Raw genomic sequence first — 72,089 nt, 5'->3', positions numbered from 1 at the left:
AAAAAAATGCCGGGTCAACACACGGCTTTAAGGCTTTTCAGTGCAAGCCCCTACCTGCAGACACATCCGCGGCCGAAAGCCTGCAAACACGAAGGGCTCCGCCCCCTCTCCGTACTCCGACCCCCGAGCCTGACCACAACGTCGGGAATGGCACAGAAAGCACAAAAGCTGCCGAAAGCTGCCGAAAGCTGCGGAGAAGAAGCCGGTCAGTACATGGCTTCAAGGGAAGCCGATTCTTCACTTTCTCCCACTTTCCCCGCTCACATCACGGTCGTAGCGGTAGCAGTGTAGGTTCCGGATCGGCTGCTCACAGGAGCGTGTGCGCCGCTCTAGCCTGCGGCCGCCATGTTTCCCCCACAGCGGGTCATATTTTCTCTCTTATACAATCCCTGATACAAGTTCACAATGATCCATACAGCCACTCACACATTCACTGGCTCTTATGCACAGTTATTTATATATGTCAACTCTCACATGTACTGTGTTTTACATATGTACTTACTTTGACATGTAGCACTGAGATATCCATTCACTTACCAATACACTCATGCACACAGTCAACCGCCCATACAGCTGTTTCCACATGCACTTTTGAACCCATAACTCTAGTGAATCAACTGCTCGCACATCTATGCACAGAGTCATACACCTCCCAGCCACCCACACACACACTCAGTCTCCCATACAAATACTTGGGCAACCAATCAATAACCCATATAGTTACTCATATAGCTACTGATCAACACATGCAGCAGTTTACAGAACAACAGACATAATGATGCACAAATTAAGACAGTTTAGTCACTAACCCATGCACTTAGTGAGACACATTTAATCACTCACTCATACAGTCAGTCATGCACCTACTAAATCCTTCATCCAGACACTTATACATCCACTCATTCTTCAATATGTAAGACATATTTTAACTTTACAGAAACATAAGTCACTGGATGTTGTCATCAGTGATGTCATCAGTGATGTCATTTGAGATGTCATCAGTGATGTCATCAGTGATGTCACTGACCATGTCATGAATGATGTAATATGTGACATGATCAGCAGTGGATTGCGGGTGCGCGATATATAGTTAGTGCAACTAACTATATATGCGAATTTCAATGGTTTTGTGTGAGTAAAATAAGGTTTTGTAAATGCTAATTCTTAACTATATATGGTCTATAACCTATGGTTTTTTCAGTGAATTTTCAAGGTTTTGTAAATGCTAATTCCTAACTATATATGGTCTATAATCTATGGTTTTTTCAGTGAATTTCAATGGTTTTTTAATAGCAAATATCAAAAGCTGTGAAATGTATTCTTCTTTTAAAGGAAAAATATATTTTATATGTATTTAATATAACTTTTTTATGTATATAAATTTTTTGAGGGAACGAATTTATCAACTATTATGCTGAAGAAGAGTGTGGGGGAAAAAAACCAAAGAGGAGGACTAAGAGGAAAGAACAATCAGTGCAAAAATACAATTGCTTTAAAGCATGAAGTGCTTTTCCACACATTTACATTTAAATAACCCATATTAGAACATACAAAATATCTACAGAGGAGACGGTGTACATTGAATTTTAGACTCTTCATTGGTACCTACATGTTGGTACTTACATCACCCACACAACATAACAGCTCTATTCAGAGCTACTCTACCTCAAAGCCCTCTAAAATATTATTTTACTATTTCCCTTGGTTTTCCCCTTGTTACGCTTTCCAGAATGCTACCCGGTGCGCGGACCAGGCGCTAACCGTGTGAAAATTTGAAAAAAAAGGTTTTTTTTTTTACATATATGGGCCTCCTCAGCCACCCTCAGAAAACCTAGGGGGTCAGGATATGTCTCCCGTGCCACCTTATACCTATTCCCAACATTGTTTATCCTCCATCTTGTGACAAAATTTGTCCGAAACACAAGATGGCGGACTCCCGTTACGCTACTGGTGAGCTACCCGGTTCGCGTACCGGGTAGCGCTTCCACCGCGAAAAATCGAAAAAAAATGTATTTTATTTTTTTGCCCCGCGGGGCCCTTTAATAGCCCCCACATCAATCCTAGGGGTTCAGGAGGTGTCTACCTTGCCCCTTTCATTCATTTCCCCCTTTGTTAATTTTCCACCTCTTGTCTCTCGATCCTACCGAGAGACAAGATGGCGGCCGCTCCGGACTGTTTAGAATGTTGAGAGTCACCGGAGAGCCAATCCGCTTCTCCTCGCGAAGTTCCGTTACGCGTCTGGTACACGAACCGGGGCGCTAACCGGGACGCTGTCACAGATATATATATTTTTTTTAAAGTTAATTTCGTAAAAACCACTGGAGCATATAGCTTGAGACATAGCAAAGGCACATCGGGCTACCAGTCCCTACAATTTTGCCAAGTTTTGTGGAAATCCATTCAGCCGTTCGAGCTAAAAGTGAGTCCAACCGCCCTATGGAAAACTCAATGTTAAAAACACGTTTTGGGACCCCCCTTTGTTCTCGGCCCCCGCTTGATGAACCCCCCCCCAAACTTTCAGGGGACGCTCAGAAACAAAATGTGCCATTTTCCAGAAAATTTCAGCCAATTCCGTCCATCAACGCCAAAGTTATTCAACATAGAATTTTCAGAAATCCCTATTCAAAAAAATCCTAACTATATATACCTACTGGCGACCGCCAGTAGGTAATATATATGTGTATATATATATATATATATATATATATATATATATTTTTGTATGTGGTACACTCACTAGTTATCAAATGTTATATATGTTAAATGCATACATTCAAAGATGGCGCCCCGTGCTGCAAACTAGAATCAGTCCTTTGTTTGTTTTTCGTAATGTTTTGAAAACATTCATAATGGCGCTGCGCACGTCTTGTCTGATGAAAACACATTGAGAAAGGGAGGGCTCTCCCGAAACGCGTCTGTCCTTAATAAATTTGCCCTGTGAAACGAGCTGAGCCGTGCCTGTGAGTGCTTTTTCTTCCTGGAACCCGGCTGGGTATTCTCAGGATCTTTGGGAGCTTGGATATATATATATATATATATATATATATATATATATATATATATATATATAAAAAAGACATTTCTTATCATGTAAAAAATATATATTCATCCGAAATTGTCCTGTTTTCATAATTACTAATCAGCGGATTCCCGCAGAGATTCATAGATATAGGTCTGTGCATATCAATCACCATGTGTCAGTCAGTAGTTGTCATTGCCCAACAAAATTTCCAAAATTTCTATCATTTGGGATTGATCTTTGTTACAAAATGGAACTCCTCTTGATCTGTATATATGCAGTCAGTTATTGTTGTGGTCATCTCTTCATCCGCTCAACATTTAGTCTTGTTATAATTTAAACATTTGTAATACTGTTATAAATTGCAATTGAATGTCCAGGAAATTATAAAAAATCACTTGCGATATATATAAAAAAAGTGGTTTAAATGTCAACTGTGTAAACCCAGTGTAAAATTTGAAATTTAAAAGTTTGAGGCAGGGAGCAGCTGCTAAAAGAAGAAAGAAAAGAAAAGAGAGAGAAAAAAACCTGTAAAATATATGTCTACTATTCGTCATCAAATATTTTACATTATTTATATACATATATATATATTCATTATGTTGATTTTGTTAAGTACTGGATAGGTTCAGTGAACTGGTGTGTTATGAAACCGGGGATATGGTATAACAGTATGGAGACCTGCTAGCATATGTAAACTGTGCAACAATAAATATATACTTTTTATCTCACTAAATAGTTGAATAAATACATAAACATAAATATCAATATAAATATAGATGTATATATCCCATAAATAAACATATAAAATTCAACACCTATGCATATGCCACATTCAACTTCCTACTATACCAGTGTTCATAGTTCGATCCCATAACCAAGTATATCATCTCATTCTGGTCAAATTTATGTTTCAAGGCTGGACCCCAATTCCTCGTTGGCATTCAAACCTCCCGGATGCATGGTGTCCAAATTAAGAATGTACAACATCTCCAATTTTCGAAGGGCCCTTGTTCGGTCACCTCCCCTCTTTGATATAGGTACCGAATCTAGTAAATAATAACGTAGCTCCTTCGAATCCCCATTGTGTATTTCATTGAAGTGGCGTGCCACCGGATAGGAGGGGTCATTATTTTGATTTATTTTTATTTTTCTGATGTGCTGTAATACTCTTTTATGGCCTTGTAATACAGTGCTCCCAACATATTTTAGTTTGCAAGGACATTCTAACACATAAATTACATGGTCTGTTTTGCAATTTAATACCTTGTGGATGAAAATCTCTCTTTCACCGAAGGGCATTTTATATATGGTCATTGACACCTCGTGCTGGCACGCCTTACACGTCTTACATTTAAAAAATCTAGTGCGTTGTGATAGCGATGTATTTTTTTTCGGTGGTCCACAAGGATCATTTTCAGCCAAAGTGTCCTTCATTGATTTGCCACGGCGGTATGTTATTGCTGGGTGTTGGGGAACTGTTTTGCCTATGATAGGGTCCTGTTTGATAAGGTGCCAGTTTTTCTTGATTATCTTTCGAACAGCACCTTCTTGTTTGGTAAATTTTAGAATTAATCTAAAACTCTCATTGGACTTATTCTTGGTTACATCTCTGTGTTTTGTTTTTACTAATTCATCTCTAGTAACTGAATTACTTTTCCTGTAGCCTCTCTCGTGAAACATCTTTAAGCACTGTTCTTGGGCTAATAATAAATCCTGTTCGTTGTTACATATATGTTTTAAACGTAATAGCTCCCTGTAGGGGATGCTGTTGATTAGGTGCCCAGAATGGGCACTGGTAGCATGTAGAACAGAATGCCCTGCAGTAGACCTTCGATGCAGGCGGGTCTCACGTTTGCCCTGTTCAGTGAAGATTTCCATATCAAGAAAATTGACCTCTTTCTCACTAATGCTGGCACTGAAATTCAAATTGAGGTCATTTGTATTGATATTCTCAATGAATTCTTCTGCCTCATTTTTTGTGCCTTGCCCGACCAAAAAGAGATCATCGATAAATCTTCACCAAGCCCTGATATGTTTGACTACAGTATCCTGGTGTTTCACCATGAGAACCAGCTCCTCACACCAGCCCATATGCAAACAAGCATAGCTGGGGGAGAAGCTGGCTCCCATGGCAACCCCTCTTGCCTGTTGATAGTAATTGTTCTGAAACATAAATATGTTATTAGTCAGACAACTCTCTATCATGTTTAACAACATATTAGTATGTTCATTGTGTTCGGGCCACCTACGTGCCAGGTAATACCTTATAGCTCTAAGGCCGTCTTTGTGCCTAATCGATGTATAAAGAGATGTCACATTGAGAGTAATTAACAAAAAGTCCTCAAACCATTTAAAATCAAACACTTTTTGTATGAAGTCCCCGTTATCACGGATATATGACTTTAAAGATTGAACATGAGACTGAAAGAAAAAGTCAATATAAATCTAAGTTCGTGCAAAAATGCTGTTTCTGGCTGATATTATCGGCCTACCTGGGGGGTTGATTGCATCCTTATGTATCTTCGGGATGAAATATAAAATGGGTGCCACAGGGTTGTTGTTTTTCAAATATTTAAATTCATCCGTGGATAGCAATCCTGTACTTCTCCAGGCCGATAATTTCAAATTGTAACTTCCATGTGTTGTCATTAAACTTTGTTTGCAACTGCGACTATAGTAGTCGGTATCATTCAGTTGTTTCTTTGCTTCACGGACATAATCCTCTCGTTTCCATAATACGGTGTTCCCGCCTTCATCTGCGCTCCTTATGACTATACTGTTGTCTTTACTGAGTTTAGTCATTAATTGATGATATTGGAGCTCCTTTGTATCTTTCCTTTTTCTTGTATTGCAGGTAATAGTGCTTTGGATTTTTTGTTTACATTTTTTAAATCTAGCACTACTTGGTCTTGAAAACTGTCAATAGTGTCTTTTAGCATAATTGGGTAAAAGGTAGACAGCGGTTTGAAGGGAGTATGAACCATAGTCTGTACAATAGTGGGAGACAATGGTGTGTCAATGTCAATAGAGGAAACTTCCCCCTCCTCCAAAAGTGCTTCAAGTACAGTTTCCAATTGTTTTTCCTTTGCATTTCTAGCTTCTGCGCACTCCTTATCGGGTCGCGGAGTGGCGTTCTCTACGATGCATAGTATCTTGGTAGTTTCTCCCACATTGATTAGTTTAAAATGCTTCTGAAGTTTCAGTTTACGCACACTTTTGTAGATGTCTACCCTAGTAGCTGCGTAGTTGAAAGAACTTTCTGGACAGAGCGACAGTCCAAGAGCTAACAGTTGTTCTTCCACTATATTGAGAATCACCTCTGTTAGATTAATCACTGTTTTAGGAGATGATTCATGGCAACAGAATTTATTTGCGCCAGAATTTTTTCAGTGGCGTTTCAGTTGTCTCTGGTTGCTGTTGTTTTCTGCGCCTGCTGGCTTTCCGCCTCTCCCTGCGTTTTCTGCTTGTTTTGATGCAGGGTTGGCCTGTGTTTTCCGAGGCCGTAATGTTTCCAGGCGCTCTTGACATAAAAAATCAACCTCCTCTGTCAGCGAAAATGTTCTTGCTCCCTCTTTTCTATTTGCTCTTTGGGTCTCTTGCTCATGCTTACTTTCAGCAGCTGAACTTATATCGGAGGCTGATGTTAATTCCGCTTGAATGCCTGACGTAGTATTTTTTGTTTGGCTTTTATTTGGATGTTTTATTCCTGCTATGCATAATTTTAAGTTTTCAAATTTGCATAGCGAAGGTAAAGATTCTGCAGCACTCATAGTCGCACCTATTACGGTGGAATTTGAATGCTTTTCGTTCCCAAATGAAATCCTCTTCTTTTTTCAATCTTCTCTTCATATCGTTTTTTAATTTATCCAGTACTTCCGTTTCACCTAGTTTATCCAGTTCTTTGTTTAATTTCTCAATTTCCTCTGCCAAATCGATGCAGTATTTCTAAGCATACTTCACCAGTATAAATAATAATTTGCGTGATGACTCAAGATTCGTCTCTGCCCACTCACGCATCATATCACGGTTGGGCGCTTCGTAACTGGGTGCCAATAATATTCTAAGTCCCCGCGGTACTCGACCCAGGTCAATGTACCTCTGCAGGGACTTGGCCTCCCACCACCTTTTCTGTTCTGTCCGCAACGCCTTTTCCAATAGTTTCCATTTTTCTTTCATTCCTGTGTTTGTTGGCCAAGATGGTGCATTGTGGGAAATTGAGTTTGTATCCCCTTCGATTACATCGCTAAACATTGCTGTTGCTGCCTGCTCTCTTTCTCTGAGCGTGTCGGCCGCCATTGCACTCCATGCTGGAATTACACTCGTTTGTATCTGACCAACAGGAGACTCGTACAATGTGTCAAATGCCGTTCTTCGTGTCTCCGTTGAGAATTATCGCCCACACTCAACACCCAGCTTGTCTGTAATTTATATCTTGTCCGGAACTGACCAACAAGTTTAACGCCAGTTCGGCGGGTCACGAGTCAGCAGACCCGTGCCTGCCTACCTCGCCGCAAAGGTCCTGCTGGTTTCTGCTTTGGTAAGTCGCAGTACAAATTCTGCTGGGGGGTTGCTCACAACTTTTATCCTTCCAGATGCAGTTGTCAAAGTCCGCTGCCAGACCGTCTCTTCTTTTGAAATGAGCAGCCACAATTGCCGAGGGGTACGCGTTAGAGATTGGAGAAGATAACAAATCTCATTATATGACGAAAAACTCCTCCCAAAATTCTTTTTTTTTTAAAAAGAAAGAGCGCGGACCACTGAGGCTAGTCAGCTGCAATTTTAATTGGTATTACTTCGGAAGCGCAGTAGCAGCCATGACGCGTTTCATCCCTCACTGGGGACTTGATCACATGACGCGCTCATGGTTGGACAGTTGACTTAAATGCTTTGTGTTTTTTTCTAATGCTTATACCATGAGACTTATACCTTAAAGTGCTAGTGCAAAACAGTGAATTAAAGTGATAGTGCAATTATTTAAATTCCTGTATAAAATCTCTTTTTGTAATATTTATTTTTGTATATATATTCTTCACACTTGGAGGAATATTGTTGAAAATATATATATACAAAACGGCAGTGGTTCTGCCTAGAAGCCCCGCACCTAAATGAGCGCCATGCAAATCTGGCATTCTGAACCAAATCAGAAGTAACTTTAAAAGTCCAGGCTGAGGTGCTCGCTGACTGGAATGATTCATCACTGAGGAATTGTAAATGAAGCAGAACAACACGTCACGTCACCCGATGGAAAACTCCTCGAGGTAAGCGCTTGTGTATGTGCTTGCATTTAAACAACAAGGGGGACTTGGGGGGGCAGCCGACCGTAGGGAGGTTCCCCCCCTGGGCTGTTTGGGAGGGGTGGTCGGGGAGAGGGGGGCTCCTGCCTCAACGCGTTTTTTTATCTTTGGGCTGTTTTTTAGTATAGCCCAATTCCAGTCCAAGCTCAAATTGCTTGGTCTCCGCCCCCCGGCCACCATTTTAGGTTCAGTGACCTGGTGGCCAGGGGTGATTGAGCTGTAGACATTTTTTCTAGTTATTGTAGGTACTTTTTGCCGTGTTTGGTGATATTTGTGCAATATCTTCTGAAGATTACTGAGTGCTGGAAGGTATTAGGCTACCCAGTAAGGCAGGGAGACTTGACCTGGTGCTGGGCGATATACCGGGGCCTTCGTGATCTACTCGACAGGCGTCGGCTGGTGTAGCGGCAGTGGTTGCTCCCTGTATCTCCCCTAAACGCCAGAGAGTGGAGGCGGTAAGTGAAAGGGGCCGCCCGCGTTTCAGGAAGGCGGCCCCAGGGTCTAAATTGTGTCAGGTGGAAGTACGGGAGTCGGGTCTTTTGGCTGGGTGTCCCTCTGAGCAGGGTGGGCCGTATGCGGGCCGTAATGCTGGTGAGGAAGAGCCGTCGCAGATGCTTTCTGCTCCGGCGGTTCCTGTGAGGGCAGTGTCTGTCCCTGCGCAGCAGGGAAAGCACGGGGGAGGTGGGGTGTTAAGAGGCGCTCCACCTCGGCAGCCGCCCGTGTTAATGTCGGATCTTTGATGGGAGACATTGAGGCTGTGGAGAAGGAGTTTGGCTTGACTGCGCATGGGCGGGAAGAATCAATGGTGTTAGATGAGGAGGTGCGGGAGGATGTCATCGTCCCGCTCTCAGGCATTCGCGGAGCGGGGGTTTGTGTGATGCAGGAAGGGAGGGGGTCTGATTTTTCTACTCCAGTGAGGCCTCTTTCATTATCAGAGGCAGGCAGGTTGGGTGCTGGTTTTAATCAGACACAGACGTTTGTTGGTTCTGCGGGAAAGGGGGGGCTGGCTCCTTTTAGGCCCCTTCTTTTCCCTCCATGTTCCAATAAGGGGGAGGCTTTGTCAGTGCTTAGTGGTTCAGTGGGGGAGGAGGGAATGGGTGCAGGAGGGTGGGTGGGGTGTTTTCCCTGAGGAGGGTAGGACACAGAGTTTGGATTTCTTGCCCCCCCTTCGCATACCTGGGCCATTGTGAAGTAGTGTGGCTCACTGGTTAGAGGCGGCAGACCCGAGAGCAGAGGACGGCCCGGGACCAGGGTTCGATTCCCGGCGCTGCAGGTTTCTGGACCAGGGTCAGCGGACTCGATAATTCTCTCGCCTCAGTGCCCACTCTGATCAGCGATCACACTCGGCAACTCTGGGCATTAGCTTGCCTCATCTTCACTAACCGCCCCACCAGACCGCCGGGGATGCCTGGTCTCACCCTGGAGATACCCATTAAGGGACCATCTCTCAGGGAAGCCAGGAAGGGTTTCGCAGCGGTCGAAGCGCCTTGGGACCCTCCGGGTAAGTAGTGCGCTATATAAATGCCTATACATTTACATTTACATTTACATTGTGGAGGACGTCACGGAGGGCTTGTCTAGCTCACAGAGGTTGATGCCTGCTTTAGGGGGGGTTAGGACACATGGGGGGGTTGCTCGCTCCTGGGGGGGTTGGATATATTTCCTTCCTGGGCAGAAGGGGTGCGTGGTGCTGGGATAGGAGTGGAGGGGGTAGGCTACATCCCTCAGAGGAATGCAGCAGGTACAATGGATGTTTCTGGCTTCAGGGATTGTTCAGCAGTTGGAGCTCAGGTGAGGCAGGGACCCGACTTTATGGTTGGCAAGGGGTAGGGAGCTCAAGCACTTGGTCCAGCGTCTGGGATGGCGCAATCTATGTTGGAATGGAGTAGTGGGGAGGAGGTGGGAGATTCTCCTCCTCTTGTTTCTGGTGCGCGAGGTGTGAGTGGGGCAGGGAGTGGTCAGGCGGGTCAGGCTAACCGTTCTTGGTTAGGTACAGGCATATCAGGTAGGCAGGAAGGGGTTGTGGGTTTTAGTGTTGAGGGACCTGGCACATCAGTCTGGATTTTTTCTCCACAGGTTAGGGATTGGCATGGAGCTGCAGACTCGGTAGGGCGAAATGCGGCCCATTGGCGCAGAGGAGAAGGGAGGGTAGAGACTAGCACGGCACATTCTGTACCTTCGGGGGATCCCGGCGTGGCCAGCAGACGAAGGTCAAGCGCGACCTCGCTAGCCCCAACAACATTTCAGCCACGTCGGACAGAGGATTCAGCGGCAATGGTGCCTAGGAGTGGTCAACGTCTAGGGGAGTACCGGCGAGTACAGTCGGCTCCTCCGCCAGGTGTTTTGAAAGGGGCTGGTAAGGCCCATGCTGTTATTGAAGGGTCCGGTAAGGCCCATAATAAGATGGTGTTGTCTGGCCCTTCACAGATGGAGGAGCCTTTGATTTTGGATTATGATGAAGACAGCGCGAGGAAGGGGAGTTGCCTGATATTGAGGTCGGGGGGATCTTCTCGCGCTTCTCGTAGTTTGTTACTGGCACCAACAACAGTTCGGCCCAAGAAGGCTGTTGAGTCCGGACAAAGACGAGAGCGCGGCCCCTCGGTGAGGGCTCCTCTGATGGTGGACAATGTGGAACATATGGCATGGCGGTCGGTGCTGGGTCAACCCCCTTTATTACAGCCAGGTGAGACTTTTGCACCACAGGCCAAACCAAAAATGGCATCTGTGGGGATGGGGGGTGAAGCAGCTGGGAATGATGGTAAATTGATTAAAGGTCATTATGTTAAAGATCAGGGGGTAGGTACGAGTGAGGGGGGGTGTTTTAGACACCAAGGTAGAGGGTGGTAGCAGCAAAGAGGTAGTTGAAGTTGTCACTGAACCCTTGCATAGCAAAGAATTAAAGATTAAAAAGCTTCCTGACTTGGGGGTTACGAAACCCTTAGGGGCACATTTGATGTTATCCACAAAAGAAATGATATGGAAAGGTGAGTATGTGGAAATTCTGAAACTATTACACAGGATAGTTCGTTTGAAAGAGGGTTCAAAGGAGGAAGAGTATGAGTTGGCTAAGCATCCGAAAGTACCATTAACGATTGAGAATTGGACGGCGGCATTTCTAATATATGCCAGCGTTTATTGTGAAAACTTCCCAGAGCGATGTGTTTCCATTTTTAAATATGTGGATGTCATCAGGAAAGCACAGATAACAGGCAGTGGGTTTGCTTGGGCTCAATATGATGAGGAGTTTAGGGCCCGTATGGGCTGGGATCCGGAGGCAAAGTGGGGTGAGTTAGACACTGATCTGTGGCAGCACACGATGGGAGCGTCAGCTGGGGGGAAAACGATTTTTACAGCCAGTGTCTTGCCCTTAGTTTACCAGCCCTTTCAAGGGAAGCCCACCCGGGAAGGGGTGGGCTCTACGTCGTCATCGCAGTCTGGCACTGGAGCATGTTGGGACTTCAACAAGGGTGCGTGCACTAGAGAATACAGTAGATTCAGGCATGAGTGTTCGCAATGTGGCAAAAAGCACCTTTTTGGTTAAGTGCTGGGGGGCAAGGACCTCAGGTGGCCAGCAGTGGCAACAGCAAAATACTAGTGCATCAGGCCCCCTCAGCAACCTCAAGGTGGTAGAGGGGGTAAGGCACCTCAAGGAGCTGGGCCCAAAGGCTCATACTCCGGTTAAGATAGAACAGCTGGCAGTTGGGTTGCAGGATTATGGGGATGCGAGAGTGCGACAGATGTTACTTGATGGTTTTCAGGAAGGGGTTCGGTTGAGCTACACCGGGCCGCAGCTGCGGCGCTGGTCTGAAAATTTGAAATCTGCTGATGAACATAAGCTGGAGGTGCAAGAAAAACTTGATAAAGAGGTGAGAGAAGGGAGGATGGCTGGGCCGTCTGAAGATTGGCCTATGGATAATCTGATTATTTCTCCGATTGGAGTTGTTCCCAAGAAAGAGGCAGGGCAGTACAGACTTATTCAACACCTATCATTGCCAGAAGGGTCGTCTGTCAATGACTTTATTGATGAGGAGGCGGAGTCTGTGTCATATTCCTCGGTTGACGTTGCTATGTCACTGGTGGTGACCACGGGCGCAACCGCACAGATGGCAAAATGCGATATAAAATCTGCATTTAGATTGCTTCCAGTCCATCCAGATGATTGGAATCTTTTGGGGATCCATTTCAACGGAAAATGGTCCGTGGACAAAGCATTGTCAATGTGCTCTTTTTGAAGCTTTCAGTACCTTTCTACAATGGTTTTTCACACACCGAACTGGCCATGTTTTAGTGACACACTATCTAGACGATTTCTTTTTTGTTGGCCCCTCGGGCTCTGAGGATTGTCATGTAGCCCTGGCCTCTTTCCAAGACATCATGAAGGAATTGGGAGTACCGTTGGCACCTGAGAAGACAATAGGTCCTTGCGCGACCATGTCTTTCTTGGGGATTGAATTGGATTCAATAATAATGCAGGCTTGCCTGCCAGTTGATAAGAAACAAAAGATGTTGGAGCCATTGTAGAACATGTTAGCCAAACCTAAAGTGACTGTCAAGGAGATACAAGTTCTGTTGGGTCATCTTAACTTTGCCTGCAGGGTGGTCAGGGCGGGCAACAGGGCAGAGCTTTGTCTGGTCATAATTTACCTCATCATCGTGTCCGTTTGTCAGTTTGTGTCAAGGAGGATCTGCGTATGTGGTCAGTTTTTCTGCACTCTTTTAATGGAGTCCCTTTAGCTAGGGAAGAGGACTGGGAATGGGACGTTCAGATTTTCTCGGATGCAGCAGGCAGTGATGGATTTGGCTTGTACTGGCAGGGTAAATGATGTGTGGAGAAGTGGCCTGTACTGTGGAGAGAGGGCGGAAGGAGTATTGCCTTTTGGGAACTCTTTCCAGTGCTGGTAGCCGTGACAGGAGTTGGCCCATAAGAAGGTCCTGTTTCGAATTGACAACATGGCTGTTGTGGATATTATCAATGGACAGTCAGCCAGAGATGAACAGATTTTGAAGTTGCTACGAGTTTTTGTGTTGGGTTGCCTGAGGTTTGACATCACTTTTAGGGCCATGCATATTCCTGGTGTGGACAATGACGTTGCGGATGCTTTGTCTCGTTCGCAGTGGGAGAGATTCCATGGGCTAGCTTCGGAGGCGGACAGGACACCGACCCCCTTGCTGGATCACTTGTGGTATGTAGGCAACGTAGGGTCTTACAACTGGTGGTAGGTGCCTCTTATGAGTTGGCCTGGAGGGAATTTCTGGCATCTGGGGCATGTAGGCGGGAGCCTGGTTGGCGGCGGTCTGAGGATGTTGTGCAATTCATACTGTATCTAATGGACAAGGGGTTGACTGGAGTTACCATAGCAGGAAAGTTAGCAGGCATTGCAATCATGGGAAAACTCCTTTGGGGCTACTCTCCGTCTGCTGGGGAGGTGGGGAGGAGAATGGTGGAAGGATGGGCCAGGGAGCGGGGAGGGGAGCACTCCGTTCGGAACCCCATATCTTGGCAGGTGTTAGCTAGGGTAGTGGAAGCTTTGCCTTCAGTTTGTAGGGATCAGTTTGAGGCGTGCCTTTTTTCCACGCTCATGGTTTGGATGTTTTTTGGGGCTTTTAGGGTCTCACAGTTATTAGGTTCTATGTTTTCTAAACGTATTGGGTGGGAGGATGTGCATTTGTCAGACTCAGGTGTTCACATTTGGCTTTTAAAATCAAAAACGGATCAGAGGAGCAAGGGGAGAGGGGTGTGGTTAGAGGCGTCCTAACCTGTGGAGACATGCCCATTAAGATGGGCTCATCAATGGTGGGATGTGTCTGGGGGGAATGGGGAGGCCAGTGTTTTTCAGCATGCTGATGCGACTCAAGTCACAAAGTATCAGTTGTGCATGGTTCTCCGCAAGGCTCTTCGGAGTATGGCCTTGATGGGTCAAAATATGGTACTCATTCCTTCAGGATTGGGGCAGCGACTGAGGCCTCTCATAGGGGCTGGTCTAGACAGGATATCATGCGCTTATTATTATTATTATTATGTTTCTTATATAGCGCCAGAATCGACCCCCGAAGGGGTATCTCCGCGCTTGCCTTGGGAACCCGTCCTGGCTTTTCCCTGTGAGATAGCCCCTACAGGGCATCCCCAAGGTGAAAGCCAGGCATCCCGCCACGGGGGGCCGTTGTGGAGATTAAGCAAGCTTAATGCCCAGAGTTGCAGAGTGTGAACCCATGATTAGTTCAGGCACCGAAGCGAGAATTATCGAGTCCATGGACATTTGAGCTCAAGACCCTGCCGTGTCGGGAATTGAACCCTGGTCCCGGGTCTGACCTCTGCTTCAGGGTCTGCCTGCTCTAACCAGTGAGCCACACTTCTCCACTTAGGGCGTTGGTCCTCAAACTGCTTTCAGCGCTATGTAAGAAGTGAGCTGGGGGAGGCGCCTGCGTCATCCTCTGTGTCTTAAATCTGATGCTGCTTTTCTTTTTCAGGTTCGGTGGCTGGCCCCCGCTCGGCGGCAATGACCATATGGATTGTGGGGCATTCATTTGTAAAGTGGGCACATGTTCAAGCTTGTAATAGTTATTTTGGGGCATTGTTGGGTTTTAACAAGCTTTTTGGAAAGAGTTGATTCCAGCTCTTAATTCTTGGTTGGTCGGGGGCCAGTGTCCGGATGTTTTGGTCATCCATTTGGGTGAAAATGATTTGTGTTCTGTTAAGGGAGTGGTTTTATTTAGGGCAATGAAGAGAGACCTTTCCCTTTTGAAGCAGCAGTGGGCAGGTTGCCATGTGTTATGGACCGAACTGGTTCCCCGTAGGGTTTTGAGAGGGGCACTCAAGCCCAAAGCAATTGACAGGGCACGCAAGAAGGTCAACCTTGAAGTTTCCAGATTTTGAATGGGTTTGGGTTTTGGTAGGATTACTCACAGGGACATTCGTTATGATTCAGTTGAGTTCTTTCGGAATGATGGGGTTCATCTCTCCAGAATTGGGATGGATATATATCTTTTGGAGTTGAGAGAGGTTTTATCCAGATGTTTGAAAGTTCAGGATCTTTCCGCCTAGGTTCCTGTCATTAATATCAAGTTTTTCTTAGCTCAGTTGAGGGGCAGAAAGGGGGGGTAGTTCCTCCCCCTCTGCTTTCTGGGTGGCAGGGGTTACTGTTGTTTTGGCCAGGTTTGGCAGGATTTCGGTTGTAATTGGCTTAGTTGTGGCGTCATAAGGGGTAGTTGGGCAGGCTAAGTTGTTGGGTGGTTACATAGGGGAGGGGACCATGTTTTGTGGATGGGTAAACCGGGGTTTTTGTATAATGGTTGGTAGGAGTTGATAAGTTATAATGATTATGCAGGGATTTGCATTGTTTATATGTTTAATGTTGTAATGTATGGCCGGAAGGCGGGGCCAATGACACTTTAGGAGTGGGGGCAGTGATTGGGGGTTAAGGAAATGTTTATTTAGTGAGGTACAGTTTTGTAAGGCTTTGGCTGAGATTTATAATTTGTTAATGTGCACCTGTTTCAATAAAGCAGCCTTTTTCACACACATCTGAGTTGTTGGTTTGCTCACCACCCCCAACCCTCCCTCCCTAAGACTGAAAACTCAAAGCAGACCTTCCCAAATCGCCAGTCGGTTCATAGTGAAAGATATGTGTGTTTTTTTGGCAGGCTGCGAAATATAAAACATGCAATCGTGAGTTTAAAAGTAAACCAGCATTTATAAAAGGTGGCAAAGTGCTAATTAAAACATGAACTTTCAATCACATTTGAAAATCATAATGCAGATTGTCATTAAATAATTGCGTACACAGCAGTAACAGACAAAAGCAAGAAAGGAACATTAAACAAATATAGGGGAACATGGACAAAAGGGAAGTAAAAAGGAAAGAACTTTTTACAACAATGTTTGAAAAGGGCAACAAAGAAGCTGCAACAACAAGTGATTCAGATAAACAAAATACATCAATAAAAACGGACATTAAAAGCAAACGGAGACAATGGGAGACATTATGCAGGAAAGAAATAAATAAATCCTGGGAATTAATTACCCTAAACAAATATTTGGAAGTACCTGGTCCCAAGAGGATTGAGAATCCGCTAATGACAAATCAACAAGATGCTTCCAATGAGCTCCTACAGTAATGGGTGAATTTACCTTAAACTCAGCCTTGGATTTAATAAAGATATTGACAAAACATATAGACATAGCTCTACAAACAATAATGGAAGAATTACAAGAACTTGAAAAGGATATATCAACGCAAATACTAAATGCAGAAATGACCAAATTCAAAGAAGATTTGGAGGCACAAATAGACAAACATGAGGGAGTGGTCAGGCACCATAAACATGATAAATTCCATAGGGATGAAAAGGATTATGTCCAAGGTCGTATTGTCACCTTTGCAAGGAAGTTTGACCCATTCACAAAATCACCTTCCCTGGGCAACATCGGTAGTACCTCAAGGAGCTTCTCCTCTTTAGCTTCCACGGGCCTAAGTAGTAATGAACAAGAAAACACAGCTGAAAACACAAGGCTGAATTTTTTAGGGGATATGCGACTAGTTCTGCGACAGCGCCAGTGGAAAAAAACAGAACGTCGTAGTTTCAACAGCGAAGAAGAGGCAGGGGAAGAAAGTGGCACCAACAAAACCGACAAGGAGAGGAAAGAGACGAAGATGGCTCCCCAGAGAGAGAAGGGGCTCAAACGAGAAGCATGAAACAGAGAAAAGCCCAGAAATAGATGAATTACAAATTGTAAACCTATCAGAGCGAGAGATATCTGAGGCAGAAGCATCACTCCTCAAAAAAGGCATAAACTACTGTTCCAAAAAGAGAATGGACCTTGCCCAAACTAGAATTGACCTCTACCTATATGTGCGCAGAATCAAATTGAAAAAATTCTTCATGGAAAATAAGGATAAATTAAAATCAAAATCATCTATAAAGGAGCCAACTTCTTCCCTATTGGCAAAGGAATCTGATGATTTTCTGTTGTTATTAAATCTAAATGCAGAAGAAGGAAAGGAAATATCTCTAGATGCCGCATGCTCCCAATTAGGAGCAGGACTCAGAAACAAACACCTACAATCAAAATTCTATCCCCAATTCCATCCCCAATTCCCTCCTGGGAACAAAATAGATGTCTTTCAAGAGGCTGTAGTGCAAGATCTATATAATCTTCAGAGAGTCAAATACAAATTTAACAAACAGTGAGCGAGACGCATTAACCAGTCTAATGAATGACAAAGAAATTGTTATAAAAATCACCGAAAAGGGTGGAAATATTGTCATCTGGGACCACAATGCTTACATCAAGGAAGCACACAGACAATTGGATGACAACAACTTTTACGAAAAATTACAAAGAGACCCAACAATGAATATCAAAAGAGAAATTGACAAAAAAATCAAGGGATGGACACAAAAGAACCTGATAGACACTGAAGAAGCCAAATATTTGACAGTATCCCGTGCACACGATAAGCTTAGTCATTTTCAAGTGAAAACCTGATATCTACAGAGTGTGTATATATGAGAAACAGGAGTCCTGTGTCTAAAGATGTGGATGCTTTAATAACATGATGTTAGATCAGTACATCTAAGAGAAAATTCTTCATCATAAAGTAAATAGCCGACAAGTGTTTCGTCACACCATGTAACGGCTGTGACTCTTCAGGGTGTACGAGTCTGCTACTAAAAAAAATTCTTCATGGAAAATAAGGATAAATTAAAATCAAAATCATCTATAAAGGAGCCAACTTCTTCCCTATTGGCAAAGGAATCTGATGATTTTCTGTTGTTATTAAATCTAAATGCAGAAGAAGGAAAGGAAATATCTCTAGATGCCGCATGCTCCCAATTAGGAGCAGGACTCAGCAACAAACACCTACAATCAAAATTCTATCCCCAATTCCATCCCCAATTCCCTCCTGGGAACAAAATAGATGTCTTTCAAGAGGCTGTAATGCAAGATCTATATAATCTTCAGAGGGTCAAATACAAATTTAACAAACAGTGAGCGAGACGCATTAACCAGTCTAATGAATGACAAAGAAATTGTTATAAAAATCACCGACAAGGGCGGAAATATTGTCATCTGGGACCGCAATGCTTACATCAAGGAAGCACACAGACAATTGGATGACAACAACTTTTACGAAAAATTACAAAGAGACCCAACAATGAATATCAAAAGGGAAATTGACAAAAAAATCAAGGGATGGACACAAAAGAACCTGATAGACACTGAAGAAGCCAAATATTTGACAGTATCCCGTGCACACGATAAGCTTAGTCATTTTCAAGTGAAAACCTGATATCTACAGAGTCTGTATATATGAGAAACAGGAGTCCTGTGTGTAAAGATGTGGATGTTTTAATAACGTGATGTTAGATCAGTACATCTAAGAGAAAATTCTTCATCATAAAGTAAATAGCCGACAAGTGTTTCGTCACACCATGTAACGGCTGTGACTCTTCAGGGTGTACGAGTCTGCTACTAATGGCAGCGTTATACACCAGGGAAGCAGCAGACCACGTACGAGAAGGGAGCCTGGTAGGAACAATCACCACACGATTACTCGCACAACGTTCTCGTGACAACAACATTGCGCTCAATTGCAGCCCCTGTGCACCCAGACCCCACTGCTCACCTGCTGTCATTGTTGTGTGTCCAAACACTACATCCAGCAGTGTTCACAATTCAGATGGAGTTTTGATAACCAGGATGGTGTACACCTCATGGATTCCTTTTTCTTATTGTGCATTGTGATATCCGAGTTGGATGCGGCCATATCACCTGAGGCAGTGTGGAAGAACTGGGACATGTGGCGTCGTCGTTATCCTATTTATACATATGCAAAGTGGGCTGGACTTGCGTACCCCAGGCCAGCGTAGGGGTGTAAATAATTACTCCGGGTACCTGGGCATTGTTCAGTTCCTGCCTGGCCAGGAAGTGTACTTATGTGTGTGTCCCTGTTGCAGTTCTGGTGTCGCACAATCCGCAATTTACATTAGTGTAGGATGTACCGGGGCGGCAGCAACTATCGCTAATGAGATGCTGTTCGAAAACATTGAATGGACAACATCACATGTCGTTGTCAAGCTTGTGGATATGCACGGACACGCATGTCAATGGTGTGCGATATTTTTGAAACTATTGCTATCGCGAAGCGCACACATGTGAATGTGCTCGGATGGAGGGAGCATCAGCAGTGAGGCCACCTCATACATAGTGATAACCCTCATTACTGTCAAGCAATGCATGTCAAATGTGAATCTGAAAGTCTCACATATGACACACTACTATACTGGTAAAGCATGACAACAGAGCATGCTGCAGCACAAATCTACACATTACTCTTTACTGTTTGTCACATGTGATCTAGGATGTGCACTCTGCCCGTGACTGATGATACCCCTTCGAGCACCTAATACCAAGGCCAAAAGACAGCACAATAATATGCACACACACACACCAGGGGCATCGTGTAACACACATTTGGTTTCTGATGTAATGGTTCAGATGCATTGCCAAGACACGTGGACAGACCATGAATATTGATCAAGATGATCGTTGCATGTTGTGTGTAGTATAAGATATGTGCACACAGCAAAAAAACGTTTCAAAAAAGCTCGCTAAGCAGAAGGGGTGTGCCTCATCAAATGCTGTGGAGAGAATTACTAAAATGAATGGGGTCCTCCAACAGATACAATGGGAAATGTTATGAACTAATCAAATGCTTTTTTTTAAGGTCACATGGGAGTCGCGCAAAGATCGCGCAAGTAGCCGCACCTGACGCGATTTTGAGAAAATATATTTATCATAATATAAGTTTATTACAGTTAGAAATATATAAATGTTTAAAATTTTAGATTATCGCTTGTTCTCATATACACTTTAAAGTTATTTAGATATAGTTTTGAGACATGAAAAAACATGAGGGAATGGCATACCCGGCGCGACACCATACATCTATGATGTAACACGGGCCTGGCAGTTTGCACTCGTCCAATACGCAACATGCAGCGGGCGCGACCTTATACGTACATGACGTAACACGTGGCTTGGTACTGCGTACCCGTCGGATACCAAAGTAGCAGCTGGCACGACCTCATACGTATATGATGTTACACAGGAGGCGGTGCTACGAACCCGTCGGATACGAAATGCGCATTATAGCAACATTGCGGATAGGATTCGCATGGTGATGGAGCTTGGTACACTACCGGTATGGGACTGCAGTTTTCTAAAAACAAAACAAAACAAAAACATTTTTTTTACGGAAGATGTAAAATATGACATCATTTTTAAAGTAAAAAAATTAACATAATAGAGTTCCAAAATATTACAAAAAAATAGAAAAAATATAGGTTTTATAAATATTAAAATATGAAATTAACAATGAAAAAACCTTCGAACTTCACTGGAAAAACCATAGGTTTTACAGACGTTATAGTTAGGAATTAGCAATTAACATTTTTTTACTAAAAAACCATAGGTTTCAGGAATGTTATAGTTAGTTGGACATTTGACTCATAGAAAACCTGAGAAATTTGCCTGTTATAGTTAGTTGAGCTACCTATAACTCGCGAAACCGCAATGCACTGCTGATGATGTCACATATTACATCACTCATGACATGGTCAGTGACATCACTGATGACATCACTGATGACATCTCAAATGACATCACTGATGACATCATCAACGTGATAATCTGATGCACATACTGATGCCCTAATGTAAACTTTGATACACCCATTCTGAAATGCAGACTACTATTTTTGAAAACATACACACAACAATGCCATATACTACATACCACTCACTATTTCCTAGGCCTACACGCACATCCAGTCACTTATACATGTAGTTACTCATCAATACAGTACTTGTCAGGATTAGGGCGGCACCACGCAGTCTAGGGCCCGCCCCACTCACCTTTTGCGCATGCATGCCGTTATGCGCAAAACTTTTGTGTGGCAAAGCACATGCATCTGCTTCCTTGGGTCATTGGTGGTTGCTTTGCTCTCATTTACGTTAAAATGTTTTATCTAAATTCCATGCCATTATGCTTTAACATCATGCATGCCTTTATGCCTTAATATCATGCACAGAGTGCATGTACTGTTGAATTGCTGTCTTTAAATAATGAGCCCAGAGTGATTTATGAGTCCTGAGTGACTATTGAACTGCTATCTATTTTTCAGGGCCATTCTTACACCCTTCGTTGTTTTACAGGCAGTCTTTCCTTTATTTGGACTGCATCTCCCAGCATCCTATGAGTGAGCTGCACAGGGAACGTGGCCACGCTAACATCAGCTACCACGCCCTTTTTCCCGTGCTCACTATTCTCTTGGCATCATGGAGCTTTCTGCTTGGCTTCCGGTTTTTCCATCTTCCAGGATCCTATTGTGCAGGTCAGTGAGCGCTTTCTTCCCATTCGGGCTTGGGGCTTTTTTCAGCAAAGCTTCTCTGTGCCTGGAACCTCCCTGGGCCATTATTCAGTAAAGCTGGCTCCCGCAGCATTTCGCTACTCATTGGAGGTACGTGTTGGCTCCCGCAGTGCAATCTCTTGATCCTCGCATTTTAGGCAGAGTAGGTCGTGCTCTGCAGGTAAGAGGATGATATTTTACAAATTAAGTATATTGTAAACACGACTAGTGTCTTTTAGCTACTTTTCATATTACCGAACAAAACGAGCAATCAGCTCACAGCGTGAATCTTGTAAGCTCATTTGCATATTTACCTAACTAACCGAGCAAAGGTCATTCATTGTTTATTAAGTTTTCTTAAGCTCATTTGCATATTGGCATGTTTGCATATTTGCAAACAAATAACAATAGTCTTCAGTGTTTCCTTTGTGTTTTCAAGCTCATTAGCATTTTTACCAAGCTAACACGCCTCAGAGTGATTTAACCTTCTATATTCAGAATCTGAGGGACAAGAATTTAGCCTATGATTATTTATGCATATATTTTAGCCTGACTGTATTTAAAAAAGGCAAAATTACAACTTTGAACAAATACGTTTTGGAAAAGCCATTTATAGGCAAATGGTGAGGGAAGCGTAGGTCTATCTTTGGGCAGTTAAACAGTCAGATGTTTGATGACAGAGGAATACTGCTCAGAGAGCTATTTCAAAATACAACTTGGATAGTTGTAAACTTTATTTTGTGCATTAACAAATATTTGTTGTCTACTAACTTTTCTTTTACAGATCTTCTTCCCTGCTGTTCCCTCCTAATATCCCTTCCCCCCGCTTGATCACTTCAATCCTCTGTAAAATCTAAAATCAGAGTTGAAGGTATCGAGAGGTGGGTCATTGTGTTGTTGCGTCAGACCCTGAGGAAGCTTACATCTGACAGAATAGTGAGCCCACGAATCTTATTCCTCCCGGTCTGTGCGTGATTATACAATGGCCACCTTAGATGATTTAATGAAGGTTATTGTGCAAATGCAGAGAGATTTAGTTGAAGCTAGGAACGCAACTGCAGCTCTTTCTAATAAGGTGGATCGCTTACAACAACACGGTACTCCTCTCCCTCAGGACTCACAGTCAGCATCCAGAGCTGAGACACAATCTTCCAACAATATGGCTGTTACCATTCCTTCACAAATCCCTCTAGCTCCTCCTGAACGTTTCTCTGGGGATCCTTCTAAGGTCCAAATATTTCTGACTCAAATTGAATTTCATTTTACTTGTAGGCCTGCTGCCTTTCCTGATCCCCAATCTAGAATCTCTTTTTTGATTTCCTATCTTTCGGGGGATGCAGCAACTTGGGCAGTCCCTTTGGTGCGACAGGACAGCCCGCTACTATATCATTGGCGAAGATTCATAGAGGAATTTGAAGTTTTTTTCGATAGGTGTGCAGTAACTTTGTCAGCTGATCGGGACATTTTACAAGGTTAATTGCTGAAGCCTCTTGGCCGGAGGAAAAAAGAGTAGCTCTCTTTTATCAAGGGTTGAAAGATGAGCTAAAGGACGTTCTTGCTCAAACTCATCTACAACCAACAACATGCCCAGAATTAATAAATCTAACGTTACGACTCGATCATAGACTTTCTGAAAGGAAAACAGATAAGAAAAATTTTGACAAATCCAATTGGAGATTTGACAAATCCAAAATACAACCCTGTATTTCAGACTCCACAGCAGAACCTTTGGAAATAGGAATCTTTCGACAGCCATTGTCTAAAGATGAAAAAGAGACAAGACGCAAGAATGAGCAGTGTTTGTATTGTGGCCGAAAGGGACATTTTGTTAAAGACTGTCCAATAAAACTTAAAGAGAAGACTACAAGTAACAACAAAACAGTGGCGCTAACAACAGACAAAGTGTCGGAAAACTAATGTGCCCAAGATGTTTAGAAGGGGATCTCTTGGGAACCATAGCTTTCCTTTCAATAAATTCTTGCAGTTCAAACTGTAAAGCTCACTTCCAATTGGCAGTACTAATCACACTAAGCACTGCAGTTCATTAACTGGAAGTTTTAGTAGACTCTGGAGCTACTGAAAACTTTGTTGATTTTGAAACGGCTCAAAGATTGCGCATTGTATGTGAGAAAAAAGAAACACCTGAAATTCTCCAAGCAGTTGATGGAAAAATATATCTAGAGGGCCAGTTACCATGCAAACGTCTAAGATCCACATGTCTTGTATTGACGCTAAAGAACAAAAACATGCTGAGCAAGTCCAATTCGATGTTATTCAAGCTCCCCAATATGGTTGCATTTTAGAAATGCCTTGGCTCTGTTTACACAATGCCATGATTGATTGGCAAAAAAGAGAACTCGTTTTTCTTTCCAGTCACTGCCATTCTAAATGTTTGATGTTTACAAAACCAGCGCAAGGGCAAATAGCAACAGCTGAAGAAAAAGAAACCGTTCTTTCAACCCTTTATAAACAGTTTCAGGAAGTGTTTAGTGAAGCCAAAGCTGCCATTCTCCCACCACATCGGACATATGATTGTTAAATAGTTCTTGTTCCTGGTTCCTGTATACCAAATTGCCTTATTTGTGCACTATCTGAAAGTGAGAACCAGGATTTGCGACAATACCATGATCAATACTTAGAAAACGGTTTTATACGTCCATCTTGATCACCAGCAGCATCTCCTTTATTTTTTATACCGAAGGCCAATGGCGAGTTAGGATTGTGTATAGACTATAGGGCCTTAAACAGGATCATGATACAAAATAAATACCCCCTTCCATTAATACCTGTTCTTTTGGATCAGGTGAAAACAGCTGTAATCTATACCTTCGGGGTGCGTACCATTTGGTACATATTTGACAAGGAGATGAGTGGAAAACCGCCTTTAAAACACAATATGGACTCTTTGAATATTTGGTCATGCCTTTTGGGCTTTGTAACGCCCCAGCTGCATTTCAGTTTTTCTTAAACAACATCTTACGAGAATTTTGGTACCTGTTTGTCATTGTATATAAAGATGACATTTTGATTTATTCTGACACCATTGACATTCATGAAAGTCATGTTAAGAAGGTTTTGACCACTCTTCAAAGACATAACCTATATTGCAAGCTATCAAAGTGTGACTTTCATGTTACTCAATTTGAATTCTTAGGAGTGATTCTCACACCATCGGGTATGAAAATGACCGATAGAAAAATACAAGCCATTGCAGATTGGCCAGTTCCTAAGACCGTCAGAGATGTGCAATGCTTTTTAGGCTTTGCAAATTTCTATCGTCGTTTTATTGATCATTTTTCTTCAGTAGTAGCTCCTACCACACGACTACTAAGAAAAAAGTTTTAGTTTGATTAGACTTCTAAAGCAGATTCAGCTTTTCGAGCTCTGAAACAGGCATTCACAGCAGCCCCAATCGTGATGCACCCAGATGTTCAAGAACCCTTTATCATCGAAGCAGATGCTTCAGATGTTGCAATAGGTGCCATGTTGTACCAAAGAAACCAACACTCAGGCCAACTACATCCCTTGGCATATATGTCAAGAAAATTGAATCCAGCAGAACTGAACTATACAATAGCAGAAAAAGAATTACTTGCTATTCATGATGCTTTCAAAGAATGTTGACATTATCTTTTGGGTGCACGCTTCACTGTAATAGTATATATAGATCATAGAAATTTACAGTTTATGAGTTCAGCTAGAGTTTTGACTCCACATCAATTACATTGGATGATGTTCTTTGCAGAATACGATTTCATTGTAACTTATCGACCAGGGCTTGACAATAAAAAAGCTGATGCGTTATGCAGAAAAGATTCCTCCTTACATAGACTGGAAGGGTCACCTCAATCTATCATTAACCCTGCCAAGGTGGTATGTGTTTTGACAGCAGAGCAATTTCTGGACTACATTTTTGCGAGTTTCCCCCATCTTCTTGGTCACAGTGGATCAATCAAAGCAAAAATCAATTGATTGAGGAGGGAATTTCTTTTCATGGAAAACAAGTGTACCTACCCACCAAAAAATTACAAGAAACAGTATTTGCTTGGCTGGTCATCCAGGACCTTAAAAGACTGTGGAGAAAGTACAGAAAACCTTTTGGTGGCCAACCATGAATAAAGACATTGTAAGAATGATTCGAGAATGTGAGATTTGTGCATGGTATAAAACTGATCATAGCCAGCCTAAAGGGTTGTAACAAGTTCTCCCCACACCTACAAAACCATGGGAACATGTCTCCTTGGATTTCATCATTGGGTTACCTACAGTACAACAACATTCGGTCATATGGCCGGGATGCCTGTCACCCCCTCCCAACACAATCCCCAAGGATGGGAAGACGGACGCCGTTCTGAACTTTTGGAAGGCGGGAGGGAGTTACCCTCCCGGCCGTATTTATTAAAATATGAAACAAAATTAAAACATTAAAATAACAGTTTCATATCATGTACAATTTTATATTTATGACATTACGATGCAGACATGTTTATTGGCTAACCTTAACAAATCTCTAATACAAAGGTTCTCCTAGCCGAGTCTAAGCATCCTGCAAATGCATACTTTCTAAATAAAATTGTACATCCTAACATTACGGGCCAACGGCAAGGTCGTAACCGGTGTCAGGTCCCCACACCACAATTCCCCCCTCACGGTGTGAGGGGCGGGCGCACAGAGGACTGTACCTCTGTGCCAACTTCCAATTTCCCTTGTCTTAGCGGGGGCCCCTTATTTAACTCGACGCCATCTTAATGGTCATCCGAGGACTCGTGTGAGGTGTCTAGAAGGTAGCGTGGACCCCCCCTCCCACCCCACACTGTTTCTCACATCCGCCGTCGTGGATATCCTGGCCCCGGGAAATTCGTAGGAGGGGCATCTAGCCGCCTCCTCCCCTGGGAGGGGCCTATGACTGCCTTCCCTTCGGCGACCCCATACTTAGTGGGTGCCGCCTCCCCATGTGAGGGGCCAATGGCCGCCTCCCCCCGGGCGCTCCCATCCATAATGGGTGGCGCCCCCCCTCTAGGGACCTTGAAATTACTGCTCACCGATCATGACCTTACCGCCCGACCAAAAAATAAATACGACGTTTTATCTACCTATTGAAGAAAGAAAATTAAACTTTACGTTGCAATATTTATCGCCTAACTAAAACATTCAACACATCTAGACTGTGATACTCTGCTTCACTGGGGAGAAAAATGTTTATGCAGTAAATCATTTTATTGCAGTACAGACATCGACATCTTTATTAACCACTAAGTCAGGAGAAAACGATATTATCAAAGCCAAAACCAATTTTATTGCAATACTAACGTTGCCATAAGGGGCTGGTGGGTGGGTCAAAAATTGCTCCTTGTTCCGTCGAGGGCTCACGTGCAACGAGACGGTGCAGCTTCCAAGCACAGGAACAAGAGGATGCTTCTTTGGATTGTTGCTCCTTTTATTCCTCTTCGGGAGGGCGTGTACCCTCCTCTGGTACGCCTACGGGGCGTGGCCAACGGTGTAGGTGTCTAGGACAACCCTCCTTGGGCGGGAAAAGGCGCGCCCCGGCTACGCCGCTTCGGGCATACCAGCCGAGACACGCCCCCCGCCCAAAATGGTCTCCCTGGGGGATCCGGGCCCCCTACCATACGTTTGGGGGGACCGAGTGGTCGCCCCTTTTCCATATGGCCGGGATGCCTGTCACCCCCTCCCAACACAATCCCCAAGGATGGGAAGACGGACACCGTTCTGAACTATTGGAAGGCGGGAGGGAGTTACCCTCCCGGCCGTATTTATTAAAATATGAAACAAAATTAAAACATTAAAATAACAGTTTCATATCATGTAAAATTTCATATTTATGACATTACGATGCAGACATGTTTATTGGCTAACCTTAACAAATCTCTAATACAAAGGTTCTCCTAGCCGAGTCTAAGCATCCTGCAAATGCATACTTTCTAAATAAAATTGTACACCCTAACATTACGGGCCAACGGCAAGGTCGTAACCGGTGTCAGGTCCCCACACCACAATTCCCCCCTCACGGTGTGAGGGGCGGGCGCACAGAGGACTGTACCTCTGTGCCAACTTCCAATTTCCCTTGTCTTAGCGGGGCCCCTTATTTAACTCGACGCCATCTTAATGGTCGTCCGAGGACTCGTGTGAGGTGTCTAGAAGGTAGCGTGGACCCCCCTCCCACCCCACATTGTTTCTCACATCCGCCGTCGTGGATATCCTGGCCCCGGGAAATTCGTAGGAGGGGCATCTAGCCGCCTCCTCCCCTTGGAGGGGCCTATGACCGCCTTCCCTTCGGCGACCCCATACTTAGTGGGTGCCGCCTCCCCGTGTGAGGGGCCAATGGCCGCCTCCCCCCGGGCGCTCCCATCCATAATGGGTGGCGCCCCCCTCTAGGGACCTTGAAATTACTGCTCACCGATCATGACCTTACCGCCACAGGCCGGATAGTTGACCGGCTATCCGGCCCCCCCACACTCCTACTAAAGGTCATGCTTTTACAAACCCCCTAACCATGCTATGAAGTCTCCTATGAGTAAAACATTTCCTTCCCGGGACAAATGGACCCCATCTTCGAGATACATGTGATCCCCCCGAATACATCCATGCGGAATACAGTGCAACTGCGCCGAGCGAAACAACCTACCAAGCTTGTTATTGACTTTCTTTACAGAATGATTCAAAGCTGATACAGAGAGGGCCCCCCGCCACACCTTCCTGGGAATCATGTGTGACCATGCTATCGTGCACCCCGGGACCCTTCTTGCCAACCAGCTAACAGTGGATAGAATTCTCTCGAGTAGTACTTGCCTACCGAGTGTCACCAGATCATTGCCCCCCAGGTGTACTATGATTACAGACGGCGGTGACCTTGTCCGCTCTAACAATCCCTCAACAAAACTTTGACATTGGTCAATACAGAGCCCGCCCCTTCCGTGGAAGGTCACCCTGTACCCGTATTCCCCAGCTGTGTGAATCATGTCACCTGCCTTGAATACGTCCGCGGCACGCCTCACGTATGAGTGGCCCACAACCCACACCACTCTCTCCTCAGTCGGTGATCTTTTACCGCTGGTCCCCAGGTGTTGGGTCGACTGGACAGTCCGCCCCGCATCGTATGCTTGCGAAACTGTAAACCAAACAAAAGACAAGAAGCGTGAGTGCATGACATTGGCTTCACAACATGTGCAACCGCACATACCTTTTATAACAGTTCGAGGACCAACGCCCCAATTGTTTCACCTTTTCCACACTCAGACCCCTGGCTGTAGCCTCTGTAGCAGCCCCGATCCTAAAGGAATGGGTCCCAAAATCGCCCGGGTCCAAGCCCGCTGCCGCGATTGCCATTGTAAGCACCCGCTGAAACTGAAACCTAGTCAGTGGGGTGGCGTAGGTGTGTCTCAGCAAGTTTCCCCCCCATGTTACCGCCCTCTGCGCTAAATATTCCTCAACGCATTTCACCGGGCACATGGGGGACCCTCGCATGCGCTGGACAACAATACTGTCCCCCATAGCACCTTGATCAGTCTTGGACCTGGCTATCGTGATTACCATTGAATCACCCTTGATCAGAATGTGTTCCCGACACAGTCCTCCCCCCACATCCTGCCTATTTTTTTGCCACCAGCTCGCTCACCCGCATAGCCCCATGGAATGCTAATGCGAAAGCGGCCCGGAACAGCACTGCCTCGGACTGGGAGGAACATGTCGCGGGGAGTACTGACATCAACAGGGACAATCTGTCCCACCCAATCGGGCGCCTCTCGTCAGCTCTATGACCCTCGAGGCATTGCCACCCAGGTAGTGCCTTCTTTACCAGAAAGGACGATGTGGGGTCCTTGATGCCATGCGCCTGTGCCATGAATGCAATGGCGGCCCGGTGCCTATTGGCCGTTGCCGCTGATCGGCCTGCCTTGTGGAGTGCTACTAAAAACTTTAGAACATACTCCTCCTGCCCCCAATTATCCCCTCCTGCTGGACCCAAAAATGCACAATAGGAACGAAACGCTCCTTCGTATGCCTTCCTTGTCCTGGGGGCTAGGCTTGCTCCCACGAGGTCCTGTAATCCGGGGCACCGAGTAACCAGAGAGCTTCGGGAAATGGTGCTGCCACTAGGTCCGCGGAAGGTAGATAACCCCTGAAGGCCTGCATGTGGGAACGAGAGAGTGCATCAGCCGCTTGGTTCAACACACCCGGCACGTGCCTCGCCCTAAACTGTACGTTCAGTCTCATGCAAAGTAGTACAATTTCTTTCAGTAATCTCAATATCCACTTGCAGCGTGCTGCCTGATTATTTATACATTCAACTACGGTCATGTTGTCGGACCAAAACACCACTGTGCGATTACGAAACTCATCCGGCCATGCCTTCAGAGCCACAAAAATAGGGAACAGCTCAAGAAACCCAATGTTACCTGTGAGCCCACTGGTGTGCCACCACGTCGGCCATGTTTGTGCCGACCATCGATTACCGAAGATGGCGCCAAATCCCACACTCCCTGCCGAGTCGGTCCACAAACCCAGCTCGTCGGAGGACGCTGGTGACTTGCCCCACACCACTCGACCGTTGAAATCCGCCAGAAATGCCAACCATATGCGCATGTCCTGGCGAACCTCTGCAGACAGTCTGGTGCGATGGTGTCCTTCCTTGAGACCAACCATGGCTTGTGCAATAGAGCGGGAAAAGGGGCGGGCCATTGGTATCACTCGTAGGGCAAAGTTAAGCTGGCCCACTGCTTGTTGCAACTGATGGAGAGTAACCTTCTCTTTGCTAATGCACAGTTCCAGGGAAGCCCTGAACTTCGCTACATTCCCCACCGGCAAACGGAAACATCCTTCCACCGAATCAAGCTCAATTCCAAGAAACTCGAGTGAAGTGGATGGTCCGACCGTTTTACCGGGTGCCAATGGCACCCCAAACCTCTTCATGAGAGTGCAAAATTCCTGCAACGCCAGCGCACATTGTGTGTCGCCAGCAGCCCCCAGGAACAAAAAATCGTCTAAGTAATGCATAACCTGGGTATGGCCAGTGGCTTTGGTGAACGCCCATTGCAGAAAACAACTGAATTTTTCAAAATAGGCACAAGAGATAGAACAACCCATTGGCATACATTTATCCATGTAGTAGCGTCCCTGAAACACAAAGCCTAACAGACGCTGATCCTGTGGGTGTACCGGGAGCAACCGGAACGCTGACTCAATATCCGATTTAGCCATCAGCGCTCCGGGCCCCAGGCGATTCAACATGGCGACGGCCTCATCGAAGGATGCGTACCGCACCGAACAAACTCCTGGATCAATCGCATCGTTCACCGAAAGACCCCTTGGGGCCGACAGATTATGAATTAACCTAAACTCACCTGGGTCCTTCTTGGGGACTACTCCCAACGGTGAACAAACGAAATTAGGGACTGGCGGGTGCCTATATGGGCCAGCAACCCGGCCCCGGGCAACCTCTTTTGCAATCTTACTTTCCACCACTGCCGTATTCTGCTGCACCGACAGTTGGTTTTTACATAGTGATTGCCCCCCGAAAATCCCCCGCCGGGATGTGGAAACCATACGAGAAGCCATCCCGCAACACCCCAGCGGAGACATGGTCAGGGTATTCATTTAGCCAGGGGATCATTGCCATGATATCTACGGGGGTAGGTAGCGGTACCCCATGGTCGACATTAGACCTGTTTGGTCCCACCTCTACCCCCTGTATCATCATTCTTGGCTCTGCACGAACTCTCAGGGTGCGAAGAGTGTCCGCACCCTGCACACTCATGCCTGAACTTACATGTCCCTTGTGGCCTCATGCACTTGCCTCTGTTAAAGTTCCAACAAACCCCTTTTTTGCCTCCGTTCCCACCATTCCTTGATTGGTGGTCACCATTGGCGCCTGCTCGAAAGGGCGCCGCCGAATGTTGGCGGGAGGGCGCCGACCCATTCCCGCCAAGCGAAGACGACTTGGTCGGGCCCGGCAGGAGCTGCTTCTGCCAAGAGATGGAGTCGAGACAATCCCACGTCAGAGATGAATCGTGCTCCTTGGCCTTACGAAACCTACTATCATAACCCAACCATTCATTGCCTTCATATGATTCATAGAAATCCATTATACGCGTCTGATAGCAGGCCAATTCAGTCAACACTTCGGGCCTACGTTCCCCCATGATAGCGGTAAACATCGCAAATGCCCTGGCCCAATTTGAGATCGTCTCATCCACCCTGAATCCCGCCATTTTTGCACGCCACACATTCGGGTGCCACAAATCTTTCTGACTTTTAACATACTCCACCTCGTGGTGGTCAGTCAACAGAGAAAACATATTTACATATTTATCAGCCCAAATCAACTCTTTCGTGGCCAGCGGAATATGTTGGACCACCTTTTCCCTTCTTGAGGGTATCGCTCCCTCCCTCGCCATTGGCAATGGCTGCTTACCCGAATCCGTAGCTGGTCCCGCTGTCTTTCCAACGCCAGACGCCGGTCGTTCCGAGGGAACCTGTGGGGGGACAACAGGGAGATTCGCCTTCGCAGCATCTCTCGATTGCCGCAACTGCTTCATTAGTAATCTGGCCTCTTCGGCCGTGTCTCCTGGTGCCGTAGCACCTTCGGTATTTTTGCCGAGCCATGCGGCTAACTGGGCAGCCAGCTCCGGAGGCATATCCTCCTTGTTAGTGGGCGTCACTACAACCGGAATCGGTTGGCCTGCGTCGGGGATCGGAACCGGGGTCTCCACTGGACTAACCGGGTTTGCCGGGGGTGACTCGGGAACTGGGGCCTCCCCCCCTGCCGCCCTGTTCCTGGCCCTTTTACCTCTCCCAGCGGGGACTACTCCCGGCAATGCTGGGCCGATTACCTTCTTCGGTCTGCCCGAGTTGTTCATTGCCGCCATCTGTTTTTTCATGCTCGCCATTTCCTTCATTAACATGCGGAGCATCTGGTCAGTCCCTGCCTTCTTTCCGGGCTTCTTGCCAGGCATCGTTGTCAGATATTCGATCCTTGTTGCGTACGAGGTCCTGGATCCGAAGTACGGAGTCGCTGAAAGAGAAACACAAGAATTACAAGTTCTCAAAAATTGCTCCTTGTTCCGTCGAGGGCTCACGTGCAACGAGACGGTGCAGCTTCCAAGCACAGGAACAAGAGGATGCTTCTTTGGATTGTTGCTCCTTTTATTCCTCTTCGGGAGGGCGTGTACCCTCCTCTGGTACGCCTACGGGGCGTGGCCAACGGTGTAGGTGTCTAGGACAACCCTCCTTGGGCGGGAAAAGGCGCGCCCCGGCTACGCCGCTTCGGGCATACCAGCCGAGACACGCCCCCCGCCCAAAATGGTCTCCCGGGGGGATCCGGGCCCCCTACCATACGTTCGGGGGGACCGAGTGGTCGCCCCTTTTCCATTTTAGTGGTTATAGACAGTTTAACAAAATATGCTCATTTTATTGCATGTAAAACTTTACCAACATCTAGTCAAATGGCACAGATATTTTTGCAACAAATAGTATGCTTACACGGTTTGCCTTCTGTGCTTTTGTCCGACCGTGGGTCCTAGTTTTCTTCTAAGTTTTGGCAACAATGGTGTTGAAGTTTACAAATCACAACAAACATGTCAACAAGCGACCACCCACAAACAGACGGTCAAACCGAGCATCTCAAACAAACTTTAAAGCAGTATTTATGGTGTTATGCCTCTGAAGCAAAAGACTCTTGGTTGGATTTACTGTGGATGGCAGAGTTAGCTTACAATTTGTCACCTCATTCATCCATTGGTACGTCTCCCTTTGAAGGTTTGTATGGATATGTTCCCAATACCATTCCTTTGGCCATGCCTAAAACAAGTTCAGACACACCGGCATTACAAGATACAGTTCATCGTATGCAATCTATTCACCATCAGATTCACAAACATCTTCTTCAAGCTAAAAGAAGATACACAGTACAATAAACATCACAGATCAAGTCCACTCTATAGCCCCGGAGACAAGGTGTAGTTGTCCACAAAGAACTTTGTCTTCAAACAGAAAAGTATGTTTTATCCAAAGTTTATTGGACCATACAAAGTTGTTCGTCAAGTCAATCCAGTTACCGTGAAATTGCTTTTGCCTGGTTCTTTACGAATCCATCCTGTGTTTCACACTTCTCTTTTAAAGCCTGCCGGAAACACAACCTCCGAACATCCAGAGCCATTTCTGGTCCCGGGGCATTGGGAAAACGAAGTCCAAAATATCTTGGATTCAAAACTTAGAGGTTCAAACATGTGATATTTAATCTCTTGGAAAGGGTATGGACCTGCTAGGAACGTGCTAGGAACGTTGGGAGCCTGCTAGGAACATTCATGCTCCACGTTTGATACAACGCTTCCACCTCCGAAATCCTCAAAAGCCGGGCCCTAGACTGCGCTGGGGAGGGGGGAGTACTGTCAGGATTAGGGCAGCACCACGCGATCTAGGGCCCGCCCCACTCACCTTTCGCGCATGCATGCCGTTATGCACAAAACTTTTGTGTGGCAAAGCACATGCGTCTGCTTCCTTGGGTCATTGGTGGTTGCTTTGCTCTCATTTACGTTAATATGTTTAATCTAAATTCCATGCCTTTATGCTTTAACATCATACATGCCTTTATGCCTTTTTTATCATGCACAGAGTTGATGTACTGTTGAATTGCTGTCCTTATTTAATGAGCCCAGAGTGATTTATGAGTCCTGAGTGACTATTGAACTGATATCTATTTTTCAGGGACATTCTTACACCCTCCGTTGTTTTAACGGCAGTCTTTCCTTTATTTAGACCGCATCTCCCAGCATCCTATGAGTGAGCTGCACAGGGAACGTGGCCACGCTAAGGTCAGCAACCATGCCCTTTCCCCCGTGCTCACTATTCTCTTGGCATCATCGAGTGAGGAGCTTTTTGTTTGGGTTCCGGTTTTCCCATCTTCCAGGATCCTATTGTGCAGGTCAGTGAGCTCTTTCTTCCCATTCGGGCTCGGGTCTTTTTTCAGCAAAGCTTCTCTGTGCCTGGAACCTCCCGGGGCCATTTATCAGTAAGGCCGGCTCCTGCAGCATTGAGCTCATTGGAGGTACGTGCCGGCTCCCGCAGTGCAATCTCTTGATCCTCGCATTGTAGGCAGAGTAGGTCGTGCTCTGCAGGTAAGAGGATGATATTTTACAAATTAAGTATATTGTAAACACGACTAGTGTCTTTTAGCTACTTTTCATATTACCGAACAAAACGAGCAATCAGCTCACAGCGTGAATCTTGTAAGCTCATTTGCATATTTACCGAACTAACCGAGCAAAGGTCATTCATTGTTTATTTAGTTTTCTTACGCTCATTTGCATATTGGCATATTTGCATATTTGCCAACAAACAACAATAGTCTACAGTGTTTCCTTTGTGTTTTCAAGCTCATTAGCATTTTTACCAAGCTAACGCCCTCAGAGTGATTTACCTTCTATATTCAGAATTTGTGGGACAAGAATTTAGCCTATGATTATGTATGCATATATTTTAGCCTGACTGCATTTAAAAAAGGCAAAATTACAACTTTGAACAAGTACGTTTTGGAAAAGCTATTTATAGACAAATGGTGAGTGAAGCAAAGGTCTATCTTTAGCAGTTAAACAGTCAGATCTTTGATGACAAAAGAATACTGCTCAGAGAGCTATTTCAAAATACAATTTGGATAGTTGTAAACTTTATTTTGTGCATTAACAAATATTTGTTGTCTACTAACTTTTCCTTTACAGATCTCCTTCCCTGCTGTTCCCTTCCTAATATCCTTTCCTCCCGCTTGATCACTTAAACCCTCTGTAAAATCTAAAATCAGAGTTGAAGGTATCGAGACGTGGGTCTTTGTGTCATCGCGTCAGACCCTGAGGAAGCTTACATCTGACAGTACTATAATATGCACTCATACATCTATACATGCAGTCACACTCCGCCACTCATCCATAGAGTTTCTCACACACCTAGTCAGTAATGCAAAGAATCAATCACATACCCATTTACTCATGTATTCAGTTATACACACCAACTGTTATTTATAGACACACCACATCACTTATTTATACAGATACTAACACATATTTACTGTCTTTTACAATCACTGATAGAAGCAGACACTCATTTATACACCCATTCTTCAAATAACTTACTCTCCCGTATAGTCATTTATATACTCCAACACTCACATATAGTGCCTTAAAACATATGTAGTTAGTCACAGATATACCACTGAGACCTTCAATCACTCACAAACACACCCATACACACACTAACTCACCCATACAGCCCTTCCCACATGCACTTTTGAATCCATACAACCAGTGAATCATCCACTCAGCCATCTATGCACAGAGTCATACACCCCCCACCCACCCACACAGACACACAGGAACCCATACAGATACTCAGACAACAAATCCATAACCCATATAGACACTCATGTAGCTATTCACCAACTTGCAGTTGCTTACATACCAACTAAGGGACTAATACAGACTTTCACACAGTTTAGTCTCTAACCCATGTATTCAGTAAGACACGTTCAATCACTCACTTATACATCAGTCACGCACCTACTAAATAATCCCTTCAGGCACTTGTAAATCCACTTATTCTTCAATACACCTTGGCATAGATATATATGAAAAATATTTAAACTTTACAGAAACACACATTCACTGGATGATGTAATCGGTGATGTCATTTGAGATGTCATCAGTGATGTCACTGACCATGTCATGAGTGATGTAATATGTGACATCATCAGCAGTGCATTGCGGGCCGCGAGTTATAGCTAGCTCAACTAAATCTAACACGAATTTCTCCGGTTTTCTATGAGTCAAATGTCCAACTAACTATAACATCCCTGAAACCTATGTTTTTTTAAGTGAATTTCAAGGGTTTTTTAATGCTAATTCCTAACTATAACGTCTGTAAAACCTATGGTTTTTTCAGTGAATAAATATATATATATATATATATATATATATATATATATATATATATATATATATATATTCCCAACAAATCGCCTGTAGCTTTAGAGGAGCACACACGATATTCTGCCATCCAGCCTGAAAAATGCAGCCAGCCTTTGAAATGCGTGTTTCTTTTCACTGCCTACGCGTTTCGGGGCCTCGAGCCCCTTCTTCCTGGGCAAACAAACAGCACACCTGAGACCTTCACATTTCATTTCCGGTGTTTAATTAAGCATGCCCGCCCTCCAAGGGCGTGTGGATATTACTCTCTCCCCGGATGCATTTTGGGGCATGCAGTCCTCTGTGCAGGTAAGTTAATTACTTTGAGTAAGTTCATGCATGCGTTTTCAATTGTGTTCCATTCTTAGCTCTGAGTGAGCCACAAACTTCAAAAGTCAGCTATATTTGCATATTTGAGCATCGTACCGTTTCATGTCCTGATAAGTTCAGAATTGCGGCCTCAAACAACTGGGAGAGACATTGGGCCCCAGCCGTTGATGGTGCTTCCTCCCACGGCGCAGGCAGCCGTGTATAGATTCCCAACAAATCGCCTGTAGCTTTAGAGGAGCACACACGATATTCTGCCATCCAGCCTGAAAAATGCAGCCAGCCTTTGAAATGCGTGTTTCTTTTCACTGCCTACGCGTTTCGGGGCCTCGAGCCCCTTCTTCCTGGGCAAACAAACAGCACACCTGAGACCTTCACATTTCATTTCCGGTGTTTAATTAAGCATGCCCGCCCTCCAAGGGCGTGTGGATATTACTCTCTCCCCGGATGCATTTTGGGGCATGCAGTCCTCTGTGCAGGTAAGTTAATTACTTTGACTGGCTGGGGGTGTGCACGGAACTCCTCATTGAAAGTACAGCGCATGGAACCACAAATGCGACCTACTAAAGGAAACATAAAAGAAATAATATTGCCATAATTGACTTTGAACACTCGACTTTACCCAAAAAAAATAACAAATAAAAAGGCATCAAATACGGACTACAAATCCCAGAAATGTCTAGTATGACACAGTATTGAGCCCACGCCTACCAGGAGATTTGTGAAATAAAAATCCGTAAAACTGGTGACGCCCAACGAGTGTTTTCTGTTGGCAGCCCCTGAAGATGGGATGAATTCCCTGAAACGCGTCGGGCAAGTATTTTAAATGCAAGATGGCAAAATGCGCTGAGTGAAAAGCCCGGAGGGCGGAGAACTGTTGAGTGCCCCCTGGAAGCTCCAGGCGTTTGAGGATAATATTTGCACGGCTGCCTGTGCCGTGGCGAGAGCACCATCACCTGCTTGAAACACGAAACTTCAAAGCAACGTGAGGCTAACACTTCCAAACTGGCTGGGGGTGTGCACGGAACTCCTCATTGAAAGTACAGCACATGGAACCACAAATGCGACCTACTAAAGGAAACATAAAAGAAATAATATTGCCATAATTGACTTTGAACACTCGACTTTACCCAAAAAAAATAACAAATAAAAAGGCATCAAATACGGACTACAAATCCCAGAAATGTCTGGTATGACACAGTATTGAGCCCACGCCTACCAGGAGATTTGTGAAATAAAAATCCGTAAAACTGGTGACGCCCAACGAGTGTTTTCTGTTGGCAGCCCCTGAAGATGGGATGAATTCCCTGAAACGCGTCGGGCAAGTATTTTAAATGCAAGATGGCAAAATGCGCTGAGTGAAAAGCCCGGAGGGCGGAGAACTGTTGAGTGCCTCCTGGAAGCTCCAGGCGTTTGAGGATAATATTTGCACGGCTGCCTGTGCCGTGGCGAGAGCACCATCACCTGCTTGAAACACGAAACTTCAAAGCAACGTGAGGCTAACACTTCCAAACTGGCTGGGGGTGTGCACGGAACTCCTCATTGAAAGTACAGCACATGGAACCACAAATGCGACCTACTAAAGGAAACATAAAAGAAATAATATTGCCATAATTGACTTTGAACACTCGACTTTACTCAAAAGAATAACAAATAAAGAGGCATCAAATACGGACTACAAATCCCAGAAATGTCTGGTATGACACGGTATTGAGCCCACGCCTACCAGGAGATTTGTGAAATAAAAATCCGTGAAACTGGTGACGCCCAACGAGTGTTTTCTGTTGGCAGCCCCTGAAGATGGGATGAATTCCCTAAAACGCGTCGGGCAAGTATTTTAAATGCAAGATGGCAAAATGCGCTGAGTGAAAAGCCCGGAGGGCGGAGAACTGTTGAGTGCCTCCTAGAAGCTCCAGGCGTTTGAGGATAATATATATATATATATATATATATTTATATATATATATATATATATATATATATATATATATATCCACCAAATATAAAGCCCAACACCGACTTGCTTCTCATGCTGCCTTGCACAAATAGTTGCTTGAAAGTGCGGTGTCATAGAGAGAGAATGATCTCCCTCCTCTCCCTTTCTCCTTCACGTTACCAATTCGCCTAGGTAATTCCTGTGGCTGGTGCGTTACCAGAGCGGGTCATGCTCCCTCAATTCAACTGTTTACCAAAGGCTCCATTTTACTGGGGGCCCCCAACCCTGCAGGGCGGGCTTTCTGAACAGGAACGGAGAATCCTGTGCTTCACAACATCCACCAAAAACAAAGCCTAACTCTGACTTGCTTTTCATGCTGACTTTAATTTGTCGTGTGCTCGGCAGCCTCCCAACATTCTTTACATCCTACCTGGTTTCAACATCATCGCCTTGCTCACAGGTGAGTGTGATTTGTAACCTCCTTGTGGTCACATGGTCTATAGCAGATACTACAGGCCCCAGCACTCGCTAGAATGTTATTATCAATGTCACAGTGATTGTTTCATCAAAAGTGCAGAAACTGTTAAAATCATCAAAAGCACAGTGCCCTTTACTGCCTTGAACAAATAGTTGCTTGAAAATGCAGTGTCATAGAGAGAGAATCATCTCCCTCCTCCCCCTTTCTCCTTCACGTTACCAATTCACCTCGGTAATTCCTGTGGCTGGTATGTTACCAGAGCTGGTCAATCCCCCTCAATTCGAGAAAGGGAGAGGAGGGAAATGTATCTCTCTCTATGACACCGCAGAATGAATTTTGTACTAGTGCCCATGTATCTTTTCAACCTCATTATGAGGTGTTTATATGTTCAGTTATTTTTGGCTTTTTAATAAAACCCTTAAATTGTAAGTCGTAGTTAAGTGATTCTTTCTGAGTCTGAATTGGTTAGTCTCTGTTGATGGTAGTAAATGTATTGGTTTTCTCCCCTTTACACTTCCAGCAGATAAAAAGATCCAGTCAACTGAGGATTCTTAAGAGATGGTAAGATAAGATAAGAATCCATCCTTATCAGATGTTAGCTAAGTAGATAATCAAAATCATGCATAGATATCGATGATACTCAAAAACCAGCTGGCTCACCTGATATGTCAAATGCCCTGCCTACTATAACCTGTAGATCATACTCAGAGAGACATTTAGAACCTGGAGGAAAGTTAGCAGATCTGCCTGAGTGGGATATGTTCATGGCCTCCACTAATCAGGCAGAGGACCATCTGCCCTGCCCAGTTGAGAGATCCCCACCTGCCTGACAAGGACTTCCGTGCTGTGAGGGCAGCCACATTGGCAGCACAACTTGCAGAGCACTGCAACCTTCCTAGGCGTGCACCGTTTTTAAAATATCCACTTTTCAAACTTCATTGTATTGTGAAAATTAACTCTTTTTTTTAACAATCTTTATTCAGAAATGTTTCTTATTTTACACAAACATCTCCCCCCAACCTCCCTTGAGAACAGGTACCCATCATTGTTACAAACACAGGAAAATAGAAATTGACAATCAATGTATCTTGAGAAAAGAGAAACACCATAATAATATTTGACAGACAACACATTGTTACCACCAGAGAAAATTGATAGAAGGCACACACATGGACTATTTAACGATTGACACCAATTGTTCCCACTGATCCAATCAGTGCTCTTGGATCCAGTCTAGAAAAGGCTCCCAAATTTTTATACCCATTCTTCGAGTATTACGCCCTTTATTCCTATAAATGGCAACCTCAAGGCTGCATGTCGCAAGCAGTCTAGCCCTCCATTGCAGAAAGGATGGTGGTATCGGATCCAGCCATGATGATGCAATACACAACCGGAAAATGGCCAATGCAACAAAGATCAGCCCTTGTTTCTGTTTCGGTTGATCACTACTAGTTGTACCCAACATGACCTCTTCGGTTGTAACATTCACCCTAACATGGGCTATATCAGAGAGGAAGCCAGATATTTCTGCTAGTAGCTTTGTTAGTAAATTACAAGAGGCAAACATATGGATAATGTCCGCCTCGGGAAGTGCACAGCGTGGGCATGTTGTGCCTTTCCCCGTCCCCTATTTAGCTATTTTATACGGGGTATAGTATAGTGAGAAGAAAGTTTTATAGAATTGCGCTTGAAGTTTTATAGACATTAAACAGGTGAGTGACATTTCGTATGAATAGAGAGGAATTCGGGAAGAGACATCAAGTTTGGTCTGCCATGCTAACATATGTTTATCCATATCATCTGGTAATAAGGTAGTCATTACTTCATATATATCGACGATTTTTGGAGGCGAGTGTCTACACAGATTTTCTATGGTTTGGCAAGTTTGAAATTTAATGCGGCCTCCACCCTTCTTTATTAAAAAGTCTCTCAACTGAAGGAATTTAAAGAAATCCCTGTTCGTTATATTAAAGTCTGACTTCAGCTCATCAAACAATTTAATTCCATTTGCCAAGAAGAAGCACCCGAGCTGTCGAACCCCTGCCTCAATCCATCTCCTCATACAGGTGTCATGGAATATCCCTGATAGGTCTGTGTTCTGGCTCACTGGGGGTATAGTAAGAGTAACGGCCTAGACCTAGTCATTTTTTTACATTCCTCCATACTTTGATAATGCTGGAAATAGTCTTACATTTTATTTTTTTTAAATAGCCATCGTTTACATGTCGCCACAGACATCCAGCACCCCCTTCCCCTAGAATAAGTTCTTGTGGAGAAGGTATGTTGCTACCGACCGGGTTGACATTTAAAAGTGTCACACTATACACTGTGGCCCAATAGTATAGCTTGAAGTTGGGTAAGGCCCACCCTCCACGTTCTCTTGGTAAAGTGATCCACTTTAATGCCCTACGTGGTTTGTTATATCCCCATATAAACCGTGAAAACATGGTATCTCTATTTTTAAATACTTGCGGAGAAAATTCTAAGCAAATAGCCCGAAAGAAATATAAAAACTTTGGAAAAAAGAGCATCTTAATTATGTTGCTTCTATCACCAATAAGTAAATGTAGGCATGTTTAATCGACACAATTCCTTCTTAGTACGCTGTATGAGTGGTTCCACATTGTTGTTAACAATATTCTCAATATTAGCACTAATACTAACCCCCGGATATGTGGCCTTATCCGTTACTCTAGGGTCCCTCATTGTGATTTTGCTGTTAAGCACAATCTGTGTCTTATTAGAGTTTAATTTATACCCTGAGACTCTACCAAAGGTTTGGGCTTCTTTTTCAATCAGACTTATAGCATTTTTGGGGTCGCCGGTAACGATAGCAATGTCATCGGCATATGCTAAGCTTTTCGTATCCAGGTTACGCACTCGAATAGGAGGAATTAATACGTTGTTTTCAAGCCTGCGTATAAATGCATCAATATAAATTGCGAACAGGAGGGGCGAGCAGGGGCACCCTTGTCTTGTCCGCCTAGTGATGATAACATTTTCCGACAGAACCCCATTAATTAGTACACTGGCACTCGGGTTTACATATAGCATCTGGATCGCTGTTATGAATTTCTCTCCGATGCCACAGTTTGACATGGCGACCCACAGGAATTTCCAGGAGACCCTATCAAACGCCTTCTCCGCGTCAAGCAGGATTTGCGCCATAGGGTCTCCTGTTGTTCCTGTGTAATCAAAGAGAGAAATAACTCTTTGTACTTGGTCAATTGTGGATCTTCCCGGTACAAACCCATGTTGTCATTCAGAAACTATTTTATGTATCAACGGCGCAAGCTGTGCTACTAATAGTTTTGAGTATATTTCCGAGTCCCCATTAATCAGGGTAATAGGTCGATAAAAACCCATTTCCTGGGGGCTTTATTTTTCTTAGGAAAGATGATTATTTTAGCTGATGACCAGGACCTTGGTGGGTTCCCCCCATAACAATATACTGAAAGAGTTCTAACATGATGGCCCTAAGTTGTGGTGCAAACTTAACGTAGAACTCCGTTGGGATCCCATCCATACCCGCTGCTTTCCCATTAGCTAGGGAGTTCATAGAAAGTAGGATTTCCTTCCAGTAGAGGGGGCTATCTAATAATTCCTGGTCTTCTGCTCCCAGTCGATCTGTAGTGAATGGGTCAAGATATATTTTGGGATCACTACACTCATTATCAGCTTCGTGATATAGTTTCTGATAAAACCCCTGAAAAGCTGTTCTTATATCTGAAGGTTCAGATCTCAAGCCAAGTTCTGTGTCCTTAATTTCTTTTATTAGAATAATTGATGTCTCTTCCCGAGTTCGGACCGCCAGTTGGTGTCCCACTTTTTCACTTACTCGCAAGTATTTTCTCTACGGATATTAGCTCTGACAATCACTTTTTCAATTAAAATTTCTGAGATGTAATTTTTAGCGATTGCCACCCTACTTACTTCGCTATCCATTACCCTTCCCTCCTGTACAGCCTTAATCAGATCTTCCTCTGCTCTACGCAGATTTTGTTCTAACAGTGTCATTTTCTGTTTTCCTTCTTTATTATGTTGAAAGGAGAATCGCATAGTTTCACCTCTGACACAGGCCTTCAGGGTATCCCACACCATGTCGATTGAGGTAGACCCCATGTTATCCTCAAAAAAGGCCAGAATCCAAGTGCTCATATGCTGGCAATATCTATTGTTGTTTAATAATGCCCTTTCAAATGTCCAGGTGTTTGTCGTGGATTTAATTGGGCCACCAGTAAGGCTAAGTTCTAATGGATTGTGGTCCGAGAGGACTCTAGGTAGTTTATCTATTTGGCAGGTCGTTTTTAAAGAGTTAGATATAAGCATATAATCCAGTCTTACATGCCGGGAGTGTGGATACGAATAATAGGTATAGCCGGGGTCCCCTGGGTGTTTCACTGTCCATCCGTCAATTAAGCCATGTAGCCCACACATATCTTTTAAAGCCTGGAAAACTTTCTGTTTCCTGCCCTGAAATTTAAACTCTGCACCTAAAGACCAATCACCTGGTAAATGAAAATTTAAGTCCCAGCATACAATCAGAGGGAGAGGCCAATGTACCAGTTGGTTGGAAACGCTAATCAGTATATCCGGATCATCACTAATATTTCCATACATAGTGCACAGTGTCATCTTGCTTACCCCATTGTTGTAGCAACACCCTGCTATCGCATATCGTCCAAATGTATCGGCTACTGATTGTGAAAACTACACCCCCCTCCTTTTGCTAGGATGGCACCCCCCCTAGTACGTGTCCCTTGTGTTGTGGCAGTAATAAGTCGGTATCCGAGTGTTTTGAGCAAGTATTGCTTTGACCCCTCAAAGTGCGTCTCCTGAAGACAAATAATGTTCGCACCAGACAGCTTAAGTCCCACTGCCCACTTTCTGCCTTTTCTTTAAATCGTTAAGGCCGCAGATGCTCATTGAGAGTATTTTTAATTTAGCCATCCTGGCCTCTATCAATCCACAGTTGAATTAGGTGTTGTCTCCTAAAATATATTACAACCCTGTGTCTTCTTTTTTTAAATTTCTCTGTGTCTCCCCTGTGCCCCACCCCTCGACCCTCACCCCTTTCCCCCCACCTTTATTGAAGCTGCCAGGCTCAGACCTGAGCCTGTGTGATGACATCTGTCCAACCTCACCCACTCCCCACACCATCTCTCCCCCTATATTCGTGTGTACTCCCTATCTGGCCCTAGAAAATTAATAAATTCTTGAGTTACATCTCGTCAAACATTGCTAACCACCTGAAAATATATGATAAACGGGAAGAAAAAGAAGAAGGCCGATGTACAGGGAAAAACAATGTGAAAAATACCAAAATAAATAAATAAGCTAGACATCACAGATCAGCATCCGCATTTTACAGTGAAGATAACTTTTCTTCTTTTTTTTTCTTTCTTTTTCCTCCCCCCCCCCCGATCCGTTTAGCATAACAGTGTCATAACAGTAGCATTGGGTACGACTTATTATTAACTTCCCCCTGCTGCCCCGATTTTCTCAGAGGTAATATCCTTCAAAGCCTGCTCTGCCTGTATTTCAGAGATAAAGAACATTGTTTTGTCCTGCGAGATTACTTTAATTTAGCAGGGTTTTGTAAAAAGGCGGTGGCCCCAGCCTTCTGGAAGGGCGTAATCAGTTGCCGCAGTCGCCAACTCCTTTCCACTGTCGCATGTGCGAAATCAGGCTTGGCGAAAAAGGAAAAGCTCCCCCAGTTCCGTTTTTTGTTGGGTCTTTCAAGATCATTCACTGCCTGCCTTAATAAAAATTACCAAAAAAAACTAGGATGACTCTGGGAAAAGATTGGCCTCCACTAGGATGTTTAGGGGGTGAAAAAGGGAACCTGTGCACCCGCTGTATTTCTTTGTCCCAATCCCAGTGTGTTAATTCGGGGTAGGCGTTCTTGAAAAGATTGATCGTGAATGCCCTAATATCCGTCCCCTCGCTATTCTCTGGAATGCCAAGGATCCTTAGATTATTCTGCCATTGGCGATTCTCTACCTCTTCCAGCTTCCACAATATATCCGTCACCGTGCTACTCTGTGAGGTCACCTGAGTTTTTAAAGTGTCAAACGTATTCTCCAATATTTCAGTCCAGGTTTCAACCATGCTCATTCTTTCTGCGATATCCGTGCATGTTTTTCCGATTTTGCGTACTGATCCTTGGAGTTTTTTTCCTGCTGCACGGGCAATCCGACTCTCAGCTTTGACTTCTTATTGAAATGAGTTTAGGAATTGTAATATCATTGCCAGTGTCAGCTCTGTTGTCTTGCTGTGATCCTCGCTTTGGTTCTGGGTTCCATGGGATCTTTTACTCTCGCCGATTGCATCTTGCTCCCCTATCAAGGTGAGTGGCTGCGTATCCGAGTAGTCCCATCTGAGATCATGTTCTTCCTCCGTATCCTCTTGTTGTTTTGACCTTGTCCCCCTGAAGCCCTTTTTGATCTCCTTGGCTTCTTTTGGCTACCTTGCGGGCTTCCATTACTTGTTGAGGAATCTTCACATCTATCGACGCTACTTCCACTAAGAGGGTGCATGTCTTCCGAGTCCCCTGATTCTTCGTTCAGAGAAAAAAAATTCTCGGTAGGGTCTGGAGATGTGTACCCTGTTTCTGTAATATCAGCATTGTCAATGATGTGTTTGCGAATATCATTTGTTTGCTGAATGACAGCCTGCGAGTTATTTAGCTCATTTACCGCTTCCTCTGATGTGTCACCCGTCTTGCTGTCAATGCTTAATACAGTAATCTCTGAGCTGGACCCCCATGATTTCCGCATTTCGCTTTTGTCCGCATTATCTGTAGCTCCGTTAGTTTCCTCCCTTTTGCCCTCATTACGTATCCCTTTGTATTTAGGCAATCTCAATAGCCCCACTCTGGTCTGGTGCCGGGTCCCCCACACCTACAGAGTCCTTATTTAAACACTTACTTGGTTTGCTGGGAAAAAGGCTCGTAATGGCTGTCTGCTTTTTGTCTTTGAGGGTAGCGGGGGCACTGTTTAGGTTTCCTACGGTAATTTTAGCACTTGTGTTCCAAGTTTTCTTCTTACCGGTATTTGAGGTGGCTTCCTGCGGATCAGTACTAATTTTCCCCTCCTTTGCCTCCTTGGTCTCCGACCGCGGCATTGGGGCTGGAGCAGGTACCGTGGAGCGTGCCTTGCATCAAGCTCCTCACGGATGCTTCCGTGTTCCTGGTGTTCCTCGTGTCCTCTGCTTCCTGAAGCAAGCTTCGGTTGCTAGGCAACCCCTGGCCGCGCACTTCAGTTTCTCCCCAACCGGGTATGACAGTCAGGAGAAGCCAGGCTAACGCCTCCCAGCGCCGTCTGCAGCCCGACGATCGATGCCGATAATCCCTCAGAGTCACAGAGTTGCCAATCGCCCCGATCGGATCACGCCAGTAACATCAGCGAGTTTCCAGCTTCCATATCCTGGGGCCAGAGTGCATTTCTCGGGCAGTATGCAGGGTTCAAGCGGTGGTGTGGAGGTGAGTTAACAGAGGTCTCACTCAGCCGCCATCTTGCTTCATAAGAAGAAAAGTAACTCTCACAGGGGGATTGCCTTACACACAACTTCCCCCCTGCGCTTGGGACCATTTTACATTTTCTCTTATTGTATCCACCATAAAATGGCCCCCTATTTTATTGCTACCTATATTTGGAATGCAAACAGTCTTGGCCCTGGAAAATAGAGGACCATTATATGTTTTGAAAAGTCCTCAAAAAGACATCTATTTCATTGATTATATGAGTATCTTTTCTGATATTGTTAGTTCAGGCCCAAAATGCCATAGGGTATTCATGTTAATTTATTAGTAATAACACAACTCAACTTATATCCTGCATGTACACATTTTCAATATATTTAGTGTGTGCACAAAGGAACTAGACACGGGGCCTGCTGCAAATTTATAAAATATCGAGCAGAAATAATGGGCTGTGGCTCTTGTCCTTTGGTGATTGAAAACTGTAATCTAATGGATTGTTCAAGTCTCTGTCGCCTAACTTTTGGGCATAATAAGAGATAACTCAGCTGTATGGTGCCTGAGTATATCATTTATGTCTAACCAGAGCACAGCTGCCTAAAGCAAGCGTCTCTATGATCAGTTTCTGAAAGTGCATTGTATGACAGATGTAAGATTTGCTTTAAAGTATGCCTTGTGTGTGTTTGTGTACACGATGGTGTCTATACAGATGAAGTACAGCAGAACTCCCTTTGTGTAGGCATTGCTTCCTGCATTAATATGACTCAGTCATCTCATATGAGAACTGCTCAATGTGGGGTGCTAACAACTATGTTATTTTGATTTAGGATAGCGCAGATTTCAAATAGAGTACTTGACAGGTGGTAATATTGTCAGCTGATTCACACTCCCTTATTTAATTTTCAGAAGGAAAGCTTGTTGCATTAGGAATCACAGTTGTGACTTGTCACTGGTGTCAAATCCGGTGCATTGACCCACCGAGCGCAATATCCTAAGGCAATATTCTGTGCGACCTAAACAGGCAGAAGTGTCAATGTCCAGGTGAGCAGACTGAAAAGGTACCTTTTGGTCAACAGTCAGACTGGAGGGTCCTCCTGAAGATTGGATTAAAAATATTTTAGAAATTCACTTACATTTCACAGAAGGTTTTGGCAAAAAGGGTTGTTGTCTTCAAATATAATTTGCGAAAACTGGTTCTAAAGTGTAGATGCTGTTTTTTAGTTGTCAAATCGCTCATTCTCTCTCTTTAAAGATCTATTTCAGTAGCAAATAAAAATGGTTAAATCCAAGAAAACATGTTTGTTATAATTCTGTCCAGTTGGACCAGTATATTTAAAATGCACAATTTTTTACATCTACTTTTTTGTATTGTCTCTAAAGATAGCTCCAGCCCATTCTTTGAAGGTTTTGTCCTGCCTCCATTGGTTCGACCTATTAACCAGACCCTCCAGGATATCGCGATATCGCGATTTCGCGATTAGCGCGAAATCGGCACTTTTTAAAAAATGCAGCGATTTTTACAAAAATGCCCGCGAAATCGGCATTTTTGTAGAAATCGCGGCATTTTTCGCTATATCCTGGGGGGTCTGCTTTATGTGGCTATCGCCTGTGCCTCTGTCTCCGATGCTGCACCAAAGCTCCTCAGATACTCAGCAGCATTGAAGCGTCACAGCGGGATGGCAAACCTCACACCTCCAGCCCTTGATGACCTGTTAAGAGGTGCTTCGAAGGTGACTGAGAGGGAGGGGCTGCAGGTTCAGCAGCTGCGACATCTATTCACATGCAAACAGCCCTGAATGTGTCATGTCTCTGCTATTTAGAGGGGGGCTCACACATTCCATTTCTACCCAGGGCCCCAAACATCCGAGACTCGGCCAGATTACACCCCTGATTACACCGAGGCAGCACGTGGTTCTCTTCACAGAGCGTAATTACTGTCACTAAATTGTAAGCAAACCTCGGTTCTTTTAAGAAAATACAGAAATGGCACAATCGCACCCACACTGATTAACAGAGTATGGAGGACAATCAGTTCAATCAGTTCTCTTAGAGTATCTCCTGTAAGTACTGTACATCACAGTGGGGGATGGCATTTTGGACAGAGAGCCTGTCTTCTCGTTGTATTGTGCAGGAGGGGGCGAGGAGCTCAAGATGATACTAGAATACTGCATGCCCACCCCTGTGCCCACGCTGGTGGATCCTGTTCCCTCTCCTGTGATGGCTCCTGCCCTCCCCTCAGTGATGGCTCGGTATGCAACGGTTACCACGCATATTTTACAACGCGGTACCGTTACAACGATACTTTTACCACGCAGGTCGTTACAACGAAATGCGCTGGGGGGCGCTCCAGGATAGTAAATACTTTAATTTACTATCCAACTCCTTTCCATAGAGTCCACGGGTACTGGAGTTGGAATAGTAAATTAAATAATTTACTATCCAGCGCCCCTCCACGCAAGTCGTTGTAACGACTTGCGTGGTAAAAGTAGCGTTGTAACGGTACGCGTTGTACAAGTACGCGTGGTACCGTCATACATCCTGATGGCTCCTGTCCCCCCATGTGGTGGCTCCAGTCCACCCCCCGCCTGTGATGGCTCCTGTCCCCCCATGTTGTGGCTCCAGTCCACCTACACCTGTGATGGCTCTTGTCCCCCCCTGTGGTGGATCCTGTCTCCGCCCTGGGTGGCTTCTGTCCCAGTCCTGGAACGGCCCCTGCAGCAAGGGTGAAGTTCTTGATGGGCCTCTTCTCAGAAGGGTTCAGCTCAAAATTAATATGGAAAGGTCGGCGAGTAAGTAAGTGAAGGGATGGGTGAATGGCTGGATGAATTAGTGAAAGGGTGAATGGATGAATGAACAATTGAATAAATGGATAATGAGAGAGGATGGATGGATTGATGAGAGGGGGAAGGATGGAGAGAAAATGTAAATAGCTGGATGTATGGGTGGAAGGGTAGCTGGATGATGGATGAGGGGAAAGATGGATGAGGGGAAGGATGATGGATGAGGGGAAGGATGATGGATGAGGAGATAGATGGATGGATGGAGGGGAAGGATGGATGGATGGATGGAGGGGAAGGATGGATGGATGGATGAGGAGAAGGATGGATGGATGGGTGAGGGGAAGGATGGATGATGGATGAAAGGAAGGATGGATGAGGGGAAGGATGGATGGATGAGGGGAAGGATGGATGAGAGGAAGGATGGATGGATGAGGGGGTGGATAGAGGGGAAGGATGGATGGATGGATGGGTGGGTGAAAGGATGGATGGATGATGAGGGGATGGATGGATGGATGGTTGATGAGGGGGTGGGTGAAAGGATGGATGATGAGGGGGAAGGGTGGATGGATGGATGATGAGGGGGCGGGTGAAAGGATGGATGGATGATGAGGGGAAGGATGAATGGATGATGAGGGGAAGGATGGATAGATGGATGGGTGGGTGAAAGGATGGATGGATGATGAGGGGATGGATGGATGGATGGATGGATGGTTGATGAGGGGGTGGGTGAAAGGATGGATGATGAGGGGAAGGGTGGATGGATGGATGATGAGGGAATGGATGGATGATGAGGGGGCGGGTGAAATGATGGATGGATGGATGATGAGGGGAAGGATGGATGGATGATGAGGGGAAGGATGGATGGATGAAGAGTGGGTGGGTAGATGGATGGATGGATGATGAGGGAAAAGGATGGATGGATGGATGGATGATGAGGGAAAAGGATGGATGGGTGATGAGGGGAAGGATGGATGATGAGGGGAAGGACAGATGGATGGATGGATGGATGGATGGATGATGGGTGGGTGAAAGGATGGATGGATGGAAGGAAGGATGGCTAAGTGAAAGGGTCGATGGAGAGAGAAAGGGAGGATGGATGGATGACTAAAATAGTGGATGGGTGGAAGGATTAGTAAGTGAAAGGATGGCTGGATTGGTGAAAGAGTAAATGGCTGAATGGATGAGTGAATGGATGGATGGGATGAAGAGTGGATGGATAAGTGTACAGATGGATAGGGTGAAAGGGTGGATGGATAATGGAGATGAGTGAAAGGATGGATGAGGGGATGGATGAAGGGATGGATGAGTGAAATGATAGATGGAAGGATACATGATGGATAGGTTTGCAAACGGTTGAATATGTTTGGAAATGGCTGGGCTTACTTATATACTATTGTGCGACCTCTGATGTGTCTGTAAAACGTACCTATTGTCCTGAAGTTTTGTCCTGAATTTTGAGCTCCTGTCCTGAATTTGTGTCCTGAATTTTGACCCTTTGTCCGGAATTTTTACACTCACCGTCCTGAATTTGCACCAATGCCAGTTGGTCACCCTATTCGCTGGCTTGGAGACGGAGCGCCGTGCAGAGATGTCTGTCCCTCAAGATAAACAGACAGAACCACTCAGCCGAGAGAGCTGAGGCGCACACGGGACGGGGTATCTGCAGAGGCGCGCTGGACAAGGGATGAAGTCAGAGGGTTGAGCTCACCTATTGCAGACCATTTCCCCCTGGGAGTGAGCCATGGGAAAAATCCTAGAGGCAAGAAATTTAACACGGGCGTCAAGTGGCCCCATGTCATGGGTGTCAACTTCAAACAGTCCCCGCTTTTAAATCGGAGACGATATGCAGGCTGACATTTTGCAACGAAACTACAAGTACCAACATGCAGTTTGCTACTGTTTAACAAGTGACCACTTGGCGGTTTTGACTGCTCTTTCTCTAGTGGTTAGGTCTGTCAAACGGGCATCCGGTGGGATATCAGGTCGTGTTCAAAATACACTGTACTATTTAACGTGCTTACTAATAAAAGGGGCGATAGGTATAGCCATCATTAGTGCAGCAGGTACAGTGGCACCAAGCTCTAAGGCTATTGCAAGACACAAACTGACCTGCAATGGTACGCCTCTTCTGGCGCAGGGCTTTGCAACGTGACGCATCTGGGAGATGCGTCACGTAGTAAATACTCCGCACCATGGTGCATCTTTTGCGCCGCCGCTGCGTCACAAAAGTGACGCAACGGCGGCGTAAAAGCAGCGCAAGGGGCTTGTAAATCTGCCCCAAAGTGTCTACATTGTAAAGAAACCAAATATACATAGCTTCATGTTGTTAAATAACTAAAAAAACTAAGATATCTGTGTTTGTTGTAGGAAAAATGGCCACATAAAAGACTACTTGACCAGAGTGCGCTGCTGTATTCATTGCTGCATTGCTACTGATTTTATCTATTTTTAAAAAACTTAATCTCTTCACTGCGCGCTCGCGCTGTTGTTTCTCGGCGCACTTTCGCTTCAGCACTATTTTGAGCACCATTCTCCCCCTCTTACCTGCACTATAAATTGTGTCCTCATTCCGCACTTTGCAGGAATTTTAACCGTGCTAGGATAATCAGGGCTCTCGGGGACATCGCGTAGTGGTTTGGTAGCCGCCATCTTGGGTGAGTGAGGGAACCAGGAAGTGCCGAATTGCTGGCGCCATCTTGGTTGGGGGGCATAGTGATAGCTGTACAGGACTCCTGCGCCTACGGCTATACATAATGACCATCCTTAAAGCGCGCAGCGTAGGCGCGCAGCCGGAGCGTCGGTGGAGCGCCGGAGGTGCGCCAGAGGTAAGCCCGTTTGCGCCCGTTCGCGCTCGGAACGCGCCGGGCGCTAAAACTCTTACCTCTCGGGACCCAGACAGTCCTCTTATTTCATACTCCTCTCAAGACCTTCTGCGTCTCAACCCGGGCTCTGCCAGCAATCAAAAGTGTAATTCCCCTAGAAAACATCCAGCTCCCTTGTCCTGTGGGCTGTTGAACGTGCGCTCACTCGTCAAGCATTGTGATGAGATCGCGCTTCTCATCGAGTCCCACCATCTTGACGTTCTCTTTATGACAGAGACGTGGACTACATCGTCCAGTTCAGTGGAACTTGGAACTGCCTGCCCCCCGGGTTTTAAAATACTGCGTAATCCCAGGGTGGAAGGCAGAGAAGGTGGAACTGGTATAATCTTTCGACAAACACTACACCCACTCAGTTCATCGTCAAGATAATCTCCGGGTGTGAAACAATGGGTTTTTCCATCAAGGACTCTGGAGGTGTACTTCTTACGGGTCTATTATGCTATAGACCGCCAGCCAGTCCATCATCGGCCGTTCCTGAGCTCATAGATTCAATATACGAGCTCTCACACTCCCATTCAAAGTTAATGGTGTTGGGAGATTTTAATCTGTGGCCGTACGAATCAACTAAGTCGGCTCACGAAGAGTTGGTACAAGCATGTCGTAAAATCGACCTTGAACAACTGGTACTCTCCAAAACCCATTTAAAAGGCCACATTCTTGATTTGCTTTTTTCTGATGCGAGTCGCACTTCAATACTTGGCATCCTGCCTCAGTGCTGGACGGACCACGCTCTTGTTCAGGTTTCCCTCTCGTGTACCAGCGCCTTCACAAAGAAGGCGAGTGGAGCGGCAACTAGAATGGGGAGACAATGGTCCAAACTCCTCAAACAAATAATTCTGCCTTCCCTGTTGCCTGGGGACTTTGCACTGGGAGCGAATGTTGAGGAGAGTTATGAGACTTTATGTCAGCAAATTTCTACTTCTCTGGACTCTTTGGCTCCACTGCGGAAAATCAAAGATAGGACTAATCTTGCCATGCCATGGTACTCGGAAGAACTCCGGCAGCTTAAGCTCAAATGTAAACAAGCTGAGCGGACCTGGAGGAAACAGTACCTGGAACCACACAAAGTCCTCTTTAGACAAGTACTTGCATCAGATAAGACCCAGATCAAGCAGGCCAAAGCCAGATTTTTAGAAGACTCTTTGCTGAAAGCTGCAAACAAATCTCAGGCCTTATTTAAGATGGTTAAGGACCTGGCTCACCCTGACTGCACAAAAAATGCCATCCCGGCTTCACAAGCTCTCTGCGACTTGCTAGCTCAGGCCTTTGAGGATAAAATAGCTAACATATTAAACAATCTTTCCCCCTCTACTAGTGGTAGTGTATACGATTCTATGTCACCAGAGAAGGGGAAGGAGAGGACTGAATCAGGGGAGCTAAGCAATTTTCCTTTACCATCTTTTGCGGAGTTTTGCTCTTTGGCAGACGGGGTGACCTCTGGTTTACCTCTCGATCCTCTACCCCCTAAAATCTGGAAAGTCTGTCGTGAAGAGCTGTTCTCCCCACTATTTTCCATCTGTTGCCAATCTCTCACGTCAGCACGGGTGCCTGAATGCTGGAAATTGGCGGTGGTTTCCCCATTGCTTAAAAAGGAGAACCTAGACCCCACATGTCCAGCCAATTTTAGGCCCATCTCCCTCTTGCCATTTCCCATTAAAATTTTGGAAAAACTGGCCACAAAACACCTTTCCAACTTTCTGGAGGTAAATCACTGTTTGGATGTGGCTCAGTTTGGGTTTCCACCGGCACACAGGACAGAGTCGGCCTTGGTGACTGTTCTCGATGACCTTCGGACGCGTGCCGATCAGGGTCAAGCAGCCTTTTTAGTGCTGCTTGACATGCCGGCCACGTTCGACACGGTCAACCATGCAATCTTGATCAGGAGATTGAGAGAGGCTGGGGTGTCGGGCTTGGCCCTTGAATGGCTGATGTCATATCTAGATCAAAGGCACCAGGTAGTTGCTCTGCCACCCTTTCAATCGAACATCAAGAGGGTTGGGCAAGGAGTGCCCCAGGGCTCAGCCATTAGCCCTATCCTCTTCAATTTATACCTGCGTCCCCTGATCAGGTTGATCAGGTCGTTCGGCATCACAGTCACCAACTACGCCGATGACACCCAACTTATCTTCTCGTTTGAAGGTAAGGGAGGGGTGTCACAGGAGGTTTTCCATCTGTGCATGTGTACTACGGCAGAATGGTTGGGTAATAACTCTCTCCAATTTAACAGCTCAAAAACTGAGGTACTACACTGCTCCATGGACCGGATTCCCAGACCTCTACCACAGGGTTTCTGGCCCCCCGACTTCCAAGGCACTAGTCTGCCTGCTGACTCGGTTCGGAACCTGGGGGTTATGTTCAGCTCTGACCTACAGCTGGACATAATGGTAAACAAAACGGTGGCGACATGTATGGCGCTACTCGGCTCTCTGAGAAAGATTTTACCCTTGCTCCCGACACAGGCCAGACCAGAGGTAGTGCGGAGCATAATATTAAGTCGTCTCGACTACTGCAACGCATTACTGCTCGGGGCCCCGACTACTGTATTAGGAAAACTCCAACGCATACAGAATTTCGCTGCCAAACTGGCACTGTCGCGACGGCGCTTGGATTCCTCTACCAAGGCACTCAGAGACCTCCACTGGCTCCCTATCTCTCAACGGGTGAACTTCAAGGCTCTGTGTCTGGTCTTCAGAGCTTTACACAATCAAGGCCCGGCCCCTTTGCAAGAACTTTTCTCATGGTACCTCCCATCAAGAACACTCCGGTCATCTTCGGCTCTCTTAGTGGTAGTACCTAAGTTCATAAGATCCCGGATGGGAGGACGATCCTTCAGGATCACCGCAGCACGGCTGTGGAATTCTTTGCCGCTAGGTTTAAGGGGCCTGGAAGATTTAGCCAGCTTTAAAAACGCGTTAAAGACTTACTTGTTCCCCAGAGCAATGTAACAGAGTGGTAGCTGGTAAAATCATGTTCTGTGTCATGACAGTCTAAGCGCCAGGATGCCCGTTGGGTGACAGTGATAGCGCTATACAAGAACACAAAAAAAAAAAAAATGCCGCAAAATTGCCGCTAAATTCCCATATTTGTGCCGCTAAATTTCCATTTTTGTGCCGCTAAATTTGCTAATCCTTGCCGCTATATCCTGGGGGGTCTGATTAACCTCCCCACCCCCACTGAAGTTGGGGGTCTAGTTTAGTTATTGATTTATTTGAAGGGGAAGAAATGACGTGTATGCGACATCACAATGGAATGCTTCATCCAGTAAGCACTTTACTATGCCCTTCCGTTTCTTAGTGTGTGTTCTGCTGCCAGTGTCTTCCTATGGATTTTTGGGGCCCTGGCTAAGATATATTTTGGGGGCTCTTTTTCGAAACAACTTTTAATTTCATGATCTAATTCTGCTAATTCAAGCCTTCCTAATACTAAACAACATCGAATGATATACTTAAACTTTCACAGCTGCAATATGCATTACACAAGGTCTCAAAAATCCTGAAAACATCACTGACTAGAGAGAGATAGCCCGAGGGAGATGTGGGCAAAGAGGGGTTCTGACAAACTGACAAAGGTGAGATAGGGTGAGAAAACCTTGCAAAGAGGTGCCCCTGAAAGGCGGGGGCCCCTGTCAGTGTCCACTTTGCCCAGGCCTTATAACGGCTCTGTTTGCATCTTCCCCAAACTGGCTGTCAGACGTAAATACCTCGCCGCAACACTCGTCACTAAAATAAGATGTGTTCTTACTCACTCCCATACTCCCCCAAAAACACCACCACCACGTCTTTAACAGAACAGCTAGCTCCCCTCCCTGAAGGTTTCTTCTATGCATTATGCAGCGAGGATGCGTCTTTTCTATGTATTTCATCACAAACTGACATTTCTCCAGGAAAACGGGCATGAAAGAAGGTGGGACAGGCAGGTAAATTGTGTCAAGAATGGGCGCGAGACAGAAATAGACAGGCAAAAGGTGAAGCTAAAAATCAAGAAACACTGAAGAAGGAATTTTCAAAAGGTACATAGACAACGTGAAAGATCACCACTCATCGTATATTTGACCCTTTTTTTTTAAAGGATGGCCAGGCACGGTCCACTTTGCTCTTCATAGAGGGGCAGATTTACAAGCCCCCTGCGCCGCCGGTGTATCATGTAGTGTGACGCACCTGTGGCACAGCCTGCTGAGTGATGTTTAGAAGCGCAGGTAAAGTCACTCTGCATGACTTAACCTGTGCTTGTAAATATCGCCCCTGTTCACGCAACACTTTGTGTGTTAGGGACGCGACATGGGTGTTGCTGTGGGTGCTCTCACCCATGTCCATTGATGCATTTCCAGATTTACGAGAGAACCTAAATCTGGAAATGTGTCAGAATGCTACGCCACTCCTAGGTGCAAAGAGGAGAAATGTTTTCATTTCTCCTCGTTTTTTTCCTCTTTCAATGTGTGCTGCATTCTACAGCACTCATTGGAAGGGGAAATCACCTCAATTGATTGTTTTTGTGCAGGAAGGTGCCCCTTACTTCACAAAAACAATCTCCCCACAATGCAGGCATCTTTGCACCATGGTGCAAGGGTGCCTGGGTATGGCTGCAGTATGTGCACCAGCGCAGAGGGAAGCACAGAGATGCGACATATTGTTGTAAATATGTCACATCCCTGTGCTTTGAAGCTAACGCAGCGCAGCAAAATGACTTGCTGCACCAGGCTGCATTAGTTTCTTGTAGATCTGCCCCTTAGTTTTTATATTGTAATAAACCATACAGGTTGCCTAACGGTGCACAATGAATTTATCCAGAATATTTTAGTCAACCTGGGTGCAGCTTATGCAATATGCCCCTTTTAACTTTTACAAATGGAGGTTAGCGCAGGATGTGGGTATAAAGATAAAGTTGGCTTAATACATCTCTGGTGTGGGCAGAAAGAAGAGCAGCAGGAAAAAAGTGAGGAAAGCCCAGCTCAATTAAAAACATGAAATTCGAACTTTGGCTGCAATCAGATTTAGCCTTAGAGCCCGCCGTTGCAGGCTCTACTGGCTATTAAAGGACCGAACCGAAGGAGAGGTCCTTTAACAAGGGACCAGGCCTTTAATGGCCGGTTGAGCCCGCTATGGAGGGCTCTAAGGATATTCAAACATTCCGCCCCTAGAGAGTAGAATGTCCTCATTTGGAAAAACAAAGGCCTCCCAGGGCTGAGGGGATTCAAATCCTCTCGGGTTCCAAGAGGCCTTTTGTTCACAACAACAGCTGTGAACAAACAGTGGAATGCTGAAGCTCCAGGCATCTACCAGCCAATAGAAGCCAGGAGCACCTCCTTGTTTTAACTGGAGCTTCCAGCATTTCACTGTTTTAACCCTTTGCATGCTGATGACGGAACCGCTCCGTCATCAGCTGCAGGTGCGCTGTGCTGATGACGGAGCGGTTCCGTCATGGCCCAGCCGCCGCGCCTGCGCGGCGCTGATTTCGCGCCTGCGCGGGCGTTCTAAAGAGCGGGGCGGGTCATGACGGAACCGCTCCGTCACCAGCATAGCTCAACCGCGGCTGGTGACGGAGCGGCTCTGTCACCAGCATGCGGCCGCCGCGCGGCCGCCCCGCCCCTTTAGCGCTGCGGCGGAATAGCCGCCGCAGCGAAGGGGTTAATATACTTTCCATACACGTTCAGTATTTATAGCAAAGCTCACCAATTAGCCTCCAACATCTCCCCAAGGCCTAGAACTGTGGGAGACCTGAGATATGTGTGCAAACCGACCTTCGGGTTGCATGTACATAACAAACACAGACATTAATGAGATCCATTACAATCCTGCCTCCAACATAATGTGTCAGTTGTGTTTGGCGACTTCCACAGATAGTTCAAGTGGATGGGGGAGATCCCTCATCCACAGAGTCGTCTCTGGACTTTAGGGCGCTTCCATGCCACTGCAATAGGAAGTTTTAGTAAGACAAAGTACAGGTCTATGAATCTTGTGTATGGTCATTATCCCAAGCAGACATAATTTGGATTTCAGGGGTATTGTCTTCCCTGTAAATTCTGCTACAAGCAGAAGGGCCTCCACCCTAAAAGATAACCCACCCTCCGAGGCAAGGGAGGAAGGGGGCACCTGCCAAAGGATACTGATAGGACGTAACTACGTCTCTAATTGATAAGGGAAAATATTACATTCATCCAGGGGAGGACAGGATACACAAAAAATTCCAAACATCAATTGATACACAGAGAAAAAATCAAATAACAGATTTAAAAATAGAAACTTAATTCAAAGATGTGGAATACAAAATATTTTTTTTATTATACTTATTAATGTTTTTAACTTCTTAATTATTAAGCACGGAGCGAAGAGAACAACATAAAAAATATGCAATAAACATATAGACCAATTGAACATTGAATAATCAAGTGCCTAGACATAAATGAAAAATCTCACACCCCACAAAGTTAGAGTTCTATTAAAATAGAAGAAACAAAAACATGAACATATATTTCAAACAGTCAAACTGTCTCATACATTCCACATTCTCACATATCCAATAAAATAGATTACATACAAGAATAATAAATATACAGCAGAAACCAAACAGGATTATAGGGTAGTGGTAGTAAGTTGGCAGTAGTGCATCCAATTGGTGCTTTCAGGTATATGCCACCTGTGGTTTCTGTCTTGCATGGTGCCGATGCACGTTTCGGTGCTAGGCTAGCTAGTAGCCATCACCTGCACCAGGGCACTGGTGGATCAGTAATCTGGGGGGAGCACTAAGGCAGGGAGAAGAAATTGATACAGATACAAAAATGGGCTGAGTGCCAAATGTGCACTTCTCAAATCCGAAGCTCTGTATTAGTGAGAGTCCAGTCGCACGGATGCTCAAGCGTTCCTATGAGGGCGAACGTGGCAGAACTGGATATCGGGCACGGGTATTTCTAACGTTACAGAAAATCAAGAAGGCCCGAAGTGTAGATGCATATACCGAAAAAATATTATTGGAAGTGAAATTCCAAGTGAAAAATTCTCAACGTGGACTTCCCAAGAGGCCTAGGCTGACTGAAGAATAACAGCTGGAGAAACTTCAAAGATAATGAGCCAACAACAAATGAAAAGTCTCGGTCAATCGGGCGGACTTCGCTGGAACTTGCCGAAACGCCAGTAGAGAAGTCGCAGGACGAAAAGAAAACGACACTCTCCAAAGTTCACTGATGCAGGAATTCGGAATCCCAGGATTCTATGTCAGGGGCGGAGGCTTCTGATTAGGCTGTCACTTTCTCCATTTATTGTACTCCAGCAGCCAATTAAACTGTGATAATTTACATCAAAACTACATTTTCCCATGAACACAGGGAAAAATGGAAACAGAAAATGTCCCAACAGTATTGGCTAATCCCAAACCAGGACTCCTTATATCCTCCTTTGTGGTCACTCTATCTTCCTCTTTCTTCGCTGCTCCAGCAGCATACAGATGAGTGTTTTTTTGGCTCTTATACTTCTGACTGAATTTGTACTGTTGATTGCTTGCTTTACAGCTTATACAGCAGTGTTTTCATAGCGTGTTCATTAGAGCTGGTGTTCCCGTGTTGTTGTCAGTTTTGCCTTTGATGTTACCGCGGGAGCGTTTCTCCGCTCCTTCGCGGTTACTGCATGTTGTCTGAGTTTCTGTGCGCGGGCAGCGTCCCACTGCTAGGGGACGCGCGCCTTTTCGCTGCCACTCCTCTCGGAGCTTTACCCCCCGGTGGGCACGAGTCGTCGAGTTCGGCTTTGATCTGTTTGACAGTTGGAGCGGCTTGACCTGACTTGCGCGACCACGGGGAAGAAAATACCGCTTGAAATTGCAGCGTTTGTTCTAATTATAGTACGGAGCCCCTGTCTGGAGCCTGAACACCCGCGCTACGGGTAGGACACAATTCTTTTGAAGGGACCGGCCCAGGCAGTGTTAATACCATTTTGCCTCACAATTTGGAGGTTGTTGGGTCCCTGTTTTATATTTCTACATCCCATTAAGCGTGGGCTGGCTTTATAAGGGTTCTGCCCTTACTTTATCCCCTTTTGCTGGTTTTACTCAGATTTCTGACTGTAAAACATTATGGAATACGATGAATATTATGAAGAGGAGGAGGAACAGGTCATGTACCTACTGGCCGATGACCATTTTTGTCAAGTTATGGATTCCTCCATATTAAAAGCTGTGTCCCGGGTCGTTGCGCCGCTGGAGAAGAAAATTGATTTGCTACAGGCACAGTGCCAACCCCTCAGTCAGAGGGAAGATCTCTCGGGGCAGATGACTCCCCTACATCCAGGCCAACCATCCACTAGTGCGGTAGAGCCTAAACGGAAACGCTCTGAGAGCGTGGTGGTGGATTCAGATGCTTTTTCACTCTTAAAGAAGGCATTCTTGGACACCAAAACTTCTGAGCCCCCTAGTAAACTGGAAGACAATCCGGTTGGATCCTCTGAAGTTCCAGATGATGTAGCCACTCAAGACCCAGACGAATCTCCTCAGACTTCTGATGGGGATGGGGAATCGGAGCGCCTGTGGCGCCCATCTCATCCCACTCAGTCAACGTCCTCAGATCTTAGTGCTGACATGCTCAATCCTGACGAGTTAATACACCCGCGCTTGTTACAATTGGTTCCAAGCCCCCAAGGTAGTGGCCTATATGGCGGCCAGGCTTCGCAAACCTCTAGACCAAGAAGTGCATAGTTGTCTTCGGGCTGAGTGCCCACGTCCTACCTTAGAAGGTAAGGTCGTGGTTACTCCAGAAATAGACCCCAAGATGTCCACCTTTTTGACTAAATTTGTGAAGGACCCCAAGAAAGGCATAGATCGCTCCTGGAGAGTGTGCCAAGATAAACTCTTGGACACAGCGGGCCTTTGGCAAAAATTCTAGGAATGGCCGAAGATGCCAAGGCCTCGGGTTCTCTGATTTCCCCACACATACTTTCGAGTTGGGCACAGAGAGCGATTATTTTTCTAGGAAATGCTAACGTAGCCATTTCCACTGAGAGGCGGAGGTCTATTCTAATTAAAATAGAACCTAAGTTAAAAAAACTAGCCACTTCTGAGGCAGGCCCAATTGCGGAGGGGAATCTCTTCGGAGATCCGTTTGTCAAAGAACTTGGCAAGTTCGTCAATATGTTTAACTCCTTAGATAAGGCCCAAACGTCAATCAAGCATATCTTTACCTCTCGTGTTTTTGGAGCAGCCGGTCGTGGCAGGGGCGCTCGGCCGGCAGACCCTACAATAGAGCCTCCTATAAGCAAGGTGAATCCCGCAGGGGGCATTATCAGGATCGTGACAAGTTCGGAAACTTCTATCCAATCAGAGGTTTTCCCCGCCGTCGCAGAGGCAGAGGAGATGGAGGTTACAACAATCAAAGAGGTGAGAGTTCAGAATGCCAGGGGTTTGAGATTGGAGGCAGGCTTCAGTATTTTCTTCGCAATTGGCCTTTGATTACCTCTGCGCTTGGGTCTTGCAAACGTCAGGGGGTTTCAAATAGAGTACTCCGATCTTCCCACACAAATCCCTTCGCCCCTGGCCTATATCCTTTACACGGGCACAGACAACGAGGTTGTGGACCTTCTGCGGAAAGGAGCCATTACTCAGTCTACCCTACACCCTCGGGATTCCTCAGCAATATTTTCCTAGTGGAAAAGCAGGACGGAGGCTATCGCCCGTGATAAATCTCAAAGAGTTCAACGGGTGGCTCATTTATCGCCATTTCAAAATGGAGGGCATTCACCTCCTACGGGATCTGCTTCAGGAAGGGGACTGGATGGTCCGCCTGGACCTGAAGGATGTCTACCTTATGATCCCGATTTTTGTTCCACACACACATTTTCTTCAGTTTCAGTGGGGTTCGCAGGTGTACGAGGTCACTTCCCTTCCATTCTGCCTGTCCTCCTCTTCGTGGGGCTTCACCGAGGTGATGAAACCGGTGGTGGAGCGCCTCCGGCATCCAACTGATAATTTACCTAGACGACATGCTACTCATGAGCCAATGTCCGCGGAGGTTGATGGTCCACCTACAAAAGGTGGTGTCCCTCCTGGAGTTGCTAGGGTTCATTATCAACGAGAGCAAATCAGACTTTCTCCCTTCACAGAGAATGCAGTTTTTGGGCTTTATGATCGACACGGTGGTGGCCACCTTGTCCCTGCCCTCTCCGAAATTATCCAAGATCAGACACAAGCTGAAACGCACTCTGGCAAGGCCTACGATTTTGCTACGGCACCTGGCCAGGATGGTAGGCCTTCTGTTGTCATCAATTCAAGCAATATTCCCGGGACCCCTTCACTACAGGGCCCTTCAGCGCCTCAAAGCCTTTCACTTGCGCAGAGGTCTCACCTACTTTCAGGATGTGCCCCTCACAGATGAGGCAAGAACAGAGTTGCAATGGTGGATCATGCATATGGAGGCTTGGAACGGTTGGGTGATTTTCGGCTCCAAGCCGGATCTGGTAATAGAGTCCAGATGCCAGTGGCGCGGACTGGGGCGCGCGTAGCGGTGCAGTATCTACAGGCGGAAGATGGTCATCTGTGGAAAGGTCAATTCACATCAACTGCTTGGAGTTGATGGCGGGTTCATTTGTAGTGAAGCGTTGGACGAAGGACAAGATTCAAAGCTTCGTCCTTCTAAAGATGGACAACGTAGCAGCAGTACGCTACATCAACTACATTGGGGGAACCCGGTCCAGGGCGCTATCCAATCTAGCCCACGACCTGTGGGAATATCGTCTGTCCAACCAGATATCCCTATCAGCGGAGCAACTTCCTGGGTCGTCCAACCAGGTGGTAGACTGGTGCTCTCGCCACTGGAAGGACACCAGCCTTTGGCATATTCATCCCAATGTTTTCAAGGAAATCCAAGCCCAATGGGGTTCATTCTCAGTGGACCTCTTTGCCTCTTGGCTGGACACCCAACTGAAGCGTTATTACAGTTTGTGCCTGGATCCGGAGGCATTAGCAGTGGATGCTTTTCTTCAGGATTGGAGCAAGGAACGGGGTTACTCGTTCCCCCCCCCCCCCTTTTGCGATGATCATGCGATTATCAACCCAGGTGAGGAGACAGCAGGCGGATCTGGTACTGATTACCCCGATATGAAGATCGCAAGGCTGGTTTCCGCTTCTGATGGAACTTTCCTGGGATTTTCCAATCCCTCTACCCCTCGGTCCCGGTCTCCTCAAGGATCCTCAAGGGAATCCTCACCGCCTTCTGACCACGGGCAGCCTGCGTCTGATAGCCTGGCGGGTTACAGGCAACGTTGGAAAGTCCTGGGCCTTTTGAAGGATGCTGCCAGGCTGCTTGCGAAGTCCTGGGCTGACAGCACCAACAAGAGGTATCGATCAGCCTCGGCTCGATGGGGTAGTTGGTGTCTGTGACAACAAGTGGATCCGATGGGGGAGGACGTTGTCCATGTCCTTAACTTCTTAGCCTCGTTGGCAAAAGAAGGATTTGCCTACAGGTCCATAAATACCTTTCGATCAGCAATCTCAGCGGACCACGTTCCTTTGGTCTGTAAACTATTGAGGAGTATCAGGTTATTGGTCCCTTCGGATCCCCGTTACTCAGTTTTGAACTTGTTCAGAGAGTGGTCATCTAATAAATATCTATCGAGGAAGCAGATGTCAACTAAACTCGCAATGTTGCTGTGTTTAATTTCTTGTCGCAGAGACTTGGACGTGAGGGCCTTAGACCTCACAGGCCTTGTCTTTACTCTAGATGGAGTCACCTTTCACATTTCTAGGCGTACTATGTGCAATTTGCGCTCTGTATCGTATCCTGCATTTCCGGATGTCCCTAAGTTATGTGTGGTTAGAGCACTCAAAGCCTATGAAGTGGCAACAATAGATATACGCCCACAGGGCGTCAAGCAGTTGTTCATTGCTCTTACGAAGCCTCACGGGCGGTTTCGTCCCCTACTATTGCGAGATGGGTCCGTTGGGTTATGCAGGAGGCTGGTATACATATCTCCCATTTTGGAGCTCACTCCGTAAGAGGTGTAATGGCATCCAAGGCTTTTACCCTGGGAGCTCGGCTCCAGGACATTCTGAATGCCGCAGACTGGTCCTCGGACTCCACCTTCAAGAGATTTTATTTTAATCCAGTAGTATCGCTGGCTTCCTTGATGGTGGAGAAGCTTTAAACTAGCCTAATCAGAAGCCTCCGCCCCTGTCATAGAATGCAAAATTTCCTAGCTAACGTGCAGGAAAGTTTCAATTCTATTAAGGAGGCGAAGGCGAGGATCAGCTCACCCGGTCTTCATTCGAACCCTCCCAAAATTCTGAGTTATTATGGTGAGTAAAATCTTTATGTTAAAGTCCTTCATTGTACACTGTTGAAACTTATTGTACACTGTTGTTAGTTATTGTCAGTTGACTAATTAAGTGGTGTTAAGTGGTTTCACAGGAATTACTCCCTTTACGCTTAATTAATTTTCCTTATACCTTAGGTTCCGATACTGGCAAACAAGAATAATTAACAGACTACCGTAGAAGGGTCGCAGGAAGAAAGAGGAAGATAGAGTGCCCACAAAGGAGGATATGAGGAGTCCTGGCTTGGGATTGGCCAATACTGTTGGGACATTTTCTGTTTCTATTTTTCCCTGTGTTCATGGGAAATGTAGTTTTGATGTAAATTATAACAGTTTGATTGGCTGCTGGAGTACAATAAATGGAGAAAGTGACAGCCTAATCCTCGCCTCCGCCTTCTTAATAGAATTGAAACTTTCCTGCACATTAGCTCGGAAATTTTGCATTCTGAATCAAAGTGTGGAGCCGCCTTTGGAGGGGATGGTCAGGTTAGGTCCTAAACCACAGTATTACAGGGCATTGTTATGCCATATGATAGAATCCTGCCCACAGATGTTGGCAACGGGGGAATCTGGAATCTCCCCCCTCATATATATATATATAGCAAAGAGTTTGGGGATAAGTTTTGTAGAAATACCTGAATTAGGTGTACTGCAGGTGGGCACTGAAAGAGACTCTGAATAAGTTTCAGCATATGGGTCCACTTCCTGTCAGTTATGTTCACCTCTGTGTTCGGTTTCCACAATGGGCCTTATTTATGCGGCCCTAGAACTGCAGGTGTGTCAGGTTTTGTGATGCACCGGTGGCATGAAATATGCGTCACACTGCAACATATTTACCATGTGTCTCGTCTAAGCAGATTAGTCACTTTGTAAACCCATGCGCAACATTATACCAGCGTCAGGTATAATGTATGCAGGGTGGGCGTTCCCCCCCAAAAAACGAGTTGTAGAAGTGACGCAAAAGTATCAATCTATTTTCCCAATTTGTGAACGTGTTTCACCTCATTCATCAACCAATGTAATATCTCCAGGATCTGTAGCGTCCCAAATGCTCTTTTCTCTGTTGGGTCCAGTTCTACATTTAGCCATCTAGGCATCCACCGCAATTGGGACACTACATAGCATAATTCGTAGCTGGGATCATTCCAGCATCGATTGGGTTTTGCAATTAGCATAGTGCTACTTGTTTCCTGCCAGCTCCCCATATCAATTCAGAGACAATATTAGGGAAGTCTGCAAGAAACCTCTTGGACAGTTTGACATGGGGAGTTGAGAAAAAGTAAAGTAACCAGCATTTTCAATATCACTATCCTTCCCTTGGGGTCAGCGGTAGAGACAGCCAGAATTTTATGGACTGGTCCACCACCTGAACAATTTGCCAAGGTTCCCTTCTATGAGATCAGCATAGGACTGGAACACATTCACCCCCAGGTACTCAAAGGACTCATTTATCACTCATAATGGAAGCACAGCCTGCTCCTTCTCTGGCTATGGTTGGAGGGGAAACAGACAATATTTATTCCAGTTAGTCCTCAACCAAGAATTATCAAGGCCCTTCTCCAGGCCCTTCTTAAGGAAAATAAGTGCATTGTCTGCATACAAAGAGACAATCTGACAGCTGTCTCCAAGGCATATCTATGGTGCAAAAGACACTTCAGTAGTTCCATGGCAATGGCAAAGATAAGGGTCAAAAGAGGACAACCCTTCCTGCTGCTGCTAACAGTTGAAAACTGTTCAGATATCACCTGGACTATTTGCAGCCTTACCATCGGTTTCATGTACAGTAACTGAAGCTAGTGCCGGTAATAAGGACCTACCCCAGGGTTTCTAGAGCCAACAGTAGGTAAAGCCACACAAGGGTGTCATTCCCCTAAACCCACTCCCACTAACTGGAATTCCCCAGCCTTATGAACTGAAAAGAGTCTGTGTAAAAAACTAGAGCGGATATAGCGACTCTCTCTCAGCGGGCAAGATAAAGAGATATAAAGCTGCAATGTCTTCCTACCATAAAATATTGAATTCGCTCCAAGCTACACATCACTCATCAACTGGAGCAATCTGGGAACAATTCCAGAACCTTCTTTGAGATCCTAGAACCCTACACGAATCCCAGAGCCTGCGAAACTGCGGAATCTCCGTCACAGCCACTGTGCGATAATATAGCCTCCTTCTTCACCCAAAAAATTGAAGACATGTAACAGAAAATTATCTCGTCCAATGTAACTTCTCCCCATTCTACAGCAGGATATCCCAGCCCCCCAACAATACCTCACAGCTCCACTGCGTTCCCCTTCTCACTCCAACAGAGATTGAATCCCTTCTTACCAAAATTAAATCAAGTTATGAGGAGCTTAGGGTTCAATCCCATTTCATACGCGGATGTCACCCAGCTCCTCCTCACCTTTGATAAGAACAGACCAGATATACAACTCATCTTCTCTGAAGGCATGAAGACTATTGCTGCCTGGATGAGGACTAACTTCCTCCAACTAAACGCCAAGAAATCGGAGATCATGTTGTTTGTAGGAGCAGCTATAAACTGGTCTCCCATTTGGTGGCCTGAGAAGCTTGGCAATGTCCTGTCCCCTAAGGAAGTGTTCAAAAATGTAGGCATCAGGATCGACCAGAACCTCACTCTCGATGCTCACGCCAATACCACTGCTAGCACCTGCTACCACACACTCAGTCTACTTAGAAGGATCTTCCTCCTTTTAACTTCCTCTACCAAAAAAACATTGATGCAAGCTCTGGTACTAAGTCGACTGGACTATTGTAACGCACTGTTAGCATCGGCCAACAAAGCCTCCCTAAACAAGCTACAAGTTGTGCAGAACACTGCTGCCCGTCTTGTAGCAAACGCCCCACCTAGAAAGACTTCCATTCCCCTCCTCAAAAAACTTCACTGGCTCCCAGTGATAAAGCGGATAAAATTTAAGATAGGTTGCACTGTTTTCAAGGCCCTTAATGAACAGGGGCCTTCCTACCTTTCTGCTAAACTTATCAAGTATACCCCCTCACGGCCTCTTAGATCAGGCTCCAAGCTCCTCCTCTGCACCCCTAGAATTAAAAAAGAGTGCAGCGGTAGTAAAGCTTTTTCACACCATGCCCCTGCTTTCTGGAATGAGCTGCCCCTCCAGCTTCGCAACCGCCAGAGCCTCTCTCAGTTTAGGAAGCTTCTGAAAACGTACCTCTTCTGATCCCCTCTGTTCTGGCTGCATCCCTCCGACCTAAGCGCAGAGATACCCCTTTGTGGTGATTCAGCGCTATATAAAATAATAATAATAATAATAATAATAATAATACTGATAATAATAATAATATTAAGAGAAAGTGCCATGTGCCTGGGTTATTTTCTTGGGTGTTGTCTATCAGGTTGAACAGATGATGCAAGTTGAAGAACGTGTTTCTTTGTGGAATAAAGTCATTCTGGTCACATTGCACTAATGAGGTTACCACTGTGAGGAGTCTGTTTGCGACGTTTTTCCCCAAGATATGGTAGTCCAGGTTTAGCATTGCCGAGGGAATGTATGATCGAACATCTGCCCAATTTTGAGAGGACCACTATAAGAGCCTCATGTAGTTAACCTAGCAAGGTACCCAGCTGTTTAGAGGCTATGAACAATTGAGGAGTCTAGGAAGAATTGGGTAGAATTAAGACTGGATATTGTCCATACCAGGAGTTTTGTGACATTGTCCACAGTCAGTGGTTCCTCCGCAAAGACCTTTGGAGAGGGTATGACCAATGGCATACTCATGCTCTCTAGATATGCCCGAAGCCTTCCCTGATCATGTTCTGGAAGCGCGATGTACAGTAGTAGTAAGCTGTTAATTCAGCCTTTTTTCAGCTTGAGTGTAATCCACTACGTCACTTGGAATCTAATAGCTTTGCTTGGTTTTCTTTCTGACTCTGCTGTCATCAGCCAGGCCAACAGCCTTCGGATCTATCCACCTCAGCATGTTTAGGTGCCATATATGCTTTGTAGTCAACCTTTCCCAGCCAGTAAAACAAGTTTTAATGTTTTTTTCTGAGGCCCCTTTGCTCCTGAGGGCCGGTACGCCCGTGGGTAAGCCTAAATTTCTCACTGCGTATTCCATCTTTTTGTGTCCAATATGTCTTTAGATTACCCATATATAAGTCCATATGTATTTTTTTATGCAAATCCCATTCAATACCACCTTAAAGGCAACCCATGTTGTCACTCCATACCCTGCAGTTCCCTTGTTTTTGGCGAAATAGTCGTATAGCCTTGCCCAGTGTGTCTCTAAACGGTGAGTTTGCCAGGGTGTCTTCATGTAGGTATCTGCAGTCTAGGCATGCCCCGTCCCGTCCCCACCCCATCTAAACACTATCCTAATGGGTTATTGTTTGACCATATGCAACCAAAATATTCAGTGTCCTGCACCCTGTCACCCATCAAGGGATTGTATAAGAAGAGGCCGTGTGTGAAGTTGATTTATTGTAGAGTATTAAGAGTACTCTGGTATGTGGGTGCGCATTCCACCAGGCATTGCACCTATCCCTGAAAGTGTGTCGCTACTTGTGCACTTTGAGTTCTGGGAAGGGATACCGCGAACCTATATATGTCTAGTTTCAGGACACAGTTAAAGTCCCTACATCAGCAACAAGGGGCCTGCAGGTTAATTATCAGGGCCGGCATGAGCGAGTCCAGAAAGGCAGCCTGATTACTGTTGGAACGGATGGATCACAACCTGGCCCAATTGATCCCCTTCGAGCAGACCTTCTATCCTGACGTACCTTCCACCTGCTCAGAGCTAATCAGGAATGGTGTGTCTGGAGATACCTACACCAGTATTCCTCTCGTGTAGGCAGAGTATGTAGTACCTATCACTTGGCACTTTCACGTCTTCACATATTTTTGAAAACTTGCTTTATTCATGTGCATCTCCTGTATGTGTGCATGAATATGTTTCAGGTATGTATAAATTCGACGGTGCTTGATAGGCATAGCCACTTCCTGCACTTATCACATCATCACTGCTAGAAATGGGATTTCTGGTTGGCAATCCCTAACACCTGCTATTAAGCAATCCTTCTCCGAGGGCATGAGGGCGGTCTCTCGATGGATGGCCTCGAACTTCCTGCAATGCAATGTGGGGAAGACCGAGGTCATGCTATTTGGAGAAGCCCAACTGTTGTGGTCACCAGACTGGTGGCCCCTGGATTTGGGCCCTGTCCCTGATCCCAAGCAAACGGTGAAGGACCTGGGAGTCAGATTAGATCAAGGACTGTCCCTTAAAGAACAGGTCAACCAAACAGCTGGGTCCTGTTTCCGAGTCATTGGACTTTTGAGGCGTGTGTTTCCTTTTCTACCCGACAGCTCCAGGAAAACTCTTGTCCAGGCCTTAGTCCTCAGCCGGTTGGACTATTGCAATGGACTCCTTATAGCAGCGACTGACAGCCTGTTGAGTAGGTTACAGGTGGTACAGAACACAGCAGCAAGGCTGGTTCTCAATGCTCCCTCTAGAACCCCCTCCCTGCCCCTACTGAAAAAACTTCACTGGCTCCCAATCCGCCAGAAGATTACATTTAAAATTTGCTGTGCTACACACAAAAGTGTCTACGGTCAAGGTCCCAGGTATCTGGCAGAAAAACTCGTACTTTATAAACCTGTCCGAACCCTTCGCTCCAGCACCCAGCTTCTACTACAAGTTCCCGCAGTCAGAAAGGCGAGAATGGGAGACAAAGCCTTCTCGTTTTTGGGTCCTAGTCTCTGGAATAGCCTTCCTACTGATCTGAGAAACTGCCTACCTGACTTTTAGGAAACTCCTAAAAACCTTCCTCTTTTAAGATGCACCTCTCATCCCGACATACTTGAGAGTGAAATGTCTGTCTACCCTGACCGGCGAACAAAGCGCAGAGATACTCCTTCAGGAGTCGAGTCACGCGCTATATAAGCCTTTAAATAAAATAAATAAAATAGGGCATGCGCCTCAGCCAGGCAGAAACCACCACTCTAGTCAGGGCAAGGGATTTACACACTGAAGATAACCCCTGCTCACCCCCTTGGTAGCTTGGAAGAGCAGTCAGGCATATCCCAGAGGCAATGTGTAATGTGTTTGCGCAACACACACACACAGCAGCGACACACTAGGCACACCACAACAGAAACTCCACACAAGGTTATATCAAAAATAGCTTTTGCATTACTGATAAAACGCATCAGAATGTGGCCACATATATACACTGTGCCACATGGCACCTGGTATGACTTTACAGGGATAATGTACATTACAGGGCCAATTGGGCCACGGTCAGAACCATCATCATTCAGCATAAACACGTTAGGCATCCATCCTAATTATTAGCATAGCACATTATGCCTAAACATCTGCAACAGTGTACCACAGTAAACAATAGAAGCAGCGCACATACCATAAACACATCATGCCCCCCTTAGGGATAAAACTGCACAATACATTGGTTGCAGCATATTCGCATTGCCAGCTGTCCACAACCCATCTGGAAACAACAGTTACCTGCGCTCCTATGCGGTTACCCAAGGTCTTCTCGTAGACTTGTGGGCCACATGCCCACCTAGTCCTGGGAAGCAGTTACCCCACCCAGGGGCCTCCATGGAGGTCTCACCCCACCCTTCTCAGGACACCACAAGGCCTCTCCCCGAGTATGGTCACATGAGAGTGGGGTGGCATGCACCGCCTCCTTCTGCGGGATGACCTCACTGGGTCCCCCGTGTATCATACAATGGGGTGCAGCAGCCTGTGAACAAGCGGAGCTGTTGTGGTTAACTGCCTCTGCTCCTCAATAGTGAAAAACCATGCCTCCAAGGTGCGGGTCGACACGAGCAGATGCTACCATCCACGCATCGTTTCTGAGATTGGGGCCTTTGTGGGGCTTTCCCTCACTGACACAAACTGTACCATGACCCCCCAACAGGGAAGAAAGGGGTCACGGCCCACCTTCAGGCAGCGCAGCGGCACATGATTCCGGTGACGGTCATCTGACTTGAGCCCTCATAGGCTGCCTGTCTTACCACATATCCAGCGTGGGCGAAGGCACTTCTCCGGCTTCCCCACTCCACTCAGGGATGAGCCTGCAAAAAGGGTCAAGTCTAAAAATCACATTATAAGTAAGCCTTGTCCACTACCTCATTTTCATTATTTAAGATTGCATCCTCCAAAAGCAAGGTCACAGGGGCCCACTTTCAGACCATAGGCTCCAATGAGAATGCGGGTGGGGTGGGTGTGTTCA

Source organism: Lissotriton vulgaris, chromosome 2_2, assembly GCF_964263255.1.
Source record: "Lissotriton vulgaris chromosome 2_2, aLisVul1.2, whole genome shotgun sequence".
Lineage (NCBI taxonomy): Eukaryota > Metazoa > Chordata > Amphibia > Caudata > Salamandridae > Lissotriton > Lissotriton vulgaris.
Note: the sequence above shows the minus strand (reverse complement) of the source record.